This window comes from Rhinoderma darwinii, unplaced genomic scaffold, assembly GCF_050947455.1.
Source record: "Rhinoderma darwinii isolate aRhiDar2 unplaced genomic scaffold, aRhiDar2.hap1 Scaffold_670, whole genome shotgun sequence".
Taxonomy (NCBI): domain Eukaryota; kingdom Metazoa; phylum Chordata; class Amphibia; order Anura; family Rhinodermatidae; genus Rhinoderma; species Rhinoderma darwinii.
The window spans coordinates 23,572-95,660 of NW_027464228.1; the positions used below are offsets into that span (position 1 = coordinate 23,572).

At 44.7% G+C, this 72,089-nt stretch overlaps 1 long non-coding RNA gene and 1 pseudogene across 1 annotated transcript; both read left to right on the plus strand.

Moving 5' to 3' along the window:
• The first annotated feature begins 15,420 nt into the window (after nt 1–15,420).
• Nucleotides 15,421–49,825, plus strand: LOC142728072 (Fanconi anemia core complex-associated protein 100-like; annotated as a pseudogene).
• Nucleotides 49,826–52,305: 2,480 nt separating this feature from the next.
• On the plus strand, nt 52,306–53,186 carry LOC142728071 (uncharacterized). The gene is made up of 3 exons (XR_012877457.1): nt 52,306–52,868; nt 52,954–53,059; nt 53,148–53,186. It is a non-coding gene; the product is annotated as an uncharacterized LOC142728071 (long non-coding RNA).
• The last annotated feature ends 18,903 nt before the right edge of the window (nt 53,187–72,089 follow it).

Sequence of the window (72,089 nt, forward strand, 5' to 3'; positions counted from 1 at the left end):
ATAGTAACAGGGATGATGGCAGGTATATATAGTAACAGGGATGATGGCAGGTATATATAGTAACAGGGATGATGGCTGGTATATACAGTAACAGGGATGATGGCTGGTATATATAGTAACAGGGATGATGGCAGGTATATACAGTAACAGGGATGATGGCAGGTGTATATATAGTAACAGGGATGATGGCTGGTATATATAGTAACAGGGATGATGGCAGGTATATATAGTAACAGGGATGATGGCTGGTATATATAGTAACAGGGATGATGGCTGGTATATATAGTAACAGGGATGATGGCTGGTATATACAGTAACAGGGATGATGGCTGGTATATATAGTAACAGGGATGATGGCAGGTACATATAGTAACAGGGATGATGGCAGGTATATATAGTAACAGGGATGATGGCTGGTGTATATATAGTAACAGGGATGATGGCAGGTACATATAGTAACAGGGATGATGGCTGGTATATATAGTAACGGGGATGATGGCAGGCGTATATAGTAACGGGGATGATGACTGGTATATATAGTAACGGGGATGATGGCAGGTATATATAGTAACGGGGATAATGGCAGGTATATATAGTAACGGGGATGATGGCTGGTATATATAGTAACGGGGATGATGGCTGGTATATATAGTAACGGGGATGATGGCTGGTATATATAGTAACGGGGATGATGGCAGGTATATATAGTAACGGGGATGATGGCTGGTGTATATATAGTAACGGGGATGATGGCAGGTATATATAGTAACGGGGATGATGGCTGGTATATATAGTAACGGGGATGATGGCTGGTATATATAGTAACGGGGATGATGGCTGGTGTATATATAGTAACGGGGATGATAGCAGGTATATATAGTAACAGGGATGATGGCTGGTATATACAGTAACGGATGATGGCTGGTATATATAGTAACAAGGATGATGGCTGGTATATATAGTAACAGGGATGATGGCAGGTATATATAGTAACAGGGATGATAGCAGGTATATATAGTAACAGGGATGATGGCTGGTATATACAGTAACAGGGATGATGGCTGGTATATATAGTAACAAGGATGATGACTGGTATATATAGTAACAGGGATGATGGCTGGCATATATAGTAACAGGGATGATGGCAGGTATATATAGTAACAGGGATGATGGCTGGTATATATAGTAACAGGGATGATGGCAGGTATATATAGTAACAGGGATGATGGCAGGTATATATAGTAACAGGGATGATGGCTGGTATATATAGTAACAGGGATGATGGCTGGTATATATAGTAACAGGGATGATGGCAGGTATATATAGTAACAGGGATGATGGCTGGTATATATAGTAACAGGGATGATGGCTGGTATATATAGTAACAGGGATGATGGCTGGTATATATAGTAACAGGGATGATGGCAGGTATATATAGTAACAGGGATGATGGCAGGTATATATAGTAACAGGGATAATGGCTGGTATATATATAGTAACAGGGATGATGGCTGGTGTATATAGTAACAGGGATGATGGCAGGTATATATAGTAACAGGGATGATGGCTGGTATATATAATAACAGGGATGATGGCCGGTATATATAGTAACAGGGATGATGGCTGGTATATATAGTAACAGGGATGATGGCAGGTATATTTAGTAACAGGGATGATGGCTGGTATATATAATAACAGGGATGATGGCCGGTATATATAGTAACAGGGATGATGGCTGGTATATATAGTAACAGGGATGATGGCAGGTATATATAGTAACAGGGATGATGGCTGGTATATATAGTAACAGGGATGATGGCTGGTTTATATAGTAACAGGGATGATGGCTGGTATATATAGTAACAGGGATGATGGCTGGTATATATAGTAACAGGGATGATGGCAGGTATATATAGTAACAGGGATGATGGCTGGTATATATAGTAACAGGGATTATGGCTGGTGTATATAGTAACAGGGATGATGGCAGGTATATATAGTAACAGGGATGGTGGCTGGTATATATAATAACAGGGATGATGGCTGGTATATATAGTAACAGGGATGATGGCTGGTATATATAGTAACAGGGATGATGGCTGGTATATATAGTAACAGGGATGATGGCAGGTATATATAGTAACAGGGATGATGGCTGGTATATATAGTAACAGGGATGATGGCTGGTATATATAGTAACAGGGATGATGGCTGGTATATATAGTAACAGGGATGATGGCTGGTATATATAGTAACAGGGATGATGGCTGGTATATATAGTAACAGGGATGATGGCTGGTATATATAGTAACAGGGATGATGGCAGGTATATATAGTAACAGGGATGATGGCTGGTATATATAGTAACAGGGATGATGGCTGGTATATATAGTAACAGGGATGATGGCTGGTATATATAGTAACAGGGATGATGGCTGGTGTATATAGTAACAGGGATGATGGCTGGTATATATAGTAACGGGGATGATTGCAGGTATATATAGTAACGGGGATAATGGCAGGTATATATAGTAACAGGGATGATGGCTGGTATATATAGTAACAGGGATGATGGCAGGTATATATAGTAACAGGGATGATGGCAGGTATATATAGTAACAGGGATGATGGCTGGTATATATAGTAACAGGGATGATGGCTGGTATATATAGTAACAGGGATGATGGCTGGTATATATAGTAACGGATGATGGCAGGTATATATAGTAACAGGGATGATGGCAGGTATATATAGTAACAGGGATGATGGCTGGTATATATAGTAACAGGGATGATGGCAGGTATATATAGTAACAGGGATGATGGCAGGTATATATAGTAACAGGGATGATGGCTGGTATATATAGTAACAGGGATGATGGCTGGTATATATAGTAACGGGGATGATGGCAGGTATATATAGTAACGGGGATAATGGCAGGTATATATAGTAACGGGGATGATGGCTGGTATATATAGTAACAGGGATGATGGCAGGTATATATAGTAACAGGGATGATGGCAGGTATATATAGTAACAGGGATGATGGCTGGTATATATAGTAACAGGGATGATGGCTGGTATATATAGTAACAGGGATGATGGCTGGTATATATAGTAACGGATGATGGCAGGTATATATAGTAACAGGGATGATGGCAGGTATATATAGTAACAGGGATGATGGCTGGTATATATAGTAACAGGGATGATGGCAGGTATATATAGTAACAGGGATGATGGCAGGTATATATAGTAACAGGGATGATGGCTGGTGTATATAGTAACAGGGATGATGGCTGGTATATATAGTAACAGGGATGATGGCTGGTATATATAGTAACGGATGATGGCAGGTATATATAGTAACAGGGATGATGGCTGGTATATATAGTAACAGGGATGATGGCAGGTATATATAGTAACAGGGATGATGGCAGGTATATATAGTAACAGGGATGATGGCAGGTATATATAGTAACAGGGATGATGGCAGGTATATATAGTAACAGGGATGATGGCAGGTATATATAGTAACAGGGATGATGGCAGGTATATATAGTAACAGGGATGATGGCTGGTATATATAGTAACAGGGATGATGGCAGGTATATATAGTAACAGGGATGATGGCTGGTATATATAGTAACGGGGATGATGGCAGGTATATATAGTAACAGGGATGATGGCAGGTATATATAGTAGCCATCATCCCTATATATACATATATAGTAACAGGGATGATGGCTGGTATTTATAGTAACAGGGATGATGGCAGGTATATATAGTAGCCATCATCCCTATATATACATATATAGTAACAGGGATGATGGCTGGTATTTATAGTAACAGGGATGATGGCAGGTATTTATAGTAACAGGGATGATGGCAGGTATATATAGTAACAGGGATGATGGCTGGTATATATAGTAACAGGGATGATGGCTGGTGTATATAGTAACAGGGATGATGGCTGGTATATATAGTAACAGGGATGATGGCTGGTATATATAGTAACAGGGATGATGGCAGGTATATATAGTAGCCATCATCCCTATATATACATATATAGTAACAGGGATGATGGCAGGTATTTATAGTAACAGGGATGATGGCTGGTATATATAGTAACAGGGATGATGGCTGGTATATATAGTAACAGGGATGATGGCTGGTATATATAGTAACAGGGATGATGGCAGGTATATATAGTAACAGGGATGATGGCTGGTATATATAGTAACAGGGATGATGGCTGGTATATATAGTAACAGGGATGATGGCTGGTATATATAGTAACATGGATGATGGCTGGTATATATAGTAACAGGGATGATGGCAGGTATATATAGTAACAGGGATGATGGCTGGTATATATAGTAACAGGGATGATGGCAGGTATATATAGTAACAGGGATGATGGCTGGTATATATAGTAACGGGGATGATGGCTGGTATATATAGTAACAGGGATGATGGCAGGTATATATAGTAACAGGGATGATGGCTGGTATATATAGTAACGGGGATGATGGCAGGTATATATAGTAATGGGGATGATGGCAGGTATATATAGTAACAGGGATGATGGCTGGTATATATAGTAACGGATGATGGCAGGTATATATAGTAACAGGGATGATGGCTGGTATATATAGTAACAGGGATGATGGCTGGTATATATAGTAACAGGGATGATGGCTGGTATATATAGTAACAGGGATGATGGCTGGTATATATAGTAACAGGTATGATGGCAGGTATATATAGTAACATGGATGATGGCTGGTATATATAGTAACAGGGATGATGGCTGGTTATATATAGTAACAGGGATGATGGCTGGTATATATAGTAACAGGGATGATGGCTGGTATATATAGTAACAGGGATGATGACTGGTATATATAGTAACAGGGACGATGCCTGGTATATATAGTAACAGGGATGATGGCTGGTATATATAGTAACAGGGATGATGGCTGGTATATATAGTAACAGGGATGATGGCAGGTATATATAGTAACGGGTATGATGGCAGGTATATATAGTAACGGGGATGATGGCTGGTATATATAGTAACAGGGATGATGGCAGGTATATATAGTAACAGGGATGATGGCTGGTATATATAGTAACGGGGATGATGGCAGGTATATATAGTAATGGGGATGATGGCAGGTATATATAGTAACAGGGATGATGGCTGGTATATATAGTAACAGGGATGATGGCTGGTATATATAGTAACAGGGATGATGGCTGGTATATATAGTAACGGGGATGATGGCAGGTATATATAGTAACGGGGATGATGGCTGGTATATATAGTAACAGGGATGATGGCAGGTATATATAGTAACAGGGATGATGGCAGGTATATATAGTAACAGGCATGATGGCTGGTATATATAGTAACAGGGATGATGGCTGGTATATATAGTAACAGGGATGATGGCAGGTATATATAGTAACAGGGATGATGACAGGTATATATAGTAACAGGGATGATGGCTGGTATATATAGTAACAGGGATGATGGCTGGTATATATAGTAACAGGGACGATGCCTGGTATATATAGTAACAGGGACGATGGCTGGTATATATAGTAACAGGGATGATGGCAGGTATATATAGTAACAGGGATGATGGCTGGTATATATAGTAACAGGGATGATGGCAGGTATATATAGTAACGGGTATGATGGCAGGTATATATAGTAACGGGGATGATGGCTGGTATATATAGTAACGGGGATGATGGCTGGTATATATAGTAACGGGGATGATGGCTGGTATATATAGTAACAGGGATGATGGCTGGTATATATAGTAACAGGGATGATGGCAGGTATATATAGTAACATGGATGATGGCTGGTATATATAGTAACGGGTATGATGGCAGGTATATATAGTAACAGGGATGATGACTGGTATATATAGTAACAGGGACGATGCCTGGTATATATAGTAACAGGGATGATGGCTGGTATATATAGTAACAGGGATGATGGCAGGTATATATAGTAACGGGTATGATGGCAGGTATATATAGTAACGGGTATGATGGCAGGTATATATAGTAACGGGGATGATGGCTGGTATATATAGTAACAGGGATGATGGCTGGTATATATAGTAACAGGGATGATGGCTGGTATATATAGTAACAGGGATGATGGCTGGTATATATAGTAACAGGGATGATGGCTGGTATATATAGTAACAGGGATGATGGCTGGTATATATAGTAACAGGGATGATGGCAGGTATATATAGTAACAGGGATGATGGCAGGTATATGTAGTAACAGGGATGATGGCTGGTATATATAGTAACAGGGATGATGGCTGGTATATATAGTAACAGGGATGATGGCTGGTATATATAGTAACAGGGATGATGGCTGGTATATATAGTAACAGGGATGATGGCTGGTATATATAGTAACAAGGATGATGGCAGGTATATATAGTAACAGGGATGATGACAGGTATATATAGTAACAGGGATGATGGCTGGTATATATAGTAACAGGGATGATGGCAGGTATATATAGTAACGGGGATGATGGCAGGTATATATAGTAATGGGGATGATGGCAGGTATATATAGTAACGGGGATGATGGCTGGTATATATAGTAACAGGGATGATGGCAGGTATATATAGTAATGGGGATGATGGCAGGTATATATAGTAACAGGGATGATGGCAGGTATATATAGTAACAGGGATGATGGCTGGTATATATAGTAACAGGGATGATAGCTGGTATATATAGTAACAGGGATGATGGCTGGTATATATAGTAACAGGGATGATAGCTGGTATATATAGTAACAGGGATGATGGCTGGTATATATAGTAACAGGGATGATGGCAGGTATATATAGTAACAGGGATGATGGCTGGTATATATAGTAACAGGGATGATGGCTGGTATATATAGTAACAGGGATGATGGCTGGTATATATAGTAACAGGGATGATGGCTGGTATATATAGTAACAGGGATGATGGCAGGTATATGTAGTAACAGGGATGATGGCTGGTATATATAGTAACAGGGATGATGGCTGGTATATATAGTAACAGGGACGATGGCAGGTATATATAGTAACAGGGATGATGGCTGGTATATATAGTAACAGGGATGATGGCTGGTATATATAGTAACAGGGATGATGGCTGGTATATATAGTAACAGGGATGATGGCTGGTATATATAGTAACAGGGATGATGGCTGGTATATATAGTAACAGGGATGATGGCTGGTATATATAGTAACAGGGATGATGGCAGGTATATATAGTAACAGGGATGATGACAGGTATATATAGTAACAGGGATGATGGCTGGTATATATAGTAACAGGGATGATGGCTGGTATATATAGTAACAGGGATGATGGCTGGTATATATAGTAACAGGGATGATGGCTGGTATATATAGTAACAGGGATGATGGCAGGTATATATAGTAACAGGGATGATGGCTGGTATATATAGTAACAGGGATGATGGCAGGTATATATAGTAACAGGGATGATGGCTGGTATATATAGTAACAGGGATGATGGCAGGTATATATAGTAACAGGGATGATGGCAGGTATATATAGTAACAGAGATGATGACTGGTATATATAGTAGCAGGGATGATGGCAGGTATATATATAGTAACAGGGATGATGGCTGGTATATATAGTAACAGGGATGATGGCTGGTATATATAGTAACAGGGATGATGGCTGGTATATATAGTAACAGGGATGATGGCTGGTGTATATAGTAACAGGGATGATGGCAGGTGTATATATAGTAACAGGGATGATGGCAGGTATATATAGTAACAGAGATGATGACTGGTGTATATAGTAACAGGGATGATGGCAGGTGTATATATAGTAACAGGGACGATGACTGGTATATATAGTAACGGGGACGATGCCTGGTATATATAGTAACGGGGATGATGGCTGGTATATATAGTAACAGGGATGATGGCTGGTATATATAGTAACAGGGATGATGGCAGGTATATATAGTAACAGGGATGATGGCTGGTATATATAGTAACGGGGATGATGGCAGGTATATATAGTAACGGGGATGATGGCAGGTATATATAGTAACAGGGATGATGGCTGGTATATATAGTAACAGGGATGATGGCTGGTATATATAGTAACAGGGATGATGGCTGGTATATATAGTAACAGGGATGATGGCTGGTATATAAAGTAACAGGGATGATGGCTGGTATATATAGTAACGGGGATGATGGCTGGTATATATAGTAACAGGGATGATGGCAGGTATATATAGTAACAGGGATGATGGCTGGTATATATAGTAACAGGGATGATGGCTGGTATATAAAGTAACAGGGATGATGGCTGGTATATATAGTAACGGGGATGATGGCTGGTATATATAGTAACGGGGATGATGGCTGGTATATATAGTAACAGGGATGATGGCTGGTATATATAGTAACAGGGATGATGGCTGGTATATATAGTAACAAGGATGATGGCTGGTATATATAGTAACAGGGATGATGGCAGGTATATATAGTAACAGGGATGATGGCAGGTATATATAGTAACAGGGATGACGGCAGGTATATATAGTAACAGGGATAATGGCAGGTGTATATATAGTAACAGGGATGATGGCAGGTATATATAGTAACAGGGATGATGGCAGGTATATATAGTAACAGGGATGATGGCTAGTATATATAGTAACAGGGATGATGGCTGGTATATATAGTAACAGGGATGATGGCTGGTATATATAGTAACAGCGATGATGGCAGGTATATATAGTAACAGGGATGATGGCTGGTATATATAGTAACAGGGATGATGGCTGGTGTATATAGTAGCAGGGATGATGGCAGGTATATATATAGTAACAGGGATGATGGCTGGTATATATAGTAACAGGGATGATGGCTGGTATATATAGTAACAGGGATGATGGCTGGTATATATAGTAACAGGGATGATGGCTGGTGTATATAGTAACAGGGATGATGGCAGGTGTATATATAGTAACAGGGATGATGGCAGGTATATATAGTAACAGAGATGATGACTGGTGTATATAGTAACAGGGATGATGGCAGGTGTATATATATAGTAACAGGGACGATGACTGGTATATATAGTAACAGGGACGATGCCTGGTATATATAGTAACGGGGATGATGGCTGGTATATATAGTAACAGGGATGATGGCTGGTATATATAGTAACAGGGATGATGGCAGGTATATATAGTAACAGGGATGATGGCTGGTATATATAGTAACAGGGATGATGGCAGGTATATATAGTAACGGGGATGATGGCAGGTATATATAGTAACAGGGATGATGGCTGGTATATATAGTAACAGGGATGATGGCTGGTATATATAGTAACAGGGATGATGGCTGGTATATATAGTAACAGGGATGATGGCAGGTATATATAGTAACAGGGATGATGGCTGGTATATGTAGTAACAGGGATGATGGCAGGTATATATAGTAACAGGGATGATGGCTGGTATATATAGTAACAGGGACGATGGCTGGTATATATAGTAACAGGGATGATGGCAGGTATATATAGTAACAGGGATGATGGCTGGTATATATAGTAACAGGGATGATGGCAGGTATATATAATAACAGGGATGATGGCAGGTATATATAGTAACGGGGATGATGGCTGGTATATATAGTAACAGGGATGATGGCAGGTATATGTAGTAACAGGGATGATGGCAGGTATATATAGTAACAGGGATGATGGCTGGTATATATAGTAACAGGGACGATGGCTGGTATATATAGTAACAGGGATGATGGCAGGTATATATAGTAACAGGGATGATGGCTGGTATATATAGTAACAGGGATGATGGCAGGTATATATAATAACAGGGATGATGGCAGGTATATATAGTAACGGGGATGATGGCTGGTATATATAGTAACAGGGATGATGGCAGGTATATATAGTAACAGGGATGATGGCAGGTATATATAGTAACAGGGATGATGGCTGGTATATATAGTAACAGGGATGATGGCAGGTATGTATAGTAACAGGGATGATGGCTGGTATATATAGTAACAGGGATGATGGCTGGTATATAGAGGGATGATGGCTGGTATATATAGTAACAGGGATGATGGCAGGTATATATAGTAACAGGGATGATGGCAGGTATATATAGTAACAGGGATGATGGCAGGTATATATAGTAACAGGGATGATGGCTGGTATATATAGTAACAGGGATGATGGCTGGTATATATAGTAACAGGGATGATGGCAGGTATATATAGTAACAGGGATGATGGCTGGTATATATAGTAACAGGGATGATGGCTGGTGTATATAGTAGCAGGGATGATGGCAGGTATATATATAGTAACAGGGATGATGGCTGGTATATATAGTAACAGGGATGATGGCTGGTATATATAGTAACAGGGATGATGGCTGGTATATATAGTAACAGGGATGATGGCAGGTATATATAGTAACAGGGATGATGGCTGGTATATATAGTAACAGGGATGATGGCTGGTGTATATATAGTAACAGGGATGATGGGAGGTATATATAGTAACAGGGATTATGGCTGGTATATATAGTAACAGGGATGATGGCTGGTATATATAGTAACAGGGATGATGGCTGGTATATATAGTAACAGGGATGATGGCAGGTATATATAGTAACAGGGATGATGGCTGGTATATATAGTAACAGGGATGATGGCAGGTATATATAGTAACAGGGATGATGGCTGGTATATATAGTAACAGGGATGATGGCTGGTATATATAGTAACAGGGATGATGGCAGGTATATATAGTAACAGGGATGATGGCAGGTGTATATATAGTAACAGGGATGATGGCTGGTATATATAGTAACAGGGATGATGGCTGGTATATATAGTAACAGGGATGATGGCAGGTATATATAGTAACAGGGATGATGGCTGGTATATATAGTAACAGGGATGATGGCAGGTATATATAGTAACAGGGATGATGGCCGGTATATATAGTAACAGGGATGATGGCTGGTATATATAGTAACAGGGATGATGGCAGGTATATATAGTAACAGGGATGATGGCCGGTATATATAGTAACAGGGATGATGGCTGGTATATATAGTAACAGGGATGATGGCAGGTATATATAGTAACAGGGATGATGGCTGGTATATATAGTAACAGGGATGATGGCTGGTATATATAGTAACAGGGATGATGGCAGGTATATATAGTAACAGGGATGATGGCAGGTATATATAGTAACAGGGATGATGGCTGGTATATATAGTAACGGATGATGGCAGGTATATATAGTAACAGGGATGATGGCTGGTATATATAGTAACAGGGATGATGGCTGGTATATATAGTAACGGATGATGGCAGGTATATATAGTAACAGGGATGATGGCTGGTATATATAGTAACAGGGATGATGGCAGGTATATATAGTAACAGGGATGATGGCTGGTATATATAGTAACAGGGATGATGGCTGGTATATATAGTGACAGGGATGATGGCAGGTATATATAGTAACAGGGATGATGGCTGGTGTATATATAGTAACAGGGATGATGGCTGGTATATATAGTAACAGGGATGATGGCTGGTATATATAGTAACAGGGATGATGGCAGGTATATATAGTAACAGGGATGATGGCTGGTATATATAGTAACAGGGATGATGGCAGGTATATATAGTAACAGGGATGATGGCTGGTATATATAGTAACGGGGATGATGGCTGGTATATATAGTAACAGGGATGATGGCAGGTATATATAGTAACAGGGATGATGGCAGGTATATATAGTAACGGATGATGGCTGGTATATATAATAACAGGGATGATGGCTGGTATATATAGTAACGGGGATGATGGCTGGTATATATAGTAACAGGGATGATGGCTGGTATATATAGTAACAGGGATGATGGCTGGTATATATAGTAACAGGGATGATGGCAGGTATATATAGTAACAGGGATGATGGCTGGTATATATAGTAACAGGGATGATGGCTGGTATATATAGTAACGGGGATGATGGCTGGTATATATAGTAACGGGGATGATGACTGGTATATATAGTAACAGGGATGATGGCTGGTATATATATAGTAACATGGATGATGGCAGGTATATATAGTAACAGGGATGATGGCTGGTATATATAGTAACATGGATGATGGCTGGTATATATAGTAACGGGGATGATGGCAGGTATATATAGTAACAGGGATGATGGCTGGTATATATAGTAACAGGGATGATGGCTGGTATATATAGTAACAGGGATGATGGCAGGTATATATAGTAACAGGGATGATGGCAGGTATATATAGTAACAGGGATGATGGCTGGTATATATAGTAACAGGGATGATGGCTGGTATATATAGTAACAGGGATGATGGCTGGTATATATAGTAACAGGGATGATGGCTGGTATATATAGTAACAGGGATGATGGCTGGTATATATATAGTAACATGGATGATGGCAGGTATATATAGTAACAGGGATGATGGCTGGTATATATATAGTAACAGGGATGATGGCAGGTATATATAGTAACAGGGATGATGGCTGGTATATATAGTAACGGATGATGGCAGGTATATATAGTAACAGGGATGATGGCAGGTATATATAGTAACAGGGATGATGGCAGGTATATATAGTAACAGGGATGATGGCAGGTATATATAGTAACAGGGATGATGGCAGGTATATATAGTAACAGGGATGATGGCAGGTATATATAGTAACAGGGATGATGGCTGGTATATATAGTAACATGGATGATGGCAGGTATATATAGTAACATGGATGATGGCAGGTATATATAGTAACAGGGATGATGGCAGGTATATATAGTAACAGGGATGATGGCAGGTATATATAGTAACAGGGATGATGGCTGGTATATAGAGGGATGATGGGGGTTTTATCCTCTTCCATTCACTTTCAGAGAGGTCTGCAACACTTTCTAATGCAAACGCCTCTGTCCGATGTCAGAAAAGATTAACCCCTTCCCGTCGTAAACAACTTTCAGATTTTCATTTTCGTTTTTTCCTCCCCACATTCCAGAAGCCATAACGCCTTTATGTTTCCGTCTATATAGTCCTATGAGGGCTTGATTTTTTCGCTACGGGTTGTCGTTTTTCGTATCACTATTTATTTTGCCATATAATGTAATAAGAAACTGGAAAAAAATATTTGTGGGTTAGAAAATGAAAAAATCAGCGATTCCTCCATGGTTTTTTGCGCGCCGTTTTTACAGAATTCACTGTGCAATTAAAACAACATGTTACCTTTATTCTGCGGGTCAATACGATTACGGCGATACCAAATATGTGGAGCTTTTTCTATATTTTACTACTTTTACAAGTAAAAACCTAAGTGTAAAAAAGAAAATGTATTTTGTGTCGCCAAATCCCGAGAGCCGTTACTTTTCTATTTTTCCGTTGATTATTTGGTGTGACGGCTTATTTTTTGCGGGATAAGCTGTCGTTTTTAATAATATCATTTCGGGGTACATGAGACGGTTTGATCACTTTTTATGACATTTTTTGTGGGAGATGAGGTGACCAAAAAATAGAGATTCTGGCGTTTACAATGTTTTTGTTTTTTACGGCGTTCACCGTGCGGGTTAAATAATGATATATTGTGATAGTTCAGACGTTTGTGGACGCGGCGATACCAATTATCTTTATTTTTTACTATGCTCTAGGGGGGAAATGGGAAAAGGGGGGTTTTTGAACTTTTAATTTTTAATTATATTTTTTTTACACCAAAAAAAACTTTATTTGACTCATTTTTACTTTTTTTATTAGTCCCCCTAGGAGACTTCAACCAGCGATCGTTAGATCCTAATGTATTGTATTGCAGTATATCGTGATTCTGACAGGCTGCTATTAAGCCCTGCCGGAGGCAAGGCTTAATAGGTGTACAAAGATGGCGGACCTGGGGGCGTTCATTAAGCCCCCAGGCAGCCATAGCAACCATCGCCCCCCCGCGGGTCGCCCCCCTCTTTCTGACGATTTAGATGCTGCGGTCAGTAATGATCACAGCATTTAACGAGTTAATCTAGCGGGATCGCGCTCGAGCTCGATGCCGCTAGTTACTCTGAAGTGTCGGCTGTAACATACAGCCGACACCGTCATCGTATGGAGCGGGTTCACTGCGTGAGTCCGCTCCATACTTCCCCTACCCGACGTCACATGTTGGGAAGGGGTTAAAGGCTATGTACACCTATATATATATATTGGGGAAAACAGCAGCACAAAATGTTCAGTGTGAAAGGAGATCTCCCCAAACATGGGTGGTGCCGCAGCCAAGAATCCCAGGTCCAGGGGAGACCATCAATATGCAATGGAAGAAGGAACTGCAGCGCTCAAGATAATCCAAAGAAGTGGATGTGATTTATTCACCAGCCATAACAACACTTGCAACGTTTTGGGTCTTTATCGAGGATTTCATGGGTGGAAACGTTGCAAGTGTTGTTATGGCTGGTGAATAAATCACATCCACTTCTTTGGATTATCTCGAGTCCTGCAGTTCCTTCTTCCATTTTCTATTTATATAAAATGTGTATTTGCTGCAAATTTTCTAATTCATTTTTATTAAAAACTATTTTGACTTTCTGAGATACAGCTGCTTTGTATCCTGTATACAGAGCGGCTGTATCTAGCGCTGAAACCTGAATCTGTCAAGGTCGGCGGGACGGACGGGTTCAGTGGCAGCGGGTCCTGCGTGTCTCTGACATCTAGGAGCCACCTGTTATCCATCACATGGAAGTTATGAATTTAGGCTTCGTTCACATCTGCGTCGGGGGTCCGTTACGTCAGACCTTTCCAATAGTCGGACCCATGAACGGAAACCACAGCTTTACGTTTGTATCCCCATTGATTTAGACTGCGCTATTGATTCTGCCAAAAAAACTGAAACCTTACAGAATGGAAACAATTTGCATCGGAAGCGTTACCGGAACCGGAAACGACCCCAGAGAGCCCCTTTAAGTTGGGCTCCGTTCACATGTAGTTTTTTAGGCACGTCAGAGGAATACTCCAACGTAGCATCCCGTGCGCCCAGCGTATGCCAAGGGAGTGTTCTTTGGGCATACGCTGGGCTGGTACGTGTCCGCATATATTTTTTGGCTGTATAGAATAGCGTGGTCTGCAGTGGGGCGCAGTAAATAAACGTATACCTCGCGGTATACAACTTTCTTTACAACGGGCGACGTATCCCATAATGTATGGATTGTAGTTACTTGCTGATCTTATTGTTGTCGGTTTCTTTTAGGTCTTGTTTTGGGCTTGAAGTGATTGCAGAATGTCTCAGATCCAGCACTTGGTTACGTTACAGAATCCAAATCTAAAGGCCGTATCATATCCCGGAACACGCAGGTCTATATCTGCAATGGCACCAGGTGTGTGTATGTCTTCAGCACGGAGAAGAAGCAAGTGACGGGGAGATGCTTTATATTCTGTTTATATTCAGAACTATTGGAGCTTGGAGGGTGTTCACACCACGGCAACCATCTTTATACTAAAAGAGGCGCCAACTTTCACTAAAATCTCATCCTTTTATGTATCCAGCTCCTATGTAGACTTATGTGTCCTCATGGTTATAGACTACAAATCCTGTGTAGTCTGATGTTACGGTCGTGTGTAGGGCAGCCAACACATGAACGATCCCACTAGCAGCGTAACCCTAAACTGGCCAATCAGGTAGTCCGTGCCTATCTGGTGCCTGCGTAAAGGGGCATTGGATTGGCCAAATTCGGCTGATCAGACCTTACATACGTAATTTGGCGGACCACGGCGATTTTTTCCAACCTGGTGGATCACATCTCTGGAGGATAGAAGTCTACCATCGGCCACCACGAGCGTTCCTTTCTGTTATTTTTGCAAATAAAAATCACCCATTTCTGCAGACTTTAACCTCGTGTTTATGACCATCTTTACTCCACTCCCTGCTTCATCCTACTGTAGGATCAGACTGCACACAGGAGTTGTTTGTAATCTGTAGGACTGCATAGGAGCTGTATACACAAAACGGTGGAAGATTTTGAATCAAGACTATTTTTGCAAAGTTGTTTCAAGATGGATATACGCTGTCAAAGATGTGCCCGCTCCTGCAACCAATTTTTATTTGCTCTAATGCATCCTACTATTTTGTGTCTACAGCTCCTATGCAGACCTATGTGTCGCCATGACTACAGAGTACGAACAAGCCCTATGTATAGTCTGATTCTGCAGTCATGTGTTACTCCACTCCCTCGGTCGCTGCTACTTCTGAACCTACAGTAGAAGAGGCGGCAGAATCAGACTACACAGGGTGTATTTCTACTCTGTAACCATGGAGACACATAGGAATACATAGGAGCTGTATACACAAAGTGGTGGACTTTATTGAAAACCTAATATGTTGATGTTTTCCAGGCTGTCTATCTATTTCCCTCCAACGTTTGGCACATAGAATTTCCTACAAGTTCACGCCAGCTCTATGTCCTTTGTGCCCAGAATGGATTATACCTTCTAGAGTGGGATGAACAAGGAAGGTGAGACAGATCATTGAGTGTTCAATTCCACTACAGCGCCACCACAGGAGAAATGAAGCATTACATGATTCCCATGTAAATCAATGTGCTCTCTGTGATGGCTTGCCGGGTCCTCTGATGCTCTTTCTAGCAATTTTCTGCTCAGGGAAATAGATCAGGACTCCCCTCTATTAAGTCAGAAGTTCAGAACAGAGTCTGTGAGAATAGGCGATCAGAGGCTGAGAAGTCCTTGTACGCTGGTTTCAGACGGCCATGATTCAGCTACAATACCGGGACCTCCTACGTCTCTACCATTTATCTGAATGACCTTGTATTTGTTGTCTTTGGGATGCACAACTTGTAACGTTCCAGTCACTATTGAACACAATTTGTTTTGTTATTTGTTTCTATTCAGGTTGTTGATGGAACCCAGTTCTGCCATCAATAAAGGAGACGTGACCGTGGACCAGATAGGCCCCACTTTTGGTCGTGTGCTGGATCCGTCTATCTGCTCTTTCATGGTGGCCCATGAGGTTCTTGTTGTTGTATTAGCTCTGCAGGACAAATGGAAGATCTCAGTGTTTCAACTGGAATCCCTAAAACATGAAGAGCCGTCCACAGCCCCATCCAGAGAAGTGACGTTTTCTCATAAATATGGGCTGGACCGCTGTGACCTGCAGCCCGTCCTGTGCTGTGTTTCTCTGTGGAAAGAAGAAGCAATGAGCGCTGATTCTCCACGTCACTCAGCGCTGCAGGCTGCCTTATTCACTAGACTCTTTGGGGTTGATCTTGCAATATTGGAATCTCCCATGATCCTCTGTGGGTTCCCTGATGGTCAGGTAGTGAGCTTTCCAGTAGAGAGTGCTGGGGTGCGTCACTCTGCAAATCACAACCCAACCCACGGCTCAATGAAGCTTCTTTACCACTTGGAGCAGCCTGTCGTTTCTATAAGGATGCGATCATGTGACCTCAATACTGAGCAGCCCCTGCCGAAAATACAGCGTGTGACTGTTTACTGGTTGTTGGCCAGAAGGGTCTGATCGTGTCGGTGACAAGTGGTGATAATCCAGATGCCGTGTCCTGTGCATATAAAGATGACAGATTACCCTCCTCAGTGATCTGCACTTTCTACTCCACGTCCAGCGATCTCATCTATGTGACCCCATCACACCGGGGTAAAGAAACCGCAAGCAACAATACCGCCTGCTCCACAGTGTCCTCCCTCCGTCACAATATAGCCATGATCGTGGCCTTGTCACAGGTGTCCTCATTACATGGTAAGTTACTAAAAATTGTTCTACTTGTAGATTATGTACATATATTATATGTATATGTGTTGTGGAGGAGAATTGCTATGAGGTCACCGGGAGATTTCCCAACTTCAGAGGGGTTTACATTGGGTGACCCCTTCTGTGCTGGATTGTCCGGTCATAACACACTTACATGTAGTGGAACTGAATGACGTGTCAGGTTTTAGGAGTCTCCTTTTATGCAGATTTCCCTGAGAAATAACGCACCTCAATATGTCAATGACGAGACGTGAGATAACTGACGTCTCGTGTACCCGGATCCCCCCATTACAGGCTTCTCTTCCATTGCTGCTTCTCATCAGATGCCACTGCATAGAAAATACTCCCTCTCCTGGGACTGCAACTCATCCACATTCAAGTGAATACTGCAATACCACACACAGCCCGTAGATAAAAGTGGCACTGTTTCTGGAGACACAACTCAGCCCCTTTTTTCTAATTAGGAGCAACCTCTTTGGTTGTTTCAGGTGGTCCTTAAAGGGACATTCCCACCTATTCATTATATATGTCATAAATGTCTGATAGATGCGAGACCCGGCTCTGGGACCCGCATCTATCTCCAGAATGGGGGTCACCTGAACCCTGTCCCAGCTGGTGAAGCAGCGTCCCCCGTTTGTGGCATTCAGGTGGAGAATAACTGGGGTGGTGTTGGTGCTTGTGGGTGAGATGGGTGCGGGTCCCAGAGTCTGGACGCCCATCCATCAGACATTTATGGCATATCTTGTATTTTATAGACTTCAATAGAATAAACCATTTGGCAGCCAGTTGTAGTTTTGTGGGGGCATTAATTCATCGAGTTCATCCAGCCCTGACATAGAGAAGCTGCAAGCAGCAAGAGCAGCTCTTCAGGATCAGACTGAAGTCCCAGAGAATCCCGATACTAGGGGGGAACAGGTTTACACCAGTCTTAATAAATTGCCCTTTTTGTGTCTGTGATGTTCACGTCATCCAGCGTTGTGTGTAGTGGGAGACTCCCAGATAATATGTCGTCATGGTCTACGATGACGGTGACCAGTGCAGGTGACATCTATGAAGGTGCACGTCCACTTTCCACAGTGTCAATCTCTCTTTAAGATCATGTATTTATTTATTTTTGGTATTTTCTGTAAAGCTACTCGGCTCGTTGCCTTGTCTAAGAGGGGACGTCTTGTGCTCTGCAAGTTACATCAGAATGAAAGCAAAGATCAGCGGCATGGATTGAGCTGCGTGATCGCCGGATAGAGGATCAAAGAGATGTTGTCTGGAATTGGCTCCGTGTCAGAAAGGTGGGAAAAAGATCAAGACTTTTAATGGGAAAATAAAAGTGTTAAATGATCGGTGTATTTGTATAATATTTGCTGCAAGTTTAGGCTTCAGTGGTCACTCACTTTTCACCAAACATTGTATAAATGGATAGTACAAGTGAATATAATAATCTTGTCATATATCAGATTTGAGAATCCGGCTTCTTTCCTTTCCCATTCTCCCCTCCTAACTGTTTACTCTGAATTTACTGCTAAATACGTCCCCTCCGCTGCCCATAGAGATGGCCAAAAACAAACATTCCCTGTAAAGTGTCTCCTGGTTCTGCTGTTGGGTTCCCTCTCCCTTGTTGCTTGGGGCACTAATGAGTGGCCGTCGTCTGTCTGTCTGTCTATCGAGCCCAGGTAAGTAGAAAGCAGGTCATACACATTAGATGTACGTCGGCTTAACCCGCCGATTTCAGCAGGATCGGCCGACCATCTAATGTGCATGGCAGCGTCCCGAACCACCCCTGACGGCAGATGTCGGGGGAGAGAAGGGTCAGGCACGTTGAATTTCAACCTCCCCGATCCTTTGTGCTGGTAGCAGATCAGCCGCTTCCAGAGAAGTCTCGCAGCAGCTTTCTCCCTATTGACAAGACGTGGACACTCGGCCGCGCCATAGGAAAGCTGTCGGCCGTCCGCTATGGTAAGAGTATGGCCAGCCTAGGACTCTGGGTTTAGGGAATTTAACTTCATGTAATATTATGGTGTGGAGTTTGACTTTAATGTCAGATACAATATTAGTAGGTGCCATTCAGATTTCTAGGGTCACGAGTTCTGCCTGTCGTGGAGTTACAGCCACTATTGCTGCCGTGGATAAAACAAGTCTCCTCTTTAGTCATTTCTGTCTCTAAGCAAAACTACTAGACGGCTGCGAAGCCAAGAGAAGAAAATGGGACGTTTATGAAGAGTCATGTCTCCCAATTGTAATACTCGGAATGGCTGCGGGAACATTTCCTCTACCCCCACTGCCCGCTGTGCTGTCCTATATAGTGGAGACAGCACAGACGATTCACTCTCCTCTCATCCTCATGAATCATCCATAGAGAATCACTCACATTTATTCTCTCTTCTCTGGGAAGACATTTAACTAGTAAAGTACCAGAGCATGGAGAGAACCCGCTGTAACCGAGGGGAACGTAGAAATACCTATAGATTCTCCTTGTGTGAAATTGGATGGAAGTTGTCAGTCGTGACTATTCCGCCCCCTGCTGTGTGTAATGTGTACTGCTGAGAGACACCAATGAATGTGGATGCATTGAAGAAGTTCAGAATAGTATTTTCTGAGCACACAATTCACAGTATGGACGTGGATGGCGTTTTATATCACAGCCATCTGCAATCATGCCCACGATACACAGTTCTTCTTTGTTTAGCACGGGGGCACTTCATTGTAATGTTATGTGTTTTGTATAAAGAGTGTCCACAGATGACAGAGGGTCCTGTGCAATGCAGCATGGGGGGGGGGGCCCATTTCACCATCAAACCTGCATCTTCTTATATTTTTAAAATAAACGATTGTATAAGAAAATAAATCTCTGGAAGAGGTTCAGGTCGTCTCTTGATTTCCTCTACAATGATGGGTAACATCCCTGGTGGGCTGGTGCAGTGAATGGGGTTGATGAGAACTTCCCTAGTGGGCTAGGGGTAGTGAAGGGTTAACTCCGTGTACTGAACCCTGTAAGATTCCCTCCTCTTTCTACTCCATCTGTGGCTGTAGACGGCTCCGGTGTACAGAATCTGCATTATCAGCTCTCACACAATGATAGAGGCTTTGTGATTGGCTGACTGGGATGATGCAGCGCCTGTGTAATCTGTGAGGGACCCGTAGAGAATGTGGTTTTCCAGTCCTAAGAAATTGCTGGCCTATCCTCAGGACAGCCCATCAATACCAGATCAGTTAGGGGTCCAACTCTCAGCACCCCCGACAATCAACTATCTTGAAGGGGCCGCGAATGAATGGGAGAAGGCTGCACTACTGTGAACCACCGCTACGTGTGTTGGTGATTCACAGTACAAGCGCCACTGCCCCTTCAAAACAGCTGATTGGTGGGAGTCATGCGAGAGACAATCTTCATTACCGCTCCCCACTCTGGCCAAGAGATGAGGCTCCTGAACACAGGACCCCCCTCTAATAATAGGGTGCATGAATAGGGTTTTTCTAAGCTGGACAACCCCTTGAATTGTAGATTTGCTACTCAATACATACATAGTGTAACGCTATATCCATTCATGTTACTTTTCCCCCTATTTTTTAGCTTCTCTGCATTGAAGACTGTAGCGGATGAGAAGAGCAGGTCCTTAACAAGACTCAACCAAGTGATGTCATTGAGCCGGGAGCTGCTGTCCGGACAGGGGACGATCTGTCCCGTCAGATGTGCCATCAGGGTGTCCTGGACCCACATTCTTCAGGAAGCCTATATGACCGTATACTGCAATTTGGAAAACCAGAGCGACTACATCTTGGAACATGGATGGACCTTATGTCTCCTCATAAGTACTGACCCAATCACCTCTTATTCTTTTCCTGGGGAGACCAAGGAATTAGCATTCCCATTACCTGGACTTGGATGTAACAGCCTGGATTTCCCTATAAGATGTGGTGCTCCTTATTTGACAGTGTAAATGGGTTTTCTGCAGACGGTGGTGACTCTTCAGAGCCCTCCGTGTCTTCCTCACACAATCATGGGGTCTGCCGACCTCTACAGGAGCACATCATTGACATATTGCAATGCCTGCGTACAATCCCCCGGGCTGCCTATTGCTCTGCAGCATCACATACTCTGCCTGAGGACGCAGTGAGAGCGATTTGGAAAACATCTCCGGAAAGTGACCAATGGGGGAAATCCTCTGCGACTGTAACCAGAGACTTCATTCTACAACGCCTTTTAAAGCTTCAGTTCGATTGTCGGCCGTGCTGTTGGATTGTTCCTTACAGAATAAACAATCAGGTGAGCGACTGCTGTGTATTATATCTGTATTACGCACATTTAGGGGGAGATTTATGAAAACCAGTGCAAAGGTAAAGGGGAGTAGTTTCCCATCGCAAACCAATCAGAATCCAACTTTCCTTTTTCAGAGGCCCAAGCAGCAGCCTGATTGGTTGTCAAGGTCAACGACTCCACTTTTCCAATGCACATCTTCCCATAAATATCCCTCTTCGTCTTCCTCTGGTGCACAGGGTGGCTCAGTGGTCAGCACTTACCTTGCCGCTCGGTGGTCCTGGGTTCAAATCTGACCAAGGGCAAGGTGTTTGTATGTCCCCCCTGTATTTGGGTGGGTTTGCTCCAGATATTCTGCTTTCCTCCCACATACTGATGGCTTCCTATAAAATAGTCCATTGCAGCAATTTTGAGCACATTCTGTGGATTTTATAATCTGCAGCGTGTTCATTATTCGGTGCAGATCTTTTCCTGAGCGTGTGAACAGGGTATAAAAGACTTAGTTTTATGATGAATATGTAGGATATGTTTCTGTCTTTTTCCCTCTGCTCTGCTGTGCTGCACTGGCTGCTGCCAGAGGTGCTGGTAAACCAGGAAGATGTACAGGAGGTGCAAGGTGTGACCCCAGATGGAAAGGAGCTTTGTATTCGGCTTCTAGAGGTCAGTCATTCTGTATACACTTTAGTGATAACTGTGAGAAGCGATCCTGTCCGCATCAGCCAATATTCCTGCAGAACGATTCCAACACCAAGTGACATTTATTACACAACGAATTGCTGCGGTTCTGAAGGCCAAAGGAGGTCCAATTTGGCCCTTGTCAAATTCGCTCAGCTCCTTACACTAGTCCATTTTTCCTGCTTCCAACATCAACTTCAAGACCTGACTGATCACTCACTGCCTAAGGCTGGATTCACAAGAGCATGTTCGGTCCGTAAAGGACGGAACGTATTTCGGCCGCAAGTCCCGGACCGAACACCCTGCAGGGAGCCGGGCTCCTAGCATCATAGTTATGTACGACGCTAGGAGTCCCTGCCTCGCCGTGGAACTACTGAAAACATGATTACAGTACGGGACAGTGTCCGGCAGCGAGGCAGGGACTGCTAGCGTCGTACATCACTATGATGCTAGGAGTCCCTGCCTCGCCGTGGAACTACTGTCCCGTATTGAAAACATGATTACAGTACGGGACAGTGTCCGGCAGCGAGGCAGGGACTGCTAGCGTCGTACATCACTATGATGCTAGGAGTCCCTGCCTCGCCGTGGAACTACTGTCCCGTATTGAAAACATGATTACAGTACGGGACAGTGTCCGGCACCGAGGCAGGGACTCCTAGCGTCGTACATCACTATGATGCTAGGAGTCCCTGCCTCGCCGTGGAACTACTGAAAACATGATTACAGTACGGGACAGTGTCCGGCAGCGAGGCAGGGACTCCTAGCGTCCTACATAACTATGATGCTAGGAGTCCCTGCCTCGCCGTGGAACTACTGTCGCGTATTGAAAACATGATTACAGTACGGGACAGTGTCCGGCAGCGAGGCAGGGACTCCTAGCGTCCTACATAACTATGATGCTAGGAGCCCGGCTCCCTGCAGTGTGCTCGGTCCGGGACTTGCGGCTGAAATACGTTCCGTCCATTACGGACCGAACATGCTCGTGTGAATCCAGCCTAAAATATCCCACCCTTGTCAGACGCCATTGTAACCAGATCATCAATGTCATTCACTTCCACTGCTAGTGGTTTTATTGTTATGGCTGAACGTTCTATGAGCCGGACAATTCAACAAATCCTCGCCACAAGTGTTGTCCTTGTGACATTCTCATCGGTAGTAAGAAAGTATTGAATAACTAATTGTCCATCCTTTAGAATGAAAACAAAGACCAGATCCAGTGTAACTTGGATTTAGTATTGAGAGATCGTCTTCCTATTTTACGGATGTTCAGCCATCACTTTTATGTTGGAAATCGTCATGGATTGTGTTCACTGCGCTGACGTTTGTGATGTAAATCACCTGATGTGTAGAAATGTTTGTGTTACCGGTTACTCCCCTATTATCACCCAAGTATCAGATCTAAAGACAGAGGATTCTTTATTTTCTACAGCCAAATCCAGGCCAGACATAGGTCCTCTTATATATGTGCTCCTTCTTCCTTTAGGTGTCTGTGGAGGAACGTTCCTCCCATGGATCCATCCCAGCTGTGGAGATGCAGATCCTGAGCTCCCACTTACATGTTGTGGCTTCTCTACATCTCGCAGTTATCAGCCGTTACAAGGTAACATTGTAATAACGCTACACATAATTATTTATACTCCAATAGGAGACAATGTGATTGTGTATGGCATTGCCACTAATATTCACTGACTGGCCACGTCATTAGAGAGACCCGTCTAGTAGCGGGTTGGACCTCCTTTCGCCTTCAGAACCGCAGCAATTCGTTGTGTAATAAATGTCACTTGGTGTTGGAATCGTTCTGCAGGAATATTGGGCGATGCGGACAGGATCGCTTCTCACAGTTATCGCTAAAGTGTCCTGCCATAGGGTGAACACTGCCATGAAGGGATGGATTTGGTCGTCACAAAGCTTATGTAAGCCGTACTGTTCAAGCCACAGAGGACTCGGGGTGTGCCAAAGAAACGGCAATATTACTCCACCAGCCTGACCTGTTCACACCTGACAGGACGGGTTCATCCATTCATGCTGCTTTAGCCAAATTCTGAACCTCTCCTCTGCACGGAGCAACCAGAATCTGGATCATCTGAGCAGGCGATGTTCTGCCACTGCTCAGTGGTACAATTTGTGCGCTCTTTTGCCCACTAGAGTCTTGTCATTGTGTTTCCCTTAGAGAGCAATGGCACCAGAACTGGTTGTCTGCTGTTATAACTCCTCCGTGCTGAGGAACCATGAGTTGTGTGTTCGGACACGTTTTTCTAGACCTGTTCTTCAGAACGATTCCTGACATCCTCCTCTGACCCCTTTTGTCGACAAGTTGTTGACGTTCACCGGATCCACTGTCGCTGGATGTTTTCATAGATCACACCATTATCTGTGAACTCTCCACACCGTTGCATGAGAAAACCGCACAAGGTCGTCCGTTGTTAAATCACTGGCCCAGGCTAGTCTAACACCGATGACCATTCTTTGTTCGAAGTCGCTCAGATCACTTGATTTTCCAATTTTAATGTGGATTCACACTGAAACTGATCCACAGAAAGCGTTCACTCCGGGGCCACGTGTCTAATTTCCATACAGGGAAGCTCCAATGGTGTAAGGATCGGTGGCTGTTCAGTGTATCTTCCTAAATGGCGATCTCTGGTGCGAGGAGCCATCACTTGTCTACATGTGCTCGCTGCACGATCCAGTTACCAGTCTCCTGTCCAATGAATGGGAGACATCCAGGGAATCCTGTTTATATCAGAGCAGACCTGACTAATCAATCCTACAGGGGGCGCTCACACTCAGTCAGTGACTTTATGCAGACGTGGTGTCTGAGATGAATGGTCAGGAACATCATGATGACAGATGCTATAGATGTAACCGGCAGCGCTGCACATGCTCAGTTCTTACATCTTACCAGAAGGAAAATGTTTCTGTGCACAATGTCTCATTATTCTTCCACCCTCATTTTATCTCATTTTGTTTCCTAGATTTTACTGCAACAAAATAATCCGAACACCGACAGTCGTTCCCCTGATTTGAGTTTGGGGAAGATTCAGCCGCTGTTCAGCGCTCATGAGGTAAGTCATTCGCTCTTTGTTGCGGTTTTAAGGCTGTAAATTTATATCAAATTCATGACATTTAAATGAAACATATAACATAAGGCAGATGATTGAGGGTAAAAATAAAGTGTAAAGAAATGTATCTGGAATAATCAGCGTATACCCCAATGCGTGTAAAATAAACATAGACAATAGTGGGGGGGGGGTCACCTCTTCTCATGTAAGAAACAATGTCTATATAGGTGGGGGCTCGGCATAGAGGAGTCCCCAATTACTTGTCAGATGCAGCTTTTTACCCAAGTACCTGATAAGTAGGTGATCAGATCTTCATGTACATCCCAGGAGTCAGTGACATTACCTTCATAGCGCTGTAACATTCCGCGGCCGCCTTAGGCTACGTTCACACGTAGCGGATTTGCTGCAGATTTTACAGGATTTGCAGTGATTGACTTGCAGTGCGGATTTTGAAATTCACAACACGCCAACTTATGCTGCAGAATGGTTACGTGATTGTTGCAGATTTTCCTGATTGAGTTCAAAGGAGAAATGAATATCTGCAACAAACACCAAATGTTGGGTACAGGCAACAAAAAGTAGAGAAAAAAAAACAACAACCCCATTTCCACTTAAAAAAATCCACCTCCCCGGGCTGCAGATCACATGGGACGAAACATTATACCAGGAGGCCGGCTGCATGGAGACCGGCCGGGGGAGTAGGGTGTCATCAATGGCTGCATGGAGACCGGCCGGGGGAGTAGGGTGTCATCAATGGCTGCATGGAGACCAGCCGGGTTAGTAGGGTGTCGTCAATGGCTGCATGGAGACTGGCCGGGGGAGTAGGGTGTCATCAATGGCTGCATGAAGAGCGGCCGGGGGAGTAGGGTGTCATCAATGGCTGCATGGAGACCGGCCGGGGGAGTAGTGTGTCATCAATGGCTGCATGGAGACCGGCCGGGGGAGTAGGGTGTCATCAATGGCTGCAGCTCCGGAGGGGGGAGTAGGGTGTCGTCAATGGCTGCATGGAGACCGGCCGGGGGAGTAGGGTGTCATCAATGGCTGCATGGAGACCGGCCGGGGGAGTAGGGTGTCGTCAATGGCTGCATGGAGAGCGGCCGGGGGAGTAGGGTGTCATCAATGGCTGCATGGAGACCGGCCGGAGGAGTAGGGTGTCATCAATGGCTGCATGGAGACCGGCCGGGGGAGTAGGGTGTCATCAATGGCTGCATGGAGACCGGCCGAGGGAGTAGGGTGTCATCAATGGCTGCATGGAGACCGGCCGGGGGAGTAGGGTGTCATCAATGGCTGCATGGAGACCGGCCGGGGGAGTAGGGTGCCATCAATGGCTGCATGGAGACCGGCCGGGGGAGTAGGGTGTCGTCAATGGCTGCATGAAGACCGGCCGGGGGAGTAGGGTGTCGTCAATGGCTGCATGGAGACCGGCCGGGGGAGTAGGGTGTCATCAATGGCTGCATGGAGAGCGGCCGGGGGAGTAGGGTGTCGTCAATGGTTGCAGCTCCAGAGGGGGGAGTAGGGTGTCATCAATGGCTGCATGGAGACCGGCCGGGGGAGTAGGGTGTCGTCAATGGCTGCAGCGCCAGAGGGGGGAGTTTTGTCGTCATCATGGTTTTCTTTTTCATCTCTCTGCTGTTCTCCGCAGCGGTAATTCCAGGCAAAAATTTTCACCAAATGAAACACGATTTAGTACAGACTTTCGGACGGAATTCCCTGCAAAATCTGGATCGGATTTGCTGCAGAATTTTCCTCAGCCGATCTGATTAGTGTGAACATACCCTTTAAAGGTTTTTTCAATTTTTGTTAAATTGGTCTCATCTTCGGATAAGCCATCATAATAAGATTGGTAGGCGTCGGATTCTCTATCAGCTGTATGAAGGGTCTGCAGTGCTCCGGTGAGTGCTACACCCCCTTCATTGTTTACACTGCTCTGTATTTTTAGAAGTGACTGTGCCTGGGATTACATCTGTCCCGTTTACTTGAATGTGATGGAGCTGTAGTGATCCGTAATACCAGGCACAGCCGCTAATAAAAGTACGCCGCTGTGCCTGGTAAACAATGAAGGGGAGGCGGCGCTCACCGTACTGCTGCGGCCCCTTCAAACGGCTGATCGAAATCAGGTTCCGTCCTGAGGTTAGATGAGAATTCCAGTCTACAAACATGAGCGCCGCCTGACAGTATGGAGACGTTTCTATTAAATATGACAATGTTATAAAAAGACAAGCAGCTTCTTATTGAAGAAACGCGCCCGTCCTTGTCCTCAGTGTTGTCTAGCGTTTTGATCGCTGGTATAATACACTGCATTGTGCCTCTGGCAGGGCCTAGTAGGCTACCGTACATAGTAGACCAGGGGGCCATTGTTAGGCCTCCGGTGGTCATAGAATGGGTCTAAGCTGGGGTCTGTACTTTTTCTAGAGTCTGGTTTGGGGTCTGATTAATTTGGGAGGTCTGAATAATTTAGGGGTCTTACTTTTTACCCGAGTTCTCTCATTCTGGGACATCCTATGAAGTACATGGAGCACGCACACTACATACCTCCCATAGACTATATAGGAGCACGCTCACTACATACCTCCCATAGACTATACAGGAGCAGTCTCACTACATACCTCCCATAGACTATACAGAAGCACGCTCACACCATACCTCCCATAGACTATATAGGAGCACGCTCACACCATACCTCCCATACACTATACAGGAGCATGCTCACTCCATACCTCCCATAGACTATATAGGAACACGCTCACTACATACCTCCCATAGACTATACAGGAGCTCGCTCACTCCATACCTCCCATAGACTACAGGAGCATTCTCACTACATACCTTCCATAGACCATACAGGAGCACGCTCACTCCTTGCTTCCCATAGACTATACAGGAGCATGCTCAATCCATAACTCCCATAGACTATACAGGAGCACGCTCACTCCATACCTCCCATAGACTATACAGGAGCACGCTCACTCCATACCTCCCATAGACCATACAGGAGCACGCTCAATCCATACCTCTCATAGACTATACAGGAGCACGCTCACTCCATACCTCCCATAGACCATACAGGAGCACGCTCACTCCATACCTCCCATAGACTATACAGGAGCACGCTCACTACATACCTCCCATAGACCATACAGGAGCACGCTTACTCCATACCTCCCATAGACTATACAGGAGCACGTTCACTCCATACCTCCCATAGACCATACAGGAGCACGCTCACTCCATACCTCCCATAGACTATACAGGAGCACGCTCACTCCATACCTCCCATAGACTATACAGGAGCATGCTCAATCCATACCTCCCATAGACTATACAGGAGCACACTCACTCCATACCTCCCATAGACTATAGAGGAGCATGCTCACTCAATACCTCCCATAGACTATACAAGAGCACGCTCACTCCATACCTCCCATAGACTATACAGGAGCATGCTCAATCCATACCTCCCATAGACTATACAGGAGCACGCTCACTCCATACCTCCCATAGACTATAGAGGAGCATGCTCACTCAATACCTCCCATAGACTATACAAGAGCACGCTCTCTCCATACCTCCCGTAGACTTTACACGAGCATGCTCACTCCATACCTCCCATAGACTATACAGGAGCACGCTCACTCCATAACTCCCATAGACTATACAGGAGCACGCTCACTCCATACCTCCCATAGACCATACAGGAGCACGCTCACTCCATACCTCCCATAGACTATACAGGAGCACGCTCACTCCATACCTCCCATAGACTATACAGAGCACGCTCACACCATACCTCCCATAGACTATACAGGGGTACGCTCACTCCATACCTCCCATAGACTATACAGGGGTACGCTCACTCCATACCTCCCATAGACTATACAGGGGTACGCTCTCTCCATACCTCCCATAGACTATACAGGGGTACGCTCACTCCATACCTCCCTTAGACTATACAGGAGCACGCTCACTCCATACCTCCCATAGACTATACAAGAGCACGCTCTCTCCATACCTCCCATAGACTATACAGGAGCACGCTCACTCCATACCTCCCCTAGATTATACAGGAGCACGCTCACTCCATACCTCCCATAGACTATAATAGAGAGTGAAGTGCAGCCGGCTATCTGGTTTTTAACTATCATCTCTATTGTGGATCAGACACCCCCATTTTCATGATTAGTGGTTATACCTGCAGTCAGGCTCCTCTAATCAAGCATTTGTGGTGTATACTATCAATATCCGCGATTAGTGTGTGATATGAAGCTGTATTGTGCCCCATGTTGTGCAGTATTGTGTGCTGTATATTGCACCATATTATTGTTTAGAGGCCGCAGACAGGGCGACGCTCTGATACACTCTGTCGGTTGGTCCTTTTGGGCCCCTGCCGATACTGAAACTTCCAGTGATGTCCTCATCTAGGATTCAGACACGGTTCAGCACATCAGTAGTCTTCAGCTGTTGCAAAACTACAACTCCCAGGGCATGTTTTTGATATCTGACCCCATTCTGGTAAATTTGATGATGACACGTCTCATGACATAGCTGCGACCATGTGACACCTCTCCGCTTGGCACCCATAACCCATGGTGGAGGGTGTTTCCCATGTGGCGATTACATTAGCTGTGAAAACATTGAGCGATTCTTCTCTGGGGTCATATATTACACCATTGGCCTTGGCATGAACGCAATTTTGAGTGAGAGTCCATGAACACGTATGTAAATGCCTGTGTTGTATGTTTTATGGGTGCGATTCTATATTTTAGAAAGTCTGTGGAATTGACCACATTGATTTTGGAATTCTTTGAGGTGATAGAAACCTCCCCAGAGGGTGTAGTGTGACCCTCCTGCCTGTATTCTTGTACCATATTACATTTTATATGGCCGCTCGGGTGTAACGGTTCACTGGGATACGCTTCTTGTGATGTCATCCAGAATGTGGGCAGATTCTATTTCTCTGCACTGTGAAGAACCTGAGCGTGATGTCATGAGGGGCGTGGCCTGTAATCTGGACGTGTTCCGTTTCCACATAATGGCCAACCAGTTATGACATCAGAAAGTTTATAAATTGGGGTCACACATTGACCACTGTGTCAGTTTCTCTTGCTGGCTCTCATCATGGAGGTGTCGCGTAAGAAGAGGATGTTGGTGAAGACGTTTCCCAAGATGAGTACTGTAGAGAAAATGGAGGTTGGCGGACGCCGGCTTCCGGATGATGTGGAGATGGTGGACGTGGAGGACAAAGACGAAAAAATGGAGGTTGGCGGACGCCAGTTTCCGGATGATGTGGAGATGGAGGACGTGGAGGATGAGGGTGACAAAATGGAAATTGGCGGACGCCAATTTCCTGATGATGTGGAGATGGAGGACCTTTCGGGGGCTACGGTTATCATCAGGGCCTCAAACCCCCGGAAGAGAAAGCGGCCATTTTAGTACCATCTGCCACTCGGGGCCCATTTACCATCAGGGCCCCAAACCCCCGGGAGAGAAAGCGGCCATCTTAATTCCATCTGTCGCTTGGGGCCCATTTACCATCAGGGCCCCGAAACTCCCGGGAGAGAAAGCGGCCATCTTAATTCCATCCTTTACTTAGGGCCCATTCACCATCTTTAGGTGAGGTAAGTGCCGTCCACTGATGATCTTCTCCCCTCACATCTCTTCTACAGCCGCCTGGGCACTGAATTTCTGATTTTTATTTTGCAGTTGTCACCCCAACATCGTGGCCTTTACCACCTAAACCATCTGAAATTCCCATGAAGACTCCTCCAGTGCTGAGAAGCAGTGACGAGCAGAACAGAAGCGAGATCCGGTAAGTCTGACGTCCTCTGCTCCGTCTTCATCTTCTGGTGGTGAAGGTTTTGTGAATGTTTTTTGCTTATTGGATTTTTCTTTTCTAGGATTCGACTGAAAAATGTGAGAAACATGAAAAACGTCCCGGTCTCTTCTGATCCAGGACTGAGCTGTGTAAAGGTGGACTGACGGCCATATCCACGTGTGAAGACGGACCCTCCCCCTCTTCATCTCACCAATCACCGCTTGTTAAGGGGCCGGAGCCACAGAAGACATCGCAGCAACTCTACCACATTCTACAATAAATATATTTGTTTTACACATTTTTGTGCTTTTATTTTTATATTGGAGAATTTATCCAGGGAACCTTTCTTCTACGGGGAACATAAGGGTGTAGAAAAGTCATAGGTGTAATAATCTGCAGAATATATCACTATGTATCTGTCAGGAGGTAGAGAGGACAGAGCAATGTTCTGCAGATCTAGAGAGGTCAGTGGTGTAATAATCTGCAGAATATATCACTATGTATCTGTCACGAGGTAGAGAGGACAGAGCAATGTTCTGCAGATCTCTAGAGAGGTCAGTGGTGTAATAATCTGCAGAATATATCACTATGTATCTGTCAGGCGGTAGAGAGGACAGAGCAATGTTCTGCAGATCTAGAGAGGTCAGTGGTGTAATAATCTGCAGAATATATCACTATGTATCTGTCACGAGGTAGAGAGGACAGAGCAATGTTCTGCAGATCTCTATAGAGGTCAGTGGTGTAATGATCTGCAGAATATATCACTATGTATCTGTCAGGAGGTAGAGAGGACAGAGCAATGTTCTGCAGATCTCTATAGAGGTCTGAGGTGTAATAATCTGCAGAATATATCACTATGTATCTGTCAGGAGGTAGAGAGGACAGAGCAATGTTCTGCAGATCTAGAGAGGTCAGTGGTGTAATAATCTGCAGAATGTATCACTATGTATCTGTCACGAGGTAGAGAGGACAGAGCAATGTTCTGCAGATCTCTATAGAGGTCCGTGGTGTAATGATCTGCAGCTTATATCACTATGTATCCGTCAGGAGCTAGAGAGCACAGAGCAATATTCTGCAGATCTAGAGAGGTCAGTGGTGTAATGATCTGCAGAATATATCACTATGTATCTGTCAAGAGGTAGAGAGAACAGAGCAATGTTCTGCAGATCTCTATAGAGGTCCGTGGTGTAATGATCTGCAGAATATATCACTATGTATCTGTCAGGAGGTAGAGAGGACAGAGCAAAATTTAGAGAAAATTTATAAAAAATAGCATTTTTCAGAATTTAAATGCATCTGCTTGTGAAACAGACGGTTATTTTTTTTCTGTAACACGGAAGGTTTTACCAGAGAATCACTGCTAAATATGTATTGTCCAGATTCTGCAGTTTTTAGAAATGTCCCACACGTGGCTCTAGTGTTCTCGTGGACTAAAACACAAGCCCCAGAAGCAAAGAAGCACCTAGTACATTCTGAGGCCTCTTTTTTATTAGAATATATTTTAGGCAGCATGCCAGGTTTGAAGAGGTGTTGAGGTGCCAAAGCAGTAGAAATTTCACAAAAGTGACCCCATTTCCGAAACTACACCCTTTAAAGGAACAGTGTCATCACAAATTATTTTTTTATATGTTAAAGATGTTAGTGCTTTATTAAAAACGTTTATATTTATTTGTGTGTTTGTGTTTTACTTTTTCTTATTTTTACACTTTTTCTTCCCTATGGGGGCTGCCATTTTTTGTTCCATTTCTGTATGTGTCGATTAACGACACATACAGACATGGAATACGGCAGCCACAGTCCCATAGGGACTGCGAACGGCTCCCGTCCCATTCACTTGTGTGTACGGCGTCTGTGTGGGAACTGCGCATGCGCCGCTGCCACACAGTCCAATTTGAAATTGGCGCCGTCCGGCGCCATTTTCCTGTGGACCGGAAGTCGCGGCCGGACAGTAATATTACTACTTCCGGTCGCGGCTTCCGGACTTGTGCACTTGGACCAGCGGCAGCAGACGGAGCGGACGGGCCGGAGGGAGCCGCGGCGGCAGGAGCAGGTAAGAGATTTCAATGTATGTTCGTGTTTGTGTGTGTTTACTACTGTATGTAAACCTACTACACTGTGTGTTAGCTCCAAAAATGGCGACACACAGTGTAGGAGGTTACACCGTTCAAACCCCTCGTTTTTCCCGGCACTAGCCAGGATAAAGGAGGGGGGGATGCTGAGAGCTCACTAGAGCGAGGGCTTTTTACCCAATTTTGCAATGCTGCAATTTTGGGAATAGCTCCATCTAGTGACCAGAAATGGGTAATACTATAAATTAGAATTAATTTATAATATTTCCTGACTCGTGAAAAAAATAAAAAAAATTTGAACAATGTTTAGTCACCCACACACTAAATGTTTAATTAAAAAAAGAACAACATGTTTTTCTGGCAACACATTCCCTTTAAGGAATTCATTTATGGTTGTTATTACCATTTTTACTGCACTGTTTTTTCACAGCACCTATTTGAATTGGGCTGTGAAATAAAAAAAATAACATTTATTCCAATAAGATGTCATTTTTGTTAAAAATGTCTTATTTTCACAGGGAACAAAATACCCCATTTTGTTGCCCAATTTGTCCTGAGGGCAGCAATACCCCATTTGTGGTGATAAACTGCCGTTTGGGCCCATGGGTGGCCTCAGAAGGGAAGGAGCGCTGTGTGTTCTTTGGAGTGCAGATTTTGCTGGATTGGTTTTCGGGTGCCATGTCGTATTTGCAGAGCCCCAGAGGTATCAAAGCAATGGAAACCCACCAGAAATGACCCCATTTTGGAAACTAGACCCCTCAAGGAATTCATTTATGGTTGTTATTACCATTTCTACCACACTGTTTTTTCACAGCACCTATTTGAATTGGGCTGTGAAATTTAAAAAATTACATTTTTTCCAATAAGATGTCATTTTTGATAAAAATGTCTTATTTTCACAGGGAACAAAATACCCAATTTTGTTGCCCAATTTGCCCTGAGTGCAGCAATACCCCATTTGTGGCGATAAACTGCCGTTTGAGCCCATGGGAGGCCTCAGAAGGGAAGGAGCGCTGTGTGTTCTGTCACGGGCACAGGGTATGTGGACCCACTAGGCCGCTCCGCCATAGTGGGGAGGCAGCTGACCAGGTCACAGTCTAAGCAAAAGTCAATGGCAGACAGTAATGCTTGGGTACCTGCAATAGTCCAGGCGGTGGCTGTGGCTTCACGGATGGAGGCTGGTGCGGCAAGTGGCGCCAGACATGGCGGGCAGTATCCGATGTAGCAGAAGACACTGGACGTTGCAGAAGACACTGGACGTGGCAAACGACAGCAGGTGCAGTAGACACGACTCCAACGCTGGTAGGCACAGGAACTAGAACAATACTTAATACAGGAATGGGTAACAGGGCACGGGTAACAATTGGAACGGGGAAACACTAAGGGACCATTTGCGAGACAGACTGGGATAGACTAACAACGCTCAGGCAAGGATCAGAGGGCCTGGGGCCTTCTTATAAACCAGGAAGTCATGGCAGTTGATGATGATGACGATCCTTTTGTGCGCGCGCTGGCCCTTTAAGGCTGTGCGCGAGCGCGCGCACCCTACGGGACACAGCAGGACGGAGCGGTAGTGAGCGCTGGCATCTCCTAGGAAGGAGACAGGGGCCAGCGCTCACGGATCCATGGCTGCGGGCGTCGGGAGGTGAATAAACAATAAAATACATCAGAAGGACCGCTGGGAGCAATTGTAGAACTAGAAGTCTTGCTGTAGCAGTTCAGGACCACTGGTTTCAGGAGGGACACATGGAAGGAGCTAGGGATTCTGAGGGTAGGAGGCAGCCGCAGTTTATAGGAGACAGGGTTGATCTGTTGCAGAATCTCGAAAGGGCCAAGGAACCTGGGAGCAAACTGGTATGAGGGTACCCTCAAGCGAATGTTCCGAGAGGACAGCCAGACTTTAGTCCCCGGAAGATACTGAGGCGGCTCTCTTCTCTTAGTATCCGCCTTTCGCTTCATGCGATCTACTGCCAGTAAAATAGAGGACCGGGTCTGTTGCCAGATTTGCAGGAAGTCCCCATATGCAGAGTCCTCAGCGGGTACCTGAGATGAAGTCGACACAGGAAGAGGGACTCTAGGATGTTGACTGTACACAATGTGGAACGGAGTGGAAGTGGTGGACTCACTTGTGTGGTTGTTGTATGAGAACTCGGCCCATGGAAGAAGCTGTACCCAGTTATCGTGCTGTGAAGAGATGAAGTGGCGGAGATAATTTTCCATGATCTGTTTGATCCTCTCAACTTGCCCATTGGATTGGGGGTGATAGGCAGAGGAAAAGTCCAAACTCACATCCAGGAGTTTACAGAGGGCTCTCCAGAACTTAGAGGTAAACTGAAGCCCCCGGTCGGACACAATGTGAAGAGTCAAGCCATGCAAGCGAAAGATGTGTAGAATGAAGAGACTCGGCAGTCGGGGAGCAGAAGGTAGGCTGGTCAGCGGGCTAAAATGAGCCATCTTAGACAACCGGTCCACCACCACCGAGATGGTGTTGCATCCTGCAGAGGGAGGAAGGTCTGTGACGAAGTCCATCGCAATGTGCTGCCAAGGGGCACTGGGTACAGGCAGAGGTTGAAGCAGGCCGGAGTGAGTCACTTTGTTAAAGGCACACATCGTGCAAGAAGAGACAAAGTCCAGAACATCTTTAGGTAGCGTGGGCCACCAAAAGTGACAAGCAATCAGGTCTTGGGTTTTACGGACACCAGCGTGTCCAGCCAGTTTAGAACTGTGTCCCCAGCGGAGAATTCTTTTTCTGTCTGCCACCCGAACAATATGGGTCTATGATAGTCTGAAGGGACTCCACGGTGTCCTCTGTCTCAAATGATCTGGACAGGGCATCGGCCCTCACATTCTTGTCAACGGGACGGTAGTGGAGCAGAAACTGGAAACGGGTGAAGAACAGCGACCACCTGGCTTGACGAGGATTCAGTCTTTGAGCGGACTGAAGGTAGGTGAGGTTCTTGTGGTCGGTGAAGATCAGGATGGGGTGAGCTGCGCCTTCTAGAAGATGTCTCCACTCCTCCAGGGCCAATTTGATAGCCAGTAGCTCCCGATCTCCAATGGAGTAATTGCGCTCAGCAGAAGAAAAAAGTCTTGAGTAGTAGCCACATACCACTGCCTTTCCTTTGGAGCTCCTCTGGAACAGGAGTGCACCAGCACCAACAGAGGAGGCGTCCACCTCCAGTGAGAACTGCCGAGATACGTCAGGGTGATGGAGGATTGAAGCTGAAGTGAAGGCTTTCTTGAGGCTAATGAATGCGGACTCTGCCTCTGGAGTCCACACCTTGGCGTTTACGCCCTTCTTGGTAAGGGTAGAGATGGGAGCCATCAGGGAAGAAAAGTTCGGAATTAACTGCCGGTAGAAATTGGCGAATCCCAGGAACCGTTGTATGGCCCTTAGACCTTGAGGACGTGGCCATTCCAGGACAGACTTTAGTTTCTCAGGGTCCATCTTAAGGCCTTGATCCGAGATGACGTAGCCCAGGAAGGGCAAAGACCTCTTCTCAAAGGTGCACTTCTCCAACTTGGCATATAAGCGATTCTCTCTTAGTCGCAGAAGAACTTGACGAACATGCCTCAGTTGGGTCACCAGATCTGGGGAGAAAATTTAAATATCATCGAGATAGACTACAACACACATATAGAGGAGATCTCGGAAGATATCATTAACGAACTCCTGAAATACTGCGGGAGCGTTACACAGTCCGAAGAGCATCACTAGGTATTCGTAGTGCCCATCGCGGGTGTTAAATGCCGTCTTCCTTTCGTCACCCCGGAATATTTGTTCTTGACCGTGATCTGATTGAGACCACGGTAATCAATGCAGGGTCGAAGAGATCCATCTCTCTTCTGAACGAAGAAGAAGCCTGCCCCAGCCGGGGAGGAAGATTTTCGAATAAAACCCCTCTCCAAGTTCTCCTTGATATAGGCTAACATCGATAAAGTCTCTGGCAAGGAGAGAGGATACACTCGTCCACGGGGAAGAGAAGCATTAGGAACCAGTTCAATGGGACAGTCATAATTCCGATGTGGAGGCAACGTCTCAGCCTCTCGTTTGCAAAAGACATCCGCAAAACTGGCATACTGAGATGGTAGCCCGGAAAGTGACTGAGACAGAGGGGGCACAACAGGACGAACATGTGACAGGCAATGGCTATGGCATCTGGAACCCCATTGAAGAACCTCTCCAGAATTCCAGTCAAGGGTCGCGGCGTGTAGACGGAGCCATGGCAGACCCAGCAGGATAGGATTGATAGCCTTAGGTAGTACTAGGAAGGTGATCTGTTCTGAATGAAGAGCTCCGACCCGTAGTGTCAATGGCTCAGTGATGAGCATGATCGAATCAGGCAATGGTAGACCATTCACAGAGGCAACTGCCAGGGGTCTCTCCAGAGGGATTGTGGGTAGACTAAAACGATCCACTAGATCCTGCTGGATGAAATTAGCAGCCATTCCAGAGTCAAGATAGGCGGAGGAAAGATGTGATGTCTCTCCGGTGACGATGGCCACAGGAATCGATAATCTGGAAGACGTTTTAACGTTTGTTTTGAATAGTTTTTTATTAAGCAGTTTTGTACAATAATAATATAGTAATAACTCAGACTCGCAGAGTCTCAGCTTTTGCATTTCAGTAATACAATTAAACAAAGTATTAGACCAACATGGCCTACAATAAATCTCACATTACATATCTGTCATGATGTCACAACTTTTGCAAAATATAGAGCATATAAATATATTCATTGCTAACATAGGTAACTACCCTTGACATCACATTGCTTTATAGAGTACCATAACGTGGGTTCTATGGGAGAGAAAGAAAAAAGAAAAGAAAAAGACACACATAATAACCAAAAGAAGGGTAAGGAGTGGGGGAAGGAAAGGTGTAGGGTAGAAGGGTTTCGTAACCATCTCTATGTATTCACGAAAGTGTGCGATTCCTCCATGGGTCCCAAATGGCATCAAATTTGTCTAATGTACCAGCCAGAAGATGTGTTAGGCGGTCATTGAACATTATCCATGAGATCTTAGCGATCAACATATCCATAGACAACGTAGGTGATCGCCAAGCCCTAGCAATAGTTATTTTAGCTGCCAGGAACACATATCGGAGAAATTTACGTGCGGGGGCCCGAACCTCCGGAATAGGACCGCATAGCAGTGCCGTAATCACATCATTGGGGGGTTTGACTTGGATCACTGTGTTAATGAGCTGGTGTACCTGGTTCCAAAAGACGGCAACCACTGGACACTCCCATAGAATATGCATTAGCGTGCCTTCCGCCCCACACTGCCTAAAGCGGTGCGAATCCACAGATGGATTAAATCGAGCTATACGAGTGGGGACCATATACCATCTCATTAATACCTTATAACCCGCTTCCACCAAGGATGTATTGATAGATAATTTCGAGGTCATGCATGCCATCTCCCGCCACTGCTCCAATTCCACCCCCGTACCTAAATCGTGTTCCCATCGAGTCATGTAAGGGAGTTTACCTTCCGGAGTAACCAGATCGGAATATATCGTGGATATTTTACGTCGTAGGCCAGAGAGCCAGCAAAGCCTTTCAAAAGTGGTCAATGTACTGATGTCCCCCTGCCTGGATTTCCAGTCCAGCAAGAAATGGTGTATCTGAATGTATCTAAAATGCTCCGATGGGGGCATCGAGTGTGAGTCCTTAAAGTAGTCCAAAGTTCTAATATCCCCCCCTATAAAGAAGTCCTTAATCCTGTAAAACCCCTTATTGAGCCACCACCGGAAGTCCATTCTACGCAGACCCGGAGGAAAGGCAGAATTACTCGTCATAGTCATAACCGGATTATGGGGTGATTTAATATGGAATCTCTTTCTAAGCAAGTCCCACAGCTGTAACATCTGAGAAAGCACAGGGGAGAGAACCGGTGGTCTGTCCGAGGACTCCATCCACAATAGCGTTTCCAGCGGGAAACGGGTACATGCGGCCGTTTCAATTTGCGTCCACTGAGGGCAGTATGGTCTCACATAAATATCTGTAAGCTGCGCCAGACGTGCTGCATGGTAGTAATGTTGGATATTGGGAACCCCCAGAGCCCCCGCACTTTTAGGGGTGAATAAAGTTTGTCCCTGTATTCTCGGTCTTTTAGAACCCCAAATAAACGACATAATGAGCCCTTGGATTTGTCTAAGCGTCTTCTGAGGGATCACGATAGGGAGCGTGCGAAAATAGAAGAGCAATCTGGGCAAAATCGTCATTTTGATGGAGGCAATGCGACCAAACCATGAGAGATTAAGAGGGGACCATCTAGTGAGATCTGTAGCTATTTGTTGAAAAAGTGGAGGGAAGTTGTCCTTGTAGAGGGACTCTATGGTGGGTGTCAATTTGATACCTAAATACGTCAGTCTGCGTGCATCCCAATGAAAATCAAAATTAAGTTTTAAGAGCTTTACTACCCCAATTGGCAATGTAAGATTCATTGCCACCGACTTGGAGTGTTTGACCTTAAGCCCAGACAGCTTGCCAAACTGATCAAGAATATGAAAGAGATTCGGCAAGGATGTGAGAGGTGTCGATATGAAAAGCAGAATGTCATCCGCAAACAATGCACATTTATGTTCTACTCCTCCCACCTTCACTCCCCTAATGTCGGGAGAATTTCGTATGAGATTGGCCAGTCGCTCAATAGCCAGCGCAAACAGGGAAGGCGATAGCGGGCACCCCTGTCGCGTTCCTCTGCATATTGGAAAGGCTCCCGACATAAATCCCCTAGAGTTTATTTTTGCTGTAGGGAGACAATATAAGATCTTAAGAATAGACAAAAAGCTGGAGCCAAAGCCCATCCTTTCTAGGACATAAAACAAGTATTCCCAGGATAACGAGTCAAAGGCTTTCTGTAGGTCAAGGCTTAATAATATACTTTGACGTACGAATGTACCATCCCACCCCGAGCGAACTGCTGAGATAATATCCACAGCCCGTCTTGTCTGATCCTCCGCCTGGCGGAAGGGTATAAACTCCGCCTGGTCCTTATGTATATATGTGGCGAGGAACTAATTCAATCTAACCGCCAGAATTTTTGTCATAATCTTAAGATCCACATCAAGAAGGGATATCGGGCGGTAATTGGCCTGATCTGTATGATCCTTATGAGGCTTGGGAATGAGATGTATGTAAGCTAAATTCGAAAAAGGAGGCAAGTTACTACCCTCCCGATAGGCATTGAACAGTTCAACCATGTGTGGGGCCAAGACCTCCCTAAAGTGTTTGTAATAACCTGAGGAAAACCCATCTGGCCCCGGGGCTTTGTGAGCCTTCAGATTTTTAATAACATCCAATACCTCTTCCAAGCTAAATTCAGCATCCAGTGTTTCTCTATCCCCTTGGGAAAGTTTAGTAGGGAATGCTGTTTCCAGCAAGACCTTAGCCTTATTTTTATCAAACTGAGGTGGTTCCGAGTACAAAGCTGAATAAAAATTCTGAAAGGCCTTTAAAACTTTTGTGGGGTTCTGTGATAGAGATCCATCCGCAAAGCGCAATTTCGGTGGTGTTGAGGCGTTAAATCTGGGCGTGAGGCGTCTGGAGAGTAATGTTCCCGGTTTGTCCCCTTGTGAAAAAAACTTATGTTGTGACCATCGCAGGCTCTTTTCCGCCCAGCTTGTCAGACATAAATTTAATTCTGTTCTAGCTTCCGCCAATTTCGCTTTAATATCTGCCGATGGGTCTGTTTTTAATTGCTTGGACAGATCCGCAAACTTCCTTTCCTTTAACGCAAGTACATCTTTCGACCGTTTCTTATTACGCGAGGCTATCTGAATGAATTTTCCCCTAATCACTGCTTTGTGTGCCGCCCAATTGGACATAATCGAGGTGTCTGGTACCTTATTAAGTAGGAAATATGTGTCCAATTCCCTTTGGATTTCTTTGACCATCTCCTGATCCGATAGTAGTGACTCATTCAATCTCCAAGAGGAGATAGGAGGTCTCCCGCATAAATCTGACAGCCGAACCACAATCGGGTCATGGTCAGACCAGGGTGTAGCCAAAATCCTAGCATCCGTGACCTTAGGGAGTAAGCTAGTTCACAACATAACATGATCAATGCGGGTGTGAATATTATGGGCTGAGGAGAAATAAGTATAATCCCTTGCTGTGGGATTAAAATCCCGCCAGACATCTGACATCCACCGAATGGAAGAAACGTGCTACTTGTATGCTGGTTGACGTAGGAGGAATAAGTCGCACCCTGGATGCGTGGGATTTATCCATGGACTGGTCTAAAGCTATATTAGAATCCCCCCCAATAATTATCGGGCCCTCTATCGATGAGTGGAGCTTGCGCCACATGCCTTGGAAGAACGCCGGTTGGTTAGAGTTCGGGGCATAGTAGTTAATAAAGGTTATTGGAGATTCGTGTAACAGACCCGTGACCAAGATGTACCTGCCATCTGGATCAGAGATCGCTTTGTGAGATGTAAACCGGACCGACCGAGACAGCCATATGCCCACTCCCCTGTGTTTAGTAGAGGCACTAGCCCAAAAATTTTGTGAGTAGTGTCTATGGAAGTACGATGGAGCAGAGGAGGTAGAGAAATGCGTTTCCTGTAAAAATAGTATATCACCATGAGAAGATTTATAGTACAAGAAAGCTTTTCGACGCTTGATCGGGGAGTTAAGGCCCTGCACATTATGTGTGAGTAAACTATAGGTCTTAGCAGATTCCAGGACCGCCATCATAGAGCAGGAGGTAGAACCATGTGCTGATTGGGATCCAGCCATAGAGACAAAGGTCAAGAATAGGAAAGAAGGGAAAGGGAAGGGAGTGAGAGACAGAACAAAAATAGGACAGACACAAAATATCAGTAATACCGAACATAGTCTACCGACTAGGCAGTCAAGAAAAGACTGCAAAATGGGGGCAGCAGACCGTCGTGAAGGCACAGCATTTCCGTAAATATGTACTCAGACATTCAACCCCTTAACCTATATCATCCCTGAGCGTAATAGACATTCACATGTTAATAATAAGGTAAAGCAAACTTCACATTTTGAACCGAACATATCTATGTCCGGGATATCAACTCACTGCGACCTCGACACATCAAGAACCGTCCTCGCCTTGTTCGGGCCAGCCTATAAACAAATCTTTCATTACTATAAGTGGGAATCAAAAATCCCCATAACTACCCCAACGTATGGGGCCACGGCTCCCAGTCCGCTGAGAACTGCAACTGGCGGTATCAGGCTGAAACTCAACATCAGTGTTGTTTTGAAGACATCTCCGGCGGATATGAAGAATAAAGAAAAATAAAATGAGTGCTTCTATATTCGGCCCTCTACTCGTCATGGAGGATTCAATTGTTGCCGACGAGAGTCCACCCTCTGTTCCCTAGGCGCCTCTGGACGGCCTCCCTGGGTGCGGCATAGTGGTGACAACGGGGGATCCTGTATGGGGAGTCGGGGAGAACTGGACTTATCCTGGGATGGTAGAATATGTAAGTCCCTCAGCAGATCTTCCCCTTCCTGTAGCGTGGAGAAGTCATATTGCCTGTTGTTGCGCATGAAAAGGAGACAAAATGGGAATGCCCACCGGTATGGGATAGCATGGTGTTTGAGGGTCTGCAGGATAGGACGAAGCATCCACCTTTTTTGAATTGTTTGGGGAGCCAGATCAGCAAATATCTGCACCGCTGTATTACAAATGGTGATCACCGGAAGCTTCCTAGCTCTTTCCATCACTTTCTCCTTAACCGAGTAATAGTGGAGTTTCACTATAATATCTCTGGGAAGTCCATCCCGCCTCATGGCCGTCAGTGCTCTATGGGCCCGGTCAATTTCCATATGTGATTCCGATATATCAGGTATCAAGGTAGTGAGTAGCATACGAACCACCGCCGGTACCTCCGTCTGAGATTCCGGGACCCCTCTGATTCTGAAATTATAGCGTCGGGATCTGTTTTCCAGGTCCTCAATTCTGGTGTTCGCCTCCTCCAATTGCTCCTGCAGGTCCTCCATAAATCTGGTATTCTGATTGACCCTTGCAGTGATGGAGGTCATTTTGGTTTCAATAGCCTGCATATGAGCCCCCACTTTATGTAGATCTTGGGTGTACAGCGGAAATCTTGGAGCTTATTTCCCCCATCTGGGCTTGCATGGCTCTTGATATGCATGAAAAGATGGCGTCCTCTGTCAATCCGGAAGTAATGGCCGGCGGCATGAGCGGGTGCTGTGGTACATGAACGGGTGTTGGCTGCGGCATTCCCAGGTCCGGGATCGGGCCCTCTGCCTGTAAATCCTCCTGTGCCTGCGATGGTGATGCACTGCCGTGCTCCCGCAGGAGCACAGGATAGTCCTGTGATAACACCGCTGTGCTGGGCTGTATCTGTATCTCCTGCTGCTGCTGCAGCAGGCCTTGCTCCGCCATGTTCGGCGCCCACATCAGCATGTCTGCCACGGACCTCTGAGCCTGGGTTTGCTTACCCCGTCTGCCGCTCCCTCTGGCCATAGGTGGATGTGGATGCCCGGGCATCTAAGGTACTTCTCCTATCTTTTATGGGTCTCGATGTCTGCTGTTAGCGATATATATGCTGGGATGCCTTCACGAGGTGCGGAGCCTGGCTAGAACGCGTCCACCATGTTCAGCTGCGCGCATGCGCCCACGTTTTAACGCTTGGAGACGTTCCACCTTGAGTTGCCTCTCCAATCAACCCTAGGTACTGGAGTTTCCCGGTCTCTGTGGGCATTGGCGCACATAATGACCCTTGAGGCCACAATACATACATAGTGCTGCTTCTCCTGTTCAGATAACCGGACTCGGTCTACCTGCATGGGTTCTTCAGGTAGCGCTAGGAGAGGACAATAGTGGTCTCTGGACCGAGGGTGCTGGTCTGTGGACCCGGCTCTCCTGTCCAACCTCTAGAGAGCACTCTCGGATTCTCATATCAACCCGGGTGGCTAACAGGATGAGGGCATCCAAGGTAGAAGGAAGGTCGCGGGCCGCCAGTTCGTCCTTGATGTGAGAGGACAGTCCCTGCCAGAAGGTCGCCACCAGTGCCTCATTGTTCCATGCCAGCTCGGCTGCTAGGGTACGGAAGGAGATAGCATACTCCCCTACTGTGGAGCCTTCTTGCTTGAGGGTCAACAGAGTGGCTGCGGCAGAGGATGTTCGACCCGGCTCCTCGAACACGGCACAAAAGGACTGCAGGAACAAGGCTAGGTCCGCGGATAAAGGGTCCTTGTTGATCCGAGATTGGGTTCGCCCATGCCAGGGCCTTGCCAGCGAGGAGGGAGATAATAAATGCCACTTTGGCCTCCTCGGAGGGGAAGAGATGAGGCCGTAGCCTAAAATTAACCGTGCATTGATTGAGAAATCCTCTACATGCTCTGGGATCACCGTCGTAGCGAGGAGGAAGAGGCAGAGGAACTGTGGATCCGGAACAAACGGGAGGAGCAACGGGCAGTGGCACAGCAACCGCTTCAGAAGGAAGAACCGGAGGTGGAACAGCGAGTCGATCCAGGCGGACCATGATAGAATTCACTGCCTCAAGGAGTTGATCCTGACGTGTGCGTAGGTCATGCATCTCTGTCTGAATCTTCTGGACTGCGGTCTTGGGCTGGCCAGCGGGTTCCATGGCCTGAGTGTACTGTCACGGGCACAGGGTATGTGGACCCACTAGGCCGCTCCGCCGTAGCGGGGAGGCAGCTAACCAGGTCACAGTCTATGTGAAAGTCAATGGCAGACAGTAATGCTTGGGTACCTGCAATAGTCCAGACGGTGGCTGTGGCTTCAGCACGGATGGAGGCTGGTGCGACAAGTGGCGCCGGACGTTGCCGGGCAGTATCCGATGTAGCAGAAGACACTGGACGTGGCAGAAGACACTGGACGTGGCAAACGACAGCAGGTGCAGTAGACACGACTCCAACGCTGGTAGGCACAGGAACTAGAATAATACGGAATACAGGAACGGGTAACAGGGCACGGGTAACAACTGGAACGGGGAAACACCATGGGAGGGCTCAAAAGGAAAGGACCACCATTTGGGGATTTTCTGGTGCGAAGTCATGTATGCAGAAGCCCCTGAGGTACCAGTACAGTTGAAACCCCCAAGAAGTGACCCCGTTTTAAAAACTACACCCCTTAAGGCATTCATCTAGAGGTGTAGTGAGCATACACCCCATAAACTGTAATGTGGGTTCTCCCGGGTACGGCAATACCCTCAATGTGGCTGTTATCAGCTGCCTGGGCATAGCAGGGCTCAGAAGGGAAAGACGAGGGGGGATAAGCTGTGCGGAGTGCGTCAGGGTAAGTAAAACTGGGGTAGATTAAAAACCAAGGGATGGATGATACATTTTATAACACTTTTTCATACAGAGCTCTGGTTATTCGGGACACGTGTCACATTGATATATTGTGTCCTCCCTTATCCCCCTCTTATAGCAGACTTTGTACCTCTTTGACTTTTTCAGTTCTTGCCAGTTTGGGGAACTTCTCCTGGAAAGTGTTGCCGCCCTGGTACGATGCGTGTGGCCTCGCTTCCAGAAGTACTGGGTGCCCCCCCTTCTTGGTCCCTAAAAATTAGTTTCTTGATAACCACCTCTTGAAATTCCAGGAAAGTACCCCTCTGGCCTGCACATCGACATAGCACCTACACATTGTTTAATGCCAACTGTATGAGGTGCCCGGCCAGCTTCTTATACCACACCGCATGGCGCTGTAGGGCTTCAGGACTTGATCTGACTAGTCCACCCCACCCATGTACCTATTGTAGTCCAGGATGCAGTCTGGTTTGGGGGTCTCTGTACTGGTACCTCGTACAGGTACATGGGTACTGGTGTGGCATCTCTCTTGTCTTGTACGTGACACACAATATGTTGCTGCTAGATTGTACCCTGCTCTCACCCCTTCTGAGTGTTTGCCCTGCAGAGTCTTAGGGAGGCCTCTCAGATTTCCTCTAGCAGTGCCGCATGCCGCAGGACTTCTGGCAGCGAGGCAGTTGAAGAGTGGGACACTGGTATAAAAATTATCCAGGTAGAGGTGGTAACCCTGGTCAAGCAGAGGGTGCACCAAATCACACACAATTTTTGCATTAACTCCCAGTAAGGGGGGGGGGGGCATTCTGGGGGCTGAGCACTGGTGTCCTTCCCTTCATATATCCTAAATCTGTAGGTATACCCTGATGCACTCTCGCACAGCTCATACATCTTCACGCCATACCTTGCCCTCTTACCCGGCAGGTACTGGCGGAATTGAAGCCTCCCTTTAAAATCTACCAAGGACTCATCAATAGAAATACACTTCTCGGGGGTGTTTGCTTGGAAAAACCGGTCACTGAAACGATCTAATAGGGGTCTCCATTTATACAAACGGTCAAAACTGGGGTCGTCTTGGAGTGGGCGCTGCTCATTAGGAGAAGCGAAGTATTGCCTCATTTTTTTTAGGTTACAGTTCAGTTCTGAAGTTGGTTTGAGGGGCCCATATATTAGACACCCCCATCAAACACCCCATTTTAGAAACTAGATCCCTCAAAGTATTCACAACAGCATTTAGAAAGTTTATGAACCCTTTAGGTGTTTCACAGAAATTTAGAGCAAAGTAGAGGTGAAATTTACATATTTATTTTTGTCAGAAAATCCTTTTTATACCATTTTTTTTTTATAACACAAAAGGTTTTATCAGAGAAACGCAACTTAATACGTATTGCCCAGATTCTGCAGTTTAGAGAAATATCCCACGTGTGGCCCTAGTGCGGTAATGGACTGAAGCACCGGCCTCCGAAGCAAAGGAGCGCCTAGTGGATTTTGAGGCCTCTTTTTTATTAGGCACCATGTCCGGTTTGAAGAGGTCTTGTGGTGCCAAAACAGTGGAAACCCCCCAAAAGTGACCCCAATTTGTAAACTAGATCCCTTGAGGAATCCATTGTAGTTTTCTTGGGGTGCATGCAGCTTTTTGATCAGTTTTTATTCTATTTATTTTTATTTTTTTTACAGCGTTCACCGTGCGCTATAAATTACATATTTACTTTATTCTGCGGGGCGATACGATTACGGCGATACCAGATGTTTATAGTTTTTTTGTCTTATGGCGTTTGCACAATAAAATAAGTTTTGTAAACAATCATTCACTTTTTGTGTTACCTTATTCTAAGAGCCAGAAGGTTTTTATTTTTCCATCAATAAAGCCGTGCGAGGACTTATTTTTTGCGTAACGAACTGCAGTTTCGATCAGGACCATTTTTAGGTACATGCGACTTTTTGATCTCTTTTTATTCCATTTTTTTGGATGTGAAGTGACCAAAGAATTGTGAGTGTGGTTCTGTTTATTATTATTTTCTTTTACGGCGTTCACCGTGCGAGATAAATAATGAAAAGTTTTGTAGTTCAGGCCGTTACGGACGCGGGGATACCAATTATGTATAGTTTATTTGTTTATTTATCTATTTTTATTAATAATAAAGGACTGACAGGAGTAAAAGGGGGATTTTTACTTTTATTACTTTTAAAACTTTTATTTTCTCTTTTTTACACAATTTTTTTTAACTTTTTTTTTACTTTATTACTTTGTCCCACTAGGGGACGTGAGGGCAGGAGGCCCTGATTTCTATTCTAATACACTGCACTACATGCGTAGTGCAGTGTATCAGAGCTGTCAGCTACTCACTGACAGCAAGCATAGTGGGTCCTGACTTTGTCAGGACCCACTAGGCTTCCGTCGATGGCATAGCCGGACGACATTGTTTGGTGTCCGGTTGCCATAGTCAGCATCGCCGGCCGCTATCGTGTAGCAGGCCGGCGATGGTAGCTTAACCCCTAAAAAGCAGCGATCTCTATTGAACGCGGCTTTTAAAGAGTTAATCAATGTGGACACAGCGATCGGTCCCCGCTGTAGGAGCTGCGGCAGCTGCTGTACGAGACAGCAGCTGTCACAGCTCCTGTATGAGTCGGGAGGACGGCCGAAACGGCCGTTACTCCCTAGACGTACTATTAGGTCATGGAGCGTGAACGATACAGCTGCCATGACCTAATAGTACGTCCAGGAGCGGGAAGGGGTTAAGGACGCAGCCTTGTTTTGGCCTTAAGGCTCAGAGCCCATTTTGCAAATCTGACATATTTCACTTTATGTGGTAATAACGTCGGAATGCTTAAACCTATCCAAGCGATTCTGAGATGGTTTTCTCGTGACACATTGGGCTTTATGTTAGTGGTAAAATTTAGTCGATATATTCAGTGTTTATTTGTGAAAAATAGCAACATTTAGAGAAAATTTGAAAAAAATAGCATTTTTCTGAATTTAAATTGACCTGCTCGTAAGGCAGATGGTTATACCGCCCAAAATAGTTACTAGTTCACATTTCCCATATGTCTACTTTAGATTGGCATCGTTTTTTGAACAGTCTTTTATTTTTCTTGGACGTTACAAGGCTTAGAACATAAACAGCAATTTCTCATATTTTTAAGAAAATGTCAAAAGCCTTTTTTTTAAGGTGCCTGTTCAGTTCTGAAGTGGCTTTGAGGGGCCTTTGTATTAGAATCCCCCATAAAACACCCCATTTTAAAAACTAGACCCCTCAAAGTATTCAAAACAGCATTTAGAAAGTTTTTTTCGGAGGCAGCCGGAGCGGCTTAACGGTGTGGGGTCTGGGTGTCGGTCATCAATTGTCCAGTAGTTGACAACCCCATTAAGTCCTAGGGTACATTAACTTACACACAGGTTGGCGCTTTTGAGGTGATTTGTCCGACTCTTGGATAACGTTTTTAATTTGCATCTGCATTTTATAATAAACAGGAACATTGTAACGTCAAATCTGCACTGTGTGAACAAGACCTAACAAGTAGATGCGTTTAGTCAGGTTTGCTTGTTGGATTTAGAAATTGAAGGTCAATATTCAGTTTACACGTCTTCTAATGAGAGATCGTTCTTTATTCTCAGCTTTTACTATAAGAAGTGAAGAACCTGAGAGAGCGCCTGGGTGTGGATGAAGACATCATCTCCAGTGCAGCTGCCCAGAGACTTCTCCACATCTATAGAGACCTACGTGATCCAGGACTGCTCTTCATTTGAGTCTGTAGTCTTCATTCCTACGCTGAGGATGGAAGCGGCCGCCAGAGATCTGTCAGGATCAGATACGTTACTGAGGTTAGATGAGAATTCCAGTCTACAAACATGAGCGCCGCCTGACAGTATGGAGACGTTTCTATTAAATATGACAATGTTATAAAAAGACAAGCAGCTTCTTATTGAAGAAACGCGCCCGTCCTTGTCCTTAGTGTTGTCTAGAGTTTTGATCGCTGGTATAATACACTGCATTGTGCCTCTGGCAGGGCCTAGTAGGCTACCGTACATAGTAGACCAGGGGGGCATTGTTAGGCCTCCGGTGGTCATAGCATGGGTCTAAGCTGGGGTCTGTACTTTTTCTAGGGTCTGGTTTGGGGTCTGATTAATTTAGGAGGTCTGAATAATTTAGGCGTCTTACTTTATACCCAAGTGCTCTAATTCTGGGACATCCTATGAAGTACATGGAGCACGCATACTACATACCTCTCAAAGACTATACAGGAGTACGCCCAATCCATACCTCCCATAGACTATACAGGAGCATTCTCACTACATACCTCCCATAGACTATACAGAAGCACGCTCACACCATACCGCCCATAGACTATATAGGAGCACGCTCACACCATACCTCCCATAGACTATATAGGAGCACGCTCACACCATACCTCCCATAGACTACAGGAGCATTCTCACTACATACCTCCCATAGACTATACAGAAGCACGCTCACACCATACCTCCCATAGACTATATAGGAGCACGCTCACACCATACCTCCCATAGACTATACAGGAGCATGCTCACTCCATACCTCCCATAGACTATATAGGAGCACGCTCACTACATACCTCTCAAAGACCATACAGGAGCACGCTCACTCCATACCTCCCAAAGACCATACAGGGGCATGCTCACTACATACCTCCCATAGACTATACAGGAGCACGCTCACTACATACCTCCCATAGACTATACAGGAACACACTCAATCCATACCTCCCATAGACTATACAGGGGTACGCTCTCTCCATACCTCCCATAGACTATACAGGAGCACGCTCGATCCATACCTCCCATAGACTATACAGGAGCATGCTCACTCCATACCTCCCATAGACTGTACAGGAACACACTCAATCCATACCTCCCATAGACTATACAGGGGTACGCTCTCTCCATACCTCCCATAGACTATACAGGGGTACGCTCTCTCCATACCTCCCATAGACTATACAGGAGCACGCTCACTCCATACCTCCCCTAGATTATACAGGAGCACGCTCACTCCTTACTTCCCATAGACTATACAGGGGTATGCTCTCTCCATACCTTCCATAGACTATATAGGAGCACGCTCTCTCCATACCTCCCATAGACTATACAGGAGCACGCTCTCTCCATACCTCCCATAGACTATACAGGAGCACGCTCACTCCTTACTTCCCATAGACTATACAGGAGCACGCTCACTCCATACCTCCCATAGACTATACAGGAGCACGCCCTCTCCATACCTCCCATAGACTATACAGGAGCACGCTCACTCCTTACCTCCCCTAGATTATACAGGAGCACGCTCACTCCTTACTTCCCATAGACTATAATAGAGAGTGAAGTGCAGCCGGCTATCTGGTTTTTAACGATCATCTCTATTGTGTACAGTGGGGGATCAGACACCCCCATTTTCATGATTAGTGGTTATACCTGCAGTCAGGCTCCTCTAATCAAGCATTTGTGGTGTATACTATCAATATCCGCGATTAGTGTGTGATATGAAGCTGTATTGTGCTCCATATTGTGCAGTATTGTGTGCTGTATATTGCGCCATATTATTGTTTAGAGGCCGCAGACAGGGCGACGCTCTGATACATTCTGCTGGTGGGTCCTTTTGGGCCCCTGCCGATACTGAAACTTCCAGTGATGTCCTCATCTAGGATTCAGACACGGTTCAGCACATCAGTAGTCTTCAGCTGTTGCAAAACTACAACTCCCAGGGCATGTTTTTGATATCTGACCCCATTCTGGTAAATTTGATGATGACACGTCTCATGACATAGCTGCGACCATGTGACACCTCTCCACTTGGCACCCATAACCCATGGTGGAGGGTGTTTCCCATGTGGCGATTGCATTAGCTGTGAAAACATTGGGTGATTCTTCTCTGGGGTCATATATTACACCATTGGCCTTGGCATGAACGCAATTTTGGGTGAGAGTCCATGAACCCGTATGTAAATGCCTGTGTTGTATGTTTTATGGGTGCGATTCTACATTTTAGAAAGTCTGGAATTGACCACATTGATTTGGGAATTCTTTGAGGTGATAGAAACCTCCCCAGAGGGTGTAGTGTGACCCTCCTGCCTGTATTCTTGTACCATATTACATTTTATATGGCCGCTCGGGTGTAACGGTTCACTGGGATACGCTTCTTGTGATGTCATCCAGAATGTGAGCAGATTCTATTTCTCTGCACTGTGAAGAATCTGAGCGTGATGTCATGAGGGGCGTGGCCTGTAATCTGGACGTGTTCCGTTTCCACATAATGGCCAACCGGTTATGACATCAGAAAGTTTATAAATTGGGGTCACACATTGACCACGGTGTCAGTTTCTCTTGCTGGCTCTCATCATGGAGGTGTCGCGTAAGAAGAGGATGTTGGTGAAGACGTTTCCCAAGATGAGTACTGTAGAGAAAATGGAGGTTGGCGGACGCCGGCTTCCGGATGATGTGGAGATGGAGGACGTGGAGGATGAGGGTGACAAAATGGAAATTGGCGGACGCCAATTTCCTGATGATGTGGAGATGGAGGACCTTTTGGGGGCTACGGTTATCATCAGGGCCTCAAACCCCCGGAAGAGAAAGCGGCCATTTTAGTACCATCTGCCACTCGGGGCCCATTTACCATCAGGACCCCATACCCCCGGGAGAGAAAGCGGCCATCTTAATTCCATCTGTCGCTTGGGGCCCATTTACCATCAGGGTCCCGAAACTCCCGGGAGAGAAAGCGGCCATCTTAATTCCATCCTTTACTTAGGGCCCATTCACCATCTTTAGGTGAGGTAAGTGCCGTCCACTGATGATCTTCTCCCCTCACATCTCTTCTACAGCCGCCTGGGCACTGAATTTCTGATTTTTATTTTGCAGTTGTCACCCCAACATCGTGGCCTTTACCACCTAAACCATCTGAAATTCCCATGAAGACTCCTCCAGTGCTGAGAAGCAGTGACGAGCAGAACAGAAGCGAGATCCGGTAAGTCTGACGTCCTCTGCTCCGTCTTCATCTTCTGGTGGTGAAGGTTTTGTGAATGTTTTTTGCTTATTGGATTTTTCTTTTCTAGGATTCGACTATGAAAAATGTGAGAAACATGAAAAACGTCTCTTCTGATCCAGGACTGAGCTGTGTAAAGGTGGACTGACGGCCATATCCACGTGTGAAGACGGACCCTCCCCCTCTTCATCTCACCAATCACCGCTTGTTAAGGGGCCGGAGCCACAGAAGACATCGCAGCAACTCTACCACATTCTACAATAAATATATTTGTTTTACACATTTTTGTGCTTTCATTTTTATATTGGAGAATTTATCCAGGGAACCTTTCTTCTACGGGGAACATAAGGGTGTAGAAAAGTCATAGGTGTAATAATCTGCAGAATATATCACTATGTATCTGTCAGGAGGTAGAGAGGACAGAGCAATGTTCTGCAGATCTCTAGAGAGGTCCGTGGTGTAATAATCTGCAGAATATATCACTATGTATCTGTCACGAGGTAGAGAGGACAGAGCAATGTTCTGCAGATCTAGAGAGGTCAGTGGTGTAATGATCTGCAGAATATATCACTATGTATCTGTCACGAGGTAGAGAGGACAGAGCAATGTGCAGATCTCTATAGAGGTCCGTCGTGTAATAATCTGCAGAATATATCACTATGTATCTGTCAGGCGGTAGAGAGGACAGAGCAATGTTCTGCAGATCTCTAGAGAGGTCCGTGGTGTAATAATCTTCAGAATATATCACTGTATCTGTCACGAGGTAGAGAGGACAGAGTAATATTCTGCAGATCTCTATAGAGGTCCGAGGTGTAATAATCTGCAGAATATATCACTGTATCTGTCACGAGGTAGAGAGGACAGAGCAATGTGCAGATCTCTATAGAGGTCCGTGGTGTAATAATCTGCAGAATATATCACTATGTATCTGTCACGAGGTAGAGAGGACAGAGCAATGTTCTGCAGATCTCTAGAGAGGTCAGTGGTGTAATGATCTGCAGAATATATCACTATGTATCTGTCACGAGGTAGAGAGCACAGAGCAATGATCTGCAGATCTGGAGAGGTCAGTGGTGTAATGATCTGCAGAATATATCACTGTATCTGTCACGAGGTAGAGAGGACAGAGCAATGTTCTGCAGATCTCTAGAGAGGTCAGTGGTGTAATGATCTGCAGAATATATCACTATGTATCTGTCAGGAGGTAGAGAGGACAGAGCAATGTTCTGCAGATCTCTATAGAGGTCATAGGTGTAATAATCTGCAGAATATATCACTGTATCTGTCAGGCGGTAGAGAGGACAGAGCAATGTTCTGCAGATCTAGAGAGGTCAGTGGTCTAGGGGTCTGCATTTTTTTAAGTTTGTTTTTAACGGTACATTTTATTAACCCCTTAAGGACGCAGCCTTGTTTTGGCCTTAAGGCTCAGAGCTCATTTTTCAAATCTGACATATTTCACTTTATGTGGTAATAACTTCGGAATGCTTAAACCTATCCAAGCGGTTCTGAGATGGTTTTCTCGTGACACATTGGGCTTTATGTTAGTGGTAAAATTTGGACGATATATTTAGTGTATATTTGTGAAAAATAGCAAAATGTAGAGAACATTTGAAAAAAATAGCATTTTTCTGAATTTAAATTGACCTGCTCGTAAGGCAGGTGGTTATACCCCCCAAAATAGTTACTAGTTCACATTTCCCATATGTCTACTTTAGATTGGCTTCGTTTTTTGAACATTCTTTTCTTTTTCTTGGACGTTACAAGGCTTAGAACATAAACAGCAATTTCTCATATTTTTAAAATGTCAAAAGCCTTTTTTTAAGGTGCCTGTTCAGTTCTGAAGTGGCTTTGTGGGGCCTTTGTATTAGAAACCCTGATAAAACACCCCATTTTAAAAACTAGACCCCTCAAAGTATTCAAAACAGCATTTAGAAAGTTTTTTAACCCTTCAGGCATTTCACAGGAATTAAAGCAAAGTGGAGGTGAAATTGCAAATTTCATTTTTCTTGCTGAATTTCAATTTTGTTAATTTTTTTCTGTAACACGGAAGGTTTTACCAGAGAAACACGACTAAATATGTATTGTCCAGATTCTGCAGTTTTTAGAAATGTCCCACATGTGGCTCTAGTGCGCTCGTGGACCAAAACACAACCAGAATCAAAGCACCTAGGGGATTTTTGGGGCCTCTTTTTTATTAGAATATATTTTAGGCAGCATGCCAGGTTTGAAGAGGTGTTGAGGTGCCAAAACAGTAGGAATCCCCCAATAGTGACCCCATTTTGTAAACTGCACCCCTCAAGGAATTCATTTATGGTTGTTGTTACCATTTAGACCGCACAGTTTTTTCACAGCACGTATTTGAATTGGGCTGTGAAATAAAAAAAATGACATTTGTTTCAATAAGATGTCTTTTTTTACCACAATTTCTTATTTTCACAGAGAATAAAATACCTAATTTGGTTGCCCAATTTCTCCTGAGTGCGGCAATGCCCCATTTGTGGTGATAAGCTGCAATTTGGGCCCATGGGGAGGGCTCAGAAGGGAAGGACCACCATTTGGCCTACTGGAGCTTTTCTGGTGCTAAGTCATGTATGCAGAACCCCTGAGGTACCAGTACAGTTGAAACCCCCGAGAAGTGACCCCGTTTTAAAATCTACACCCCTTAAAGGGAACCTGTCACCAGCATTTTAGCTATAAAGGCAGCAATACCTGGTGAAAGTGGGTGAAAAATCATTGTCATCTAAGCTATAAATATGTTCTAAGTAAGCTCTGTAGCTTTAGTATTCCGTTTTTCAGTGGTCCCACGCCGTATGCAAATGAGCAGAAAAGAGTCAAATCTTCATCTGAAAAGAGTCAGGTTTTCATTCCTCCAGCATCTCAGAGTGGACTCCACCTCCTTCTTTTTGATTGACAACTCCTTAGCCAGTCAGGGCTGGACAGGTGGTGGCAGTGGGCGTGGTTAAGAAGCTGCATCCCAGAGGGAAAAATAATTACCATAAAAGGCGGGAAAAGTTGAAACGACGATATTTACAGACAGAGGAGGATTTCAGGAAAGAAGAGAACAGGAACGAACTCTGGACAGCTGCGGCCATTGAGGGGTCAGGCTAGTTTAACAGGTAAGATGTTGATGACAGGATCCCTTTAAGACATTCATCTAGAGGTGTAGGGAGCATTTTGACCCCACAGGTATTGTGTAAAAGATAATGCGCAGCAGATGGTGCAAAGTAAGATTTGCAATTTCCTATACATATATGCCATGTCAGTGTCTGATATATTGTGCCCAGCATGTGCCACCGGAGATATACACCCCATAAACTGTAATGTGGGTTCTCCTGGGTACGGCAATACCCTACATGTGGCTGTTATCAGCTGCCTGGGCACGCAGCAGGGCCCAGAGGGGAAAGATGAGGGGGATAAGCTGTGCGGAGTGCGTCAGGGTAGATTATAAAGCAAGGGATGGATGATAAATTTGAACACTCTTTCATACAGAGCCCTGGTTTTTCGGGACACGTGTCACATTGATATATTGTGTCCTCCCTTATCGCCCTCTTATAGCAGACTTTGCACCTCTTTTGACTTTTTCCCTTCTTGCCAGTTTGGGGAACTTCTCCTGGAAAGTGTTGCCGCCCTGGTACGATGAGTGTGGCCTCGCTTCCAGAAGTACTGGGTGCCACCTCTTGAAATTCCAGGAAAGTTCCCCTCTGGCCTGTACATCGACGTAGCACCTACACATTGTATAATGCCAACTGTATGAGGTGCCCGGCCGGCTTCTTATACCACACCGCATGGCGCTGTAGGGCTTCAGGACTTGATCTGACAAGTCCACCCCTCCCATGTACCTATTGTAGTCCAGGATGCAGTCTGGTTTGGGGGTCTCTGCACTGGTACCGCGTACAGGTACATGGGTACTGGTGTGGCATCTCCGTGGTCTTGTACGTGACACACAATATGTTGCTGCTAGATTGTGCCCTGCTCTCACCCCTTCTGAGTGTTTGCCCTGCAGAGTCTTAGGGAGGCCTCTCAGATTTCTTCTAGCAGTGCCGCATGCCGCAGGACTTCTGGAAGCGAGGCACTTGGGGGTCATCTCGGGGTGGGCACGGCTCATTATCGGCATAATGTAGGAAGCAAAGTATTGCCTCATAACGCATCCTGGACATGGCCATGCGGCACATCGGGGTGTGGGATAAGATGTCCGTGCTCCAGAAGGTCCTAATGGACGGCTTTTTCAGAAGCCCCATGTTCAAGAGCAGTCCCAAAAACTTGCCCAACTCTGCTGCATCTACAGGGGTCCACCTGTGGGATTGGGCATAAAATGATGTGGGGTTCTTAGTAATATACTGTTGGGCATATCAATTTGTCTGGGACACCATTAGCTCTATAAAGTCATCAGTGAAGAAGTCCATCTCACTGAGCCCTGCCGTGTTACATTTTATCCCTGAGCTGCCCGTGTACTCGGGGATTTGGGGTTCATAATTGTCTGGTGTGGGCGTCCAAATGGGGTCACTTCGCTCGGGGGTATCACTTGTTGCGGGGTCACTTCTTTCAGGGATTTCAACTACGGTGGTGGTCCTGGGGCATCTCAATGGATGAGGAGGTTGACAAATAAAACAGAGTCTCGCCATCTGACGAAATATTACAAATTACCCGCCATTTCACTGCTATGGACATTGTGGAAAGCCTCAGAGATCGCACATGTCCTGTCCTGCTTTTTACGGAGCGTGCTGCCATACTTTGTATGGGAACACGGGCCCAAAATGCGGGTAGCTGTCCATGGCCCCCAGCTGCCGGCCGTGCCCGCGTACCATGATTACGGGCACAGTCGCGTGCATGAGGCCCGAGTCGAAACTTTTTTTTCCGATGTGATATTTGCAGTGGAATTGCGGCTTTTCCGATTTGTTGCAAGTTTTACGTTCCCTTTGAAACCGATGTATGAGGAAAGGCCGCAACCAAAAACACTGCGAATCAGCAACATAAAGCGACACGCTGCGGCTTAAAAGCACGCAACGCAGGGTCATTTATCAGCTGGTTTTCTGCAGGTTTGTTACGGAGTGTGTGGGTGAGATTCCTTCATACTGGATTATGCTGCACATTTTCAGCAATGAAATAAGTTGTGGAAAACCTGCAGTATTTATGCTACGTGTGAACATACACTAAGGCTACAGCACACGTGGCCTATTTGGATCCGAAAATTGGCACCAAAGCTCAGGAAATTTGCAGATAAAAGGCCTTGTTCACATGTGACTTGGGGTCCCGTTCTGACGGAGCTTTCCGTATTAACGCGACTCTGACCCGACACAGACGGAACCCAGAGGCTTCCATTTCCATCCCCATTGACGGATCTGTCACCATTGAAATCAATGGTGATGGAAAGGGAAACCTCTGGGTTCCGTCTGTGTCGGTTCAGGGTCCCGTTCTGACGGAAAGCTGCGACGGAACATCAGAACGGAAACCCAACGCAGATGTGAAAGAGGCCGGAGCCGCACCTAACCGCACCTTTTTCCATGCATTTTTCCGTTTTGATGCGTAAATCTGTGCGTTTTCATGCTGCGGGTTTTTCCTCAGAACTAGGCAGATACAATTCGCAAGCAGAAACGCAAGATAAATTGACATGCGGTGGATCTTAAAATACGCATTGCAGGTCAATTTCTGTGCCGAAAAAAACCGCAGCGTGTACATGACATTTCTTGAGCTCTCCTACACCTCGCCGTTACCGTATTACGCTGCGGTTCTGCCGCACACAATATGCATCATGTGCATTAAGCCTAAGGGGATGTCCACGCTTAACAAAATACGCAGCTGTTTTCAAGCCAAAACCGCTCCTGATTTTCAGCCGTTTTTTAAGCAACTTGCGTTTTTTGCGGAGTCCATGAAAAACAGCTGCAAAAGCATCGCAAGAAGTGACATGAACATTTTTACGAGGCGTTTTTTTTACACGCCGTTATTTGAAAATGAAGCGTAAAATAACGCCCCGTCGGAACAGAACGCCATATTTCCCATTTAATTCCAATGGGCTGATGTTTGTAGCCGTTCCGCTTCCCATTTTTCAGCCGTTTTTGGGATGTTTAGGCCGGGTTCACACACACTATTTACGCACCTAATTCCGGCGTTTTAGCCACGAATTACGTCTGAAAATGCGGCTCAATAGCATCGGCAAACATCTGCCCATTCATATGAATGGGTCTTACGATGTTCAGTGCCGACGGTCATTTTTTTTACGCCCCTTTGTCAAAAGGCGGCGCGTAAAAAAGACGGCCGCGTCAAAGAAGTGCCTGTCACTTCTTCAGACGTAAATGGAGCCGTTCTCCACTGACTCCATGGAAAAACAGCTCCATTTACGTCCGTAATGGACGCAGCGAAAAGCGCCTCAACATGCCTCAAAATTACGGAGCGAAAACAGCCCCGTAATGTCAGCCGTAACGGACGCTGCTGTGTGAACATACACTTACAGCCCGATAAACAGCTGAAAATAGTTTAGCTCAACCACATGTGTTCTGTGCACGCACGCACACACACACACACACGCACGGACGCACACGGACACACGCACACGCACGCACACACACGCATACGTACACACGCGCACGCACACACGCACGCCACACACAAACGCTCACACACAAGGACACGCACACACGCACGGACATGCACACACGCATGCACACACGCACACACACGCACGCACACACGCACGGACACACGCACACGCGCACGTACACACACACGCGCATGCACACACGCACGCCACACACAAACGCGCACACACAAGGACACGCACGCATGCACGGACACATGCACACACGCGCACACACGCACACACACGCACGCATCCACACGGACACATGCACACACACACACGCACGTACACGCACACACGCATGCCACACACAAACGTGCACACACACGCACACGCACGGACACACGCACGCACACACACACACGCACACACACACGGACACACACACGCACACGCACGCCACACACAAACGCGCACACACACGGACACGCACGCACGGACACGCAAATTTCCAATGACTTTTTCTTAGAAGTGATTTTGTATTTTTCAGATATAGCTGCTTTGTATCCTGTATACAGAGCAGCTGTATTCTGCACTGAGACTTGAATCCGTCAGGTCAGCGAGGCGGACGGGTTCAGTGTCAGCGGGTCCTGCTCAATCTAAAAAACTCATTATTATTTTTAAATAAATATTTAGAACTTTTCACCAATCACAGCGATACGGTTTTAAAAAAAGAATAAATAAAAGACGTTTTCACAAGGTGTACATAGAAGATAAGCCGTGCACGTGCGGCGCAGATCCTGGGGCACCGCACTTTGTTATTTCCTCCTGTTATTTACATATCGGTGCCGTTATATTTGGCACCAGATATTGAAATAACCCCCTGAACAGTCAATGGGGCGTGTAATTGGCGGCTTTTTAAAAAGGGAGGCGATTTCAGGCGTTTTTCGCCACGGTTTCCGAAATGGTTTACAAGCAAAAAAAAAAACCTGTGTGAACAGGGCCTTAATAAAAACAGCACATTGTGATCCGGAACCTCCGGGTGATCCAGTTCTGGCGGGTAACATGGCCAATGCAGGACAGGATTTGGACTGTACAGAAGAACCACCACGTGACTGCTTTGTAAACCAGAGACCGCGCGGCATAGACAGTTCACAAGGTAAAGCCCAGTTTGCCGCGTTAGAACCTGCAGGGGTCGCACCGCAAACAAATCACTCTTTTTTGCTACGATCGCGGCAAATCCTTGTAGTTTTGCAACGAATTGAGGAAAATCTGGGCAGAATAGCGCGATCGCGGCAAAAAAAAAAACAGCGATTTTCGTCAATTCGCTGCAAAATGGCGCGGTTTTCCAGCAATCGCAACTTGAATGCCCCTATTGCCGTTACAAAATAGTGTATTCCTAGCTGTGCCATCATAAACCTTCCACCATATAAAAGTATAAATCGCTGGTGTAAATATGGCAGCCGTAACAGCCGCACTGTGTGCACGTGGAGCGGATTATACACATACAACTCTCATTATAAGGCGCTATTCACAAGGGTCACTTCTCAGAACGGCTTCTAGTGCGTCTAGTCTAAGGCTTCGTACACACCTGGTCGCGGCTTCCACAAAGAAACAACCAGCGAGTCCATAAAGCAGCGGTATTTACCATGAGATGGCCACGCCCCCTCCCAAGCCAGAATTACAGCACCCTTTCAATGCTGAACACATTTTTAGCCTGTGTTCACACTGAGTTTTTTTTGCAGGAGGAAAATTCTGCCTCAAAATTCCGTTTGGGATTTTGAGGCAGATTTTGACCTTCCTGCACGGCGTTTTCCAAGTTTTTCGCTCGCGCACATTGAGTGCTACGGGCAAAAAACTCAGCGAAATACGCTTCATCTGCCTCCCATTGACGTCAATGGGAGGTCAAAGGCGTAACCGCGCGAAGATTGGGCATGTCCCTTCTTTCTCCCGCGAGGCGGTCTTACCGCTCGCGGGAGAAAACCGCACCCACCTCTCATTGAAATCAATGGGAGTCATTTTCGGCCGGTTTTTGACAAGTTTTGCGGCGCAGTTTCCGCGCCAAAAAGCTCGTCAAAATACTCTGTGTGAACAGAGCCTTAAACTCATGCATTACGTGCGGATTTGCCGCGCATAATCCACAGTGTTAATTAAGTAAATGAGATTTCAAGTAATATTATCTACACATTGCGAAATTGTACCGCACGTAAATTGACCTGTGGTGCGTATTTTAAAATCTGCGGCATGTCAATTGATCTTGTGTTTCCGCCTGCGAATTGTATCTGACAAATTTAATAGAAACATCGCCCCAAAAATCCGCAGCATTAGGGCATGACCACACATGGCGGAATTCCTCCGCAACTGTCCGCATCAATGCCGCACAGAATCTGCGTTGCAGATTCTGCAGCGGATCTGCACAAAATGTGCAGAAAATTGATGCGGACTGGCCGCTGCGGACTGCAGGAAAAGTGCTTCTCTTCTCCCTATTCAGTGCAGGATAGAGAGAAGGGACAGCACTTTCCCTAGTGAAAGTCAAAGAATTTCATACTTACCGCCCGTTGTCTTGGTGACGCGTCCCTCTTTCGGCATCCGGCCCGACCTCCCTGGATGACGCTCCAGTCCATGTGACCGCTGCAGCCTGTGCTTGGCCTGTGATTGGCTGCAGCCGTCACTTACACTGAAACGTCATCCTGGGAGGCCGGACTGTAGACAGACGCAGGGAGTTCTCGGTAAGTATGAACTTATATTTTTTTTTACAGATACATGTATATTGAGATCGGTAGTCACTGTCCCGGGTGCAGAAACAGTTACTGCCGATCGCGTAACTCTTTCAGCACCCTGGACAGTGACTATTTACAGACGTCTCCTAGCAACGCTCCCGTCATTACGGGAGCCCCATTGACTTCCTCAGTCTGGCTGTAGACCTAGAAATACATAGGTCCAGCCAGAATGAAGAAATGTCATGGTAGTAAAAACAATACGCTCCGCAGCACACATAAGATCTGCGGACTTCATTGCGGAATTTTGACTCTCCATTGAAGTCAATGGAGAAATTCCGCCATGAGTCCGCAACCAGTCCGCCACTGCTCCGCAACAGACAGAGCATGCTGCGGACACCACATTCCGCTCCGCAGCCTATGCTCCGCAGCGGAATTGTACGCATCGTGTAAACGAACACTGCTAAATTAAAGTGAAAGTCAATGGAGAAACGGCTCCGCTGCGGATTAACGCTGCGGAGTGTCCGCAGCGGAATTTAAGTGAAATTCCGCTATGTGTGAACCCGCCCTTAGGGTATGTTCACACGACAGCTTCCGTTACGGATGAAATTACGGAGCGGTTTTCAGGAGAAAACGGCTCCACAATTTCAGACGTAATGGCAAGTGCAGGCGCTTTTCGCTGCGTCCATTACGGACGTAATTGGAGCTGTTTTTCCATGGAAAACGGCTCCAATTACGTCTCAAGAGGTGACAGGCACTTCTTTGACGTGGGCGACTTTTTTACGCGCCGTCTTTTGGGAGCGGCGCGTAAAAAAACATGACCGTCGGCACAGAACATCGTAAGACCCAATCAAATGAATGGGCAGATGTGTGCCGACAGTTTAAAGCCGTATTTTCGGACGTAATTCGAGGCTACAACGCCAGAATTACGTCCGTAAATAGGGTGTGTGAACCCGGCCTCAGGGCTTGTCCACACATAGTGGAATTGCTGAAGAAAAATGTCTGCAGCATTTCCATTAAAACTAGCAGACATTCTGCTGTGGAAAAAGCGCGCCATTTCCTGCGTTTTTGACTTTTTCAATGACATGCGCCGTTCTCACACAGACGGCGTACGCTGCAGAGAATGGAACGGCTCCCACTCACACAGACGGCGTACGCTGCAGAGAATGGAACGGCTCCCGCTCTCACACAGACGGCGTACGCTGCAGAGATTGGAACGGCTCTCGTTCTCACACAGACGGCGTACGCTGCAGAGAATGGAACGGCTCCCGCTCTCACACAGACGGCGTACGCTGCAGAGATTGGAACGGCTCTCGTTCTCACACAGACGGCGTACGCTGCAGAGAATGGAACGGCTCCCGTTCTCACACAGACGGCGTACGCTGCAGAAAATGGAACGGCTCCCGTTCTCACACAGACGGCGTAAGCTGCAGAGAATGGAACGGCTCCCGTTCTCACACAGACGGCGTACGCTGCAGAGAATGGAACGGCTCTCGTTCTCACACAGACGGCGTACGCTGCAGAGAATGAAACGGCTCCCGCTCTCACACAGACGTCGTACGCTGCAGAGAATGGAACGGCTCCCGCTCACACAGACGGCGTACGCTGCAGAGAATGGAACGGCTCCCGCTCACACAGACGGCGTACGCGTCAGAGAATGGAACGGCTCCCGCTCTCACACAGACGGCGTACGCTGCAGAGAATGGAACGGCTCTCGTTCTCACACAGACGGCGTACGCTGCAGAGAATGGAACGGCTCCCACTCACACAGACGGCGTACGCTGCAGAGAATGGAACGGCTCCCGCTCTCACACAGACGGCGTACGCTGCAGAGAATGGAACGGCTCTCGTTCTCACACAGACGGCGTACGCTGCAGAGAATGGAACGGCTCCCGTTCTCACACAGACGGTGTACGCTGCAGAGAATGGAACGGCTCCCGTTCTCACACAGACGGTGTATGCTGCAGAGAATGGAACGGCTCCCGCTCTCACACAGACGGCGTACGCTGCAGAGAATGGAACGGCTCTCTTTCTCACATAGACGGCGTAAGTTGCAGAGAATGGAACGGCTCCCGTTCTCACACAGACGGCGTACGCTGCAGAGAATGGAACGGCTCTCGTTCTCACACAGACGGCGTACGCTGCAGAGAATGGAACGGCTCCCGCTCTCACACAGACGGCGTACGCTGCAGAGAATGGAACGGCTCCCGCTCACACAGACGGCGTACGCTGCAGAGAAGGGAACGGCTCCCGTTCTCACACAGACGGCGTACGCTGCAGAGAATGGAACGGCTCCCGCTCACACAGACGGCGTACGCGTCAGAGAATGGAACGGCTCCCGCTCTCACACAGACGGCGTACGCTGCAGAGAATGGAACGGCTCTCGTTCTCACACAGACGGCGTACGCTGCAGAGAATGGAACGGCCCCCACTCACACAGACGGCGTACGCTGCAGAGAATGGAACGGCTCCCGCTCTCACACAGACTGCGTACGCTGCAGAGAATGGAACGGCTCTCTTTCTCACATAGACGGCGTATGCTGCAGAGAATGGAACGGCTCCCGTTCTCACACAGACGGCGTACGCTGCAGAGAATGGAACGGCTCCCGTTCTCACACAGACGGCGTACGCTGCAGAGAATGGAACGGCTCTCGTTCTCACACAGACGGCGTATGCTGCAGAGAATGGAACGGCTCCCGCTCTCACACAGACGGCGTACGCTGCAGAGAATGGAACGGCTCCCGCTCACACAGACGGCGTACGCTGCAGAGAATGGAGCGGCTCCCGTTCTCACACAGACGGCGTACGCTGCAGAGAATGGAACGGCTCCCGTTCTCACACAGACGGCGTACGCTGCAGAGAATGGAACAGCTCCCGTTCTCACACAGACGGCGTACGCTGCAGAGAATGGAATGGCTCCCGCTCTCACACAGACGGTGTATGCTGCAGAGAATGGAACGGCTCCCGTTCTCACACAGACGGCGTACGCTGCAGAGAATGGAACGGCTCCCGCTCTCACACAGACGGCGTAAGCTGCAGAAAATGGAACGGCTCCCGCTCGCATTCTCTATGGGGATGTATGTGCCGGATTCCATCTCTGTGTGCGTCGTTAATCGACACATACAGAGGTGAAAAAAAAATGGCAGCCGCCATAGTGAAGTAAAAGTAGGAAGAAAGTAAAAAGTAGAACGTGAGAACACAAAGAAATATAATTTATGTTCGTATCATATTAAAAGCAATATGAGAAAAAAATTCATGATGCCTTCCCTTTAAGCAGCTCACGTTTTTCACGACTCTTTTTCTATAGAGTCAATAAAAACGGCTCCAGAAACATCCCAAAAAGTGACATGCACTTCTTTTTCGCGGGCGTCTTTTTACTTCTTTTTAAAACGGCCGCATAAAAAACACCCGAACGGAACAGAATGCCGTATTTTCCATTGAAATCAATGGGCAGATGTTTGGAGGCGTTCTGCTTTTGACATGTCAGCCGTTTTTCGGGTCGTTTACGACCCAAAATAGCCCGTGTGAACATACCCTCAGGCTTCATGCACACGTTGCGGAATTTGTTACAGAAAATTCGCTTGAAAATCGCAGGTAAACGTAGGTAATTCCGCAGGTAAAATCCGCAGATACGTTTTTATATGCGTTTTTAGGTGCGGTTATTACATCTGATGCGGAAATAGGTGCGGTTTTTATGCCTTGGATTTTGGCACGTTTTTTTTAAAAATAACTAGTCAGATACATGTCGCAAGTGGAAACGCAAAATACATTGACATGCTGTGGATTTTAGAATACGCACGGCAGGTCAATTTATGTGCAGAAAAATCCGCAGCATGTAGATGAGATTTCTTGAAGTCGTATTTATTTTGCTTGTACTGTTTTGCACTGTGGATTTGCAGCACGAAAATATGCACAAGAAATCCACACTTAATACCCATCGTTTGTGTTTGGCCTGTGGGTATGTGCACACGATAACGCCAATTCAGGAGAAAACAGCGCCTGCATTGCAGACGTAATTGCTCGTACTCGCGTTTTTCGAGTCGTCAATTACGTAATTTGGAGCTGTTCTTCATTGGATTCAATGAAAAACGGATCCAATTACGTCCCAAGAAGTGTCCTGCATATAATGTATATAAGTGTCCCGCATATAATGTATATAAGTGTCCTGCATATAATGTATATAAGTGTCCTGCATATAATGTATATAAGTGTCCTGCATATAATGTATATAAGTGTCCCGCATATAATGTATATAAGTGTCCAGCATATAATGTATATAAGTGTCCCGCATATAATGTATATAAGTGTCCCACATATAATGTATATAAGTGTCCTGCATATAATGTATATAAGTGTCCCGCATATAATGTATAGAAGTGTCCCGCATATAATGTATATAAGTGTCCCGCATATAATGTATATAAGTGTCCTGCATATAATGTATAGAAGTGTCCCGCATATAATGTATATAAGTGTCCCGCATATAATGTATATAAGTGTCCTGCATATAATGTATATAAGTGCCCCGCATATAATGTATATAAGTGTCCCGCATATAATGTATATAAGTGTCCCGCATATAATGTATATAAGTGTCCCGCATATAATGTAAATAAGTGTCCCGCATATAATGTATATAAGTGTCCCGCATATAATGTATATAAGTGTCCCGCATATAATGTATATAAGTGTCCCGCATATAATGTATATAAGTGTCCCGCATATAATGTATATAAGTGCCCCGCATATAATGTATATAAGTGTCCCGCATATAATGTATATAAGTGTCCCGCATATAATGTATATAAGTGTCCCGCATATAATGTAAATAAGTGTCCCGCATATAATGTATATAAGTGTCCCGCATATAATGTATATAAGTGTCCCGCATATAATGTATATAAGTGTCCCGCATATAATGTATATAAGTGTCCCGCATATAATGTATATAAGTGTCCTGCATATAATGTATATAAGTGTACTGCATATAATGTATATAAGTGTCCCGCATATAATGTATATAAGTGTCCCGCATATAATGTATATAAGTGTCCCGCATATAATGTATATAAGTGTCCCGCATATAATGTATATAAGTGTCCCGCATATAATGTATATAAGTGTCCCGCATATAATGTATATAAGTGTCCTGCATATAATGTATATAAGTGTCCTGCATATAATGTATATAAGTGTCCTGCATATAATGTATATAAGTGTCCTGCATATAATGTATATAAGTGTCCTGCATATAATGTATATAAGTGTCCTGCACATAATGTATAGAAGTGTCCCGCATATAATGTATATAAGTGTCCTGCATATAATGTATATAAGTGTCCCGCATATAATGTATATAAGTGTCCCGCATATAATGTATAGAAGTGTCCTGCATATAATGTATAGAAGTGTACTACATATAATGCATATAAGTGTCCCGCATATAATGTATAGAAGTGTCCTGCATATAATGTATATAAGTGCCCTGCATATAATGTATATAAGTGTCCCGCATATAATGTATAGAAGTGTCCTGCATATAATGTATATAAGTGCCCTGCATATAATGTATATAAGTGTCCCGCATATAATGTATAGAAGTGCCCCGCATATAATGTATATAAGTGTCCTGCATATAATGTATATAAGTGTCCTGCATATAATGTATATAAGTGTCCCGCATATAATGTATATAAGTGTCCCGCATATAATGTATATAAGTGTCCTGCATATAATGTATATAAGTGTCCTGCATATAATGTATATAAGTGTCCTGCATATAATGTATAGAAGTGTCCCGCATATAATGTATATAAGTGTCCCGCATATAATGTATATAAGTGTCCTGCATATAATGTATATAAGTGTCCTGCATATAATCTATATAAGTGTCCCGCATATAATGTATAGAAGTGTCCCGCATATAATGTCCATAAGTGTCCTGCATATAATGTATATAAGTGTCCTGCATATAATGTATATAAGTGTCCTGCATATAATGTATATAAGTGTCCCGCATATAATGTATATAAGTGTCCTGCATATAATGTATATGTGTCCTGCATATAATGTATAGAAGTGTCCTGCATATAATGTATATAAGTGTCCCGCATATAATGTATATAAGTGTCCCGCATATAATGTATATAAGTGTCCTGCATATAATGTATATAAGTGTCCTGCACATAATGTATATAAGTGTCCTGCATATAATGTATATAAGTGTCCTGCATATAATGTATATAAGTGTCCCGCATATATTGTATATAAGTGTCCCGCATATATTGTATATAAGTGTCCCGCATATAATGTATAGAAGTGTCCCGCATATAATGTATAGAAGTGTACTGCATATAATGCATATAAGTGTCCCGCATATAATGTATAGAAGTGTCCTGCATATAATGTATACAAGTGCCCTGCATATAATGTATATAAGTGTCCCGCATATAATGTATAGAAGTGCCCCGCATATAATGTATAGAAGTGTCCTGCATATAATGTATATAAGTGTCCTGCATATAATGTATATAAGTGTCCTGCATATAATGTATATAAGTGTCCCGCATATAATGTATAGAAGTGTCCTGCATATAATGTATATAAGTGTCCCGCATATAATGTATATAAGTGTCCCGCATATAATGTATATAAGTGTCCCGCATATAATGTATATAAGTGTCCTGCATATAATGTATATAAGTGTCCCGCATATAATGTATATAAGTGTCCCGCATATAATGTATATAAGTGTCCCACATATAATGTATATAAGTGTCCTGCATATAATGTATATGTGTCCTGCATATAATGTATATAAGTGTCCTGTATATAATGTATATAAGTGTCCCGCATATAATGTATATAAGTGTCCTGCATATAATGTATATAAGTGTCCCGCATATAATGTATATAAGTGTCCTGCATATAATGTATATAAGTGTCCTGCATATAATGTATATAAGTGTCCTGCATATAATGTATATAAGTGTCCTGCATATAATGTATATAAGTGTCCCGCATATAATGTATATAAGTGTCCCGCATATAATGTATAGAAGTGTCCTGCATATAATGTATATACGTGTCCCGCATATAATGTATAGAAGTGTCCCGCATATAATGTATAGAAGTGTCCCGCATATAATGTATAGAAGTGTCCCGCATATAATGTATAGAAGTGTCCTGCATATAATGTATAGAAGTGTCCCGCATATAATGTATATAAGTGTCCCGCATATAATGTATATAAGTGTCCCGCATATAATGTATATAAGTGTCCTGCATATAATGTATATGTGTCCCGCATATAATGTATATACGTGTCCCGCATATAATGTATATAAGTGTCCCGCATATAATGTATATAAGTGTCCCGCATATAATGTATATAAGTGTCCCGCATATAATATATATAAGTGCCCTGCATATAATGTATATAAGTGTCCTGCATATAATGTATATAAGTGTCCTGCATATAATGTATATAAGTGTCCCGCATATAATGTATATAAGTGTCCCGCATATAATGTATATAAGTGTCCCGCATATAATGTATATAAGTGTCCTGCATATAATGTATATGTGTCTCGCATATAATGTATATAAGTGTCCCGCATATAATGTATATGTGTCCCGCATATAATGTATATAAGTGTCCCGCATATAATGTATATAAGTGTCCCGCATATAATGTATATAAGTGTCCCGCATATAATGTATATAAGTGTCCCGCATATAATGTATATAAGTGTCCTGCATATAATGTATAGAAGTGTCCCGCATATAATGTATATAAGTGTCCCGCATATAATGTATATAAGTGTCCTGCATATAATGTATATGTGTCCTGCATATAATGTATATAAGTGTCCTGTATATAATGTATATAAGTGTCCCGCATATAATGTATATAAGTGTCCTGCATATAATGTATATAAGTGTCCTGCATATAATGTATATAAGTGTCCTGCATATAATGTATATAAGTGTCCTGCATATAATGTATATAAGTGTCCCGCATATAATGTATAGAAGTGTCCCGCATATAATGTATAGAAGTGTCCTGCATATAATGTATATACGTGTCCCGCATATAATGTTTAGAAGTGTCCCGCATATAATGTATAGAAGTGTCCCGCATATAATGTATATAAGTGTCCCGCATATAATGTATATAAGTGTCCCGCATATAATGTATATAAGTGTCCTGCATATAATGTATAGAAGTGTCCCGCATATAATGTATATAAGTGTCCCGCATATAATGTATATAAGTGTCCCGCATATAATGTATATAAGTGTCCTGCATATAATGTATATGTGTCCCACATATAATGTATATAAGTGTCCCGCATATAATGTATATAAGTGTCCCGCATATAATGTATATAAGTGTCCCGCATATAATGTATATAAGTGTCCCGCATATAATATATATAAGTGTCCCGCATATAATGTATATAAGTGTCCCGCATATAATATATATAAGTGTCCTGCATATAATGTATATAAGTGTCCTGCATATAATGTATATAAGTGTCCTGCATATAATGTATATAAGTGTCCCGCATATAATGTATATAAGTGTCCCGCATATAATGTATATAAGTGTCCCGCATATAATGTATATAAGTGTCCCGCATATAATGTATATAAGTGTCCTGCATATAATGTATATGTGTCCTGCATATAATGTATATAAGTGTCCCGCATATAATGTATATAAGTGTCCCGCATATAATATATATAAGTGTCCCGCATATAATGTATATAAGTGTCCTGCATATAATGTATAGAAGTGTCCTGCATATAATGTATATAAGTGTCCTGCATATAATGTATAGAAGTGTCCCGCATATAATGTATATAAGTGTCCCGCATATAATGTATATAAGTGTCCCGCATATAATGTATATAAGTGTCCTGCATATAATGTATATAAGTGTCCCGCATATAACGTATATAAGTGTCCCGTATATAATGTATATAAGTGTCCTGCATATAATGTATATAAGTGTCCTGCATATAATGTATATAAGTGTCCTGCATATAATGTATATAAGTGTCCTGCATATAATGTATATAAGTGGCCCGCATATAATGTATATAAGTGTCCTGCATATAATGTATATAAGTGTCCTGCATATAATTTATAGAAGTGTCCTGCATATAATGTATATAAGTGTCCCGCATATAATGTATATAAGTGTCCCGCATATAATGTATATAAGTGTCCTGCATATAATGTATAGAAGTGTCCCGCATATAATGTATATAAGTGTCCCGCATATAATGTATATAAGTGTCCCACATATAATGTATATAAGTGTCCCGCATATAATGTATATAAGTGTCCTGCATATAATGTATATAAGTGTCCCGCATATAATGTATATAAGTGTCCTGCATATAATGTATATAAGTGTCCCGCATATAATGTATATAAGTGTCCCGCATATAATGTATATAAGTGTCCCACATATAATGAATATAAGTGTCCTGCATATAATGTATATGTGTCCTGCATATAATGTATATAAGTGTCCTGTATATAAGTGTCCCGCATATAATGTATATAAGTGTCCTGCATATAATGTGTATAAGTGTCCCGCATATAATGTATATAAGTGTCCTGCATATAATGTATATAAGTGTCCTGCGTATAATGTATAGAAGTGTCCTGCGTATAATATATATAAGTGTCCCGCATATAATGTATATAAGTGTCCTGCATATAATGTATATAAGTGTCCCGCATATAACGTATATAAGTGTCCTG